The sequence below is a fragment of the Bos taurus genome, chromosome 15 (genome assembly GCF_002263795.3).
Source record: "Bos taurus isolate L1 Dominette 01449 registration number 42190680 breed Hereford chromosome 15, ARS-UCD2.0, whole genome shotgun sequence".
Lineage (NCBI taxonomy): Eukaryota > Metazoa > Chordata > Mammalia > Artiodactyla > Bovidae > Bos > Bos taurus.
The window spans coordinates 14,597,809-14,669,897 of record NC_037342.1 but is presented as its reverse complement, the minus strand read 5'-3'; the positions used below and the strand labels follow the sequence as shown (position 1 = coordinate 14,669,897).

The window sequence follows — 72,089 nt, the reverse complement described above, 5'->3', positions numbered from 1 at the left end:
ACTCTATCTATCAGATCTAGGCCCTTAAATCTATTTCTCACTTCCACTGTATAATCATAAGGGATTTGATTTAGGTCATACCTGAATAGTCTAGTGATTTCCCCTGCTTTCTTCAATTTAAGTCTGAATTTGGCAATAAGTAATTCATGGTCTGAGCCACAGTCAGCTCCTGGTCTTGTTTTTGCTGACTGTATAGAGGTTCTCCATCTTTGGCTGCAAAGAATATAATCAATCTGATTTCAGTGTTGACCATCTGGTGATGTCCATGTGTAGAGTCTTCTATTGTGAAAAGTACAAGAGAAACTGTACTTTTCTTCTCAGGAAAGTACAGTTTAGGTCAATTAATCTGAGGACCATCAAATGTATCGATTCAGTTATCCTGATCTACTTAGCTGTGTTCTTCCTTAACACACCTCTCCAGTTTCCTTTAGGACCCTGATCAAGTCACACTTCTCTTCTGGACATCAGTTCCTCCACCTATGAGGATTTGAACCCACAATTCTCCTGCAATTCTGATTCTTTGTGATTTTTTTTACTACTACTATGTTCCCCTAAATTCATGCTTATGAACTAGAGAAGGTAATACTTTTTGCTATGTCATTTTTTACTAAGTGCTATGCTTAGTCACTCAGTCATGTCTGACTCTTTACAACCCCATGAACTGTAGCCCACCAGGCTCCTCTGTCCATGGGGATTCTCCAGGCAAGAATACTGGAGTGGGTTGCCATGCCCTCCTCCAGGGTACCTTCCCAAGCTAGGGATTGAACACAGGTCTCCCGCATTGCAGGCAGATTCTTTACTGTCTCAGACACCAGGGAAGTCCATTTCTTACTATAGATAGTATCTATAATTTTGCAAAGAAATCTGTATGCAGGTCAAGAAGCAACAGTTATAATGAGACATAGGACAATAGACTGGTTCCAAACTGGGAAAGGAGTATGTCAAGGCTGTATATTGTCACTCTGCTTATTTAACTTCTATGCAGAGTACTTCATGTGAAATGCCGGGCTGGATGAAGCGCAAGCTGGAATCAAGTTTGCCGGAAGAAACATCAATAACCTCAGATATGCAGATGACACCACCCTTATGGCAGAAAGTGAAGAAAACTGAAGAGCCTCTTGATGAAAGTGAAAGAGGACAGTGAAAAAGCTGGCTTAAAACTCAACATTCAAACAAGTAAGATCATGGCATCCGATCCCATCACCTCGTGGCAAAAAGATGGGGAAACAATGGAAACACTGACAGACTTTATTTTCTTGGGCTCCAAAATCACCGTGAACAGTGACTGCAGCCATGAAATTGAGACACTTGCTCCTTGGAAAGACAGCTATGACCAACCTAGACAATATATTAAAAATCAGAAACATTACTTTGCTGACAAAGATCTGTCTAGTCAAAGCTATGGTTTTTCCATTTGCCATGTATGGATATGAGAGTTGGACCATAAGGAAAGCTGAGCGCCAAAGAATTGATGCTTTTGAACTGTGGTGCTGGAGAAGACTCTTGAGAGTCCCTTGGACTGCAAGGAGATCAAACCAGTCCATCCTGAAGGAAATGAGTCCTGAATATTCACTGGAAGGACTGATGCTGAAGCTGAAGCTCCAGTACTTTGGCCACCTAATGTGAAGAACTGACTCATTGGAAAAGACCCTGATGCTGGGAAAGATTGAAGGCAGGAGGAGAAGAGAACGACAGAGGATGAGATGGTTGGATGGCATCACCAACTTGATGGACATGAGTTTGAGTAAACTCTGGGTGTTGGTGATGGAATGGGAAGCCTGGTGTGCTGCAGTCCATGGAGTCGCAAAGAGTCAGACACGACTGAGTGACTAAACTGAACTGAACTGAACCAGACCAGTACCTTTGTTAAATTGATGAATCTGCTGACACATCCTAATCATTCGAAGTTTATACATTATATTTTACTCCTGATGTTTGCATATCCTGTGAGTTTGGAAAAATGTATAATAACATGTACCCAGTATTATAATATCATACAAAGTATTTTCATTGCCTTAAAAATTTTCTGTGCTCCGTCCATTCAACCTTCCCTCCTCAACCCAGATCTTTTTATTGTCTCCTTTCCTGAATGTCATCTGTTTGGAATCCTACAGTGTGCAGTGTTTTCAAATTTGCTTCCTTTATTTAGTAATATGCATATTTATTGCCTCCATGTATTTTCATGGCTTAAAGGCTGTTTTTTAGCACTGAATAATATTCCATTATCTTAATGTACCAGTTTATTTATTCATTCACCCACTAAAGGACATCTTAATTGCTTCCAACTTTTGACAATTATAAATAAAGCTGCAATAAGCCTAAGGCTCGGGTTTTCAGATACTTATTTTCCATCTATTTATCTTCTTTGGTGAGCTGGGTGTTAAAGTCTTTGGCTTATATTTTAATCAGGTTGTTTCTTTTCTAATTGTTGTGTTTTAACAATTATTTGTGTATTTTGGCTAACAGCCCTTTATCAGCTGCATCGTTTGCAAATATTTTCTCCCAGTCTGTGGCTTCTCTTCTTATTCTCTGGACATTGGCTTTCACAAAGCAGTTTTTAATTTTAATGAGGTCCAACTTATCAGTTATTTCGTTCATGGCTTATGCCTTTTTTGTTGTATTTAAAAAGTCATCACCATATCCAAAGTCATCTAGGTTTTCTCCTGTGTTATCTAGATTCACTGTTACGCAGCAGAAATAGTAATTATATGAGTAAAATATAAGATCTTTTTCTTATTATTTCAATCATTTAAAAACATAATTGACTGTTTAGACAAGAACAGTAACAATGTAGTGTAGGTCTTATAACATATGGAATAAGAAAATGCCCAACAGCAGTAAGGTAAAGGCCAAGAGGAAAAAATTAGAAATATACTATTGAAAGGTTCTTGTAAAATATGTGAAATAGATACAATATCACTTGATGGTAGATTGTGACAAATTAAAGATATAAGCCATAAAGCAACCATTAAAAAAACAAAAACAAAAAGCAATCATTAATAAGCCAACAAAAGAGAAAAAATGGAATAACATGAAAAAGATTAAGTCATAAGAAGACAGAAAAATGAGAAAGGGAGAACAAAAAACTAATGGGGTAAATATTAATAGAAAATAAAAAGTAAGATGATAGACTCATATCAGCCGTATCAATAATCAATTAACCATAAATGTTCTAAACACTCCAAATAAATACAGATAAAGCCTGATTAGATTTTTTTTTTTTTAAAGCAAAACACATGTGCATGCTGATCTTCCCAGATGGTGCAGTGGTAAACATTTCACCTGTCAGAGCAGGACATGAAAGAGACTCAGATTCCATTACTGCGTCAGGAAGATCCCCTGGAGGAAGAAATGGCACCTCACTCCAGTATTCTTGCCTAGGAAATCTCATGGACAGAGGAGCCTGGTGTGCTACAGGTCATGGGGTCACAGAAAGTTGGACATGACTGAGCATGCACACATGCAAAACTTGAGAGTAAAGAATATTACTCGTGGTTAGAAAAAATAGGTTATTTTATAATAAGGGTCAATTCATCAAGAGGATATAACAATCCTAAATGAAGAGAATATTAACATTTTTGCTTTACTTGAAAAAACTATTTTTAATCTGAGTGGATTAATTAGTAACCTCATTTAAAATGGGAAATAACTCTATATGGTTAAAATATATTGGTCATTCTTATCTAAGTAAGGACAGCTTTAAAAAGATTACTCTTCCTGATTCTTGGGAAATTTTTAAATGCACAGTAAGGAAAGTACTAATATATATGAGCTCCTATTATTACAATAGCATTATTAATAAATTTATTTATTGGGCATTTAGCAAAAGTCAAACACTGTGCTATGTGGGGGAGTAGAAGGATGTGCACTAATCTCCTGCAAGAACTCCAAAATTACAACTCGCTGCTGAACAACAGTTGACAGGAGAATGTTGGATCCAACAAAAAAAAATATATCCCATGTCCAAGCACAAAGGAGAAGCCCCAGCAAAATGGTAGGAGGGGGGAAATCATGTTTAGAATCAAACCCCATACCCACCAGAGATGCTCTGAGGGCTCAAACAAAACATCATGCACACCAGGAGACTCCACAGAGACTGAGCCAGACCTGCCCCTGAGTGTTTGAGTGTCTCCTGAAGAGGTGTGGGTCAGCAGTGGCCTGCCGCAGGGCCAGGGGTTCTGGGGGCAGCAGACCTGGGTATGGCATAAGCCCTCTTGGAGGAGGTTGCCATTAACCCCAGCATAGAGCCACCAGAACTTACACAGGGCTGGGAAAAAAACTCTTGGAGGGCACAAACAAAACTTTGTATGCACCAAGACCCCGGAGAAAGGAGCAGTGACCCCACAAGAAACTAAACCAGACTTACCCATGAGTGACCAGGAGTCTCCAGCGGAGGCGTGGGTCGGCAGTGGCCTGGTACAGGGTCAGGGCACTGAGTGAGCAGTGCATGCATGGGACATTTGGAAGGAGATCTTCATTATCTTCATTACCTCCACTATAGTTTTGGCCTCAGGTCAAACAACAGGGAGGGAACACAGCCCTGCCCATCAACAGAAAACTGGATTAAAGATTTACTGAGCATGGCCCCGCCCATCAGAACAAGACCCAGTTTCCTTGGTCAGTCAGTCTCCCCCATCAGGAAGCTTCCATGAGCCTCGTATCCTTATCCATCAGAGGGCAGACAGAATGAAAACCACAATCACAGAAAACTAATCAAACTGATCACATGGACCACAGCCTTGTCTAATTCAATGAAACTATGAACCATGCCCTGTGCCACCCAAGACGGATGGATCATGGTGGAGAGTTCTGACAAAACGTGGTCCACTGGAGAAGGGAATGGCAAACCACTTCAGTATTCTTGCCTTGAGAACCCCATGAACAGTATGAAAAGGAGAAAAGACAGGACACTGAATGAGGAACTCCCCAAGTTGATAGGTGCCCAATATGCTACTGGAGATCAGTGGAGAAATAACTCCAGCAAGAATGAAGAGATGGAGCCAAAGCAAAAACAACACCCAGTTGTGGCTGTGACTGGTGATGGAAGTAAAGTCCAGTACTGTAAAGAACAATATTGCACAGGAACCTGGAATATTAGGTCCATGAATCAAGGCAAATTGGAAGTGGCCAACCAGGAGATGGCAACAGTGAACACTGACATTTTAGGAAACAGTGAACTGAAATGGATTGGAATGGGTGAATCAGATGACCATCATATTTACTACTGTGGGCAACAATCCCTTATAAGAAATGGAGTAGCCCTCACAGTCAAAAAAAGAGTCCAAAATGCAGTACTTGGATGCAATCTCAAAAATGACAGAATGATCTCTGTCCATTTCCAGGGAAACCATTCAATATCATAGTAATCAATGTTTATGCCCCAACCAGTAATGCAAAAGAAGCTGAAGTTGAATGGTTCTATGAAGACCTAGAACACCTTCAAGAACTAACACCCAAAAAAGATGTCCTTTTCATTATAGAGAACTGGAATGCAAAAGTAGGAAGTCAAGAGATACCCGGAGTAACAGGCAAATTTGGCCTTGGAGTACAGAATGAAACAGGGCAAAGGCTAAAAGAGTTTTTCCAAGAGAACGCACTGGTCATAGCAAACACCCTCTTCCAACAACAAAAGAGAAGACTACACACGGACATCACCAGATGGTTGATTCTGAAATCAGATTGATTATATTCTTTGCAGCCAAAGATGGAGAAGCTCTATAAAGTCAGCAAAAACAAGACTGGAAGCTGACTGCGGCTCAGATCATGAACTCCTTATTACCAAATTCAGACATAAATTGAAGGAAGTATGGAAAACCACTAAATCGTATGACTTAAATCAAATCTTTTTTGACTATACAGTGGAAGTGACAAATAGATTCAAGGGATTAGATCTGATAGACAGAGTTCCTGAAGAACTATGGACGGAGGTTCCTGACATTGTACAGGAAACAGTGATCAAGACCATTCCCAAGAAGAAGAAATGCAAAAGGCAAAATGGTTGTCTGAGGAGGCCTTACAAATAGCTGAAAAAAGAAGAGATGCTAGAGGCAAGGGGGAAAAGGAAAGATATACCCAGCTGAATGCAGAGTTCCAAAGAATAGCAAGGAGAGATAAGAAAGCCTTCCTCAGTGATCAATGCAGAGAAATAGAGGAAAACAACAGAATGGGAAACACTAGAGATCTCTTCAAGAAAATTAGAGAAACCAAGGGAACATTTCATGCAAAGATGGGCATAATAAAGGATATAAATGGTATGGACCTAACAGAAGCAGAAGATATTAAGAAGAGGTGGCAACAATACACAGAAGAACTATACAAAAAAGATCTTCATGACCCAGATAACCACAATGGTGTGATCATTCACCTAGAGCCAGACATCCTGGACTGTGAAGTCAAGCTGGCCTTAAGTAGCATCACTATGAACAAAGCTAGTGAGGTGATGAAATCCCAGTTGGGCTATTTCAAATCCTAAAAGATGATGTTGTGAAAGTGTTCCACTCAATATGCCAGCAAATTTGGAAAACTCAGGAGTGGCCATAGGACTGGAAAAGGTCAGTTTTCATTCCAATCCCAAAGAAAGACAATTACTTTGCACTTCAACTACTGCACAATTGCACTCATCTCACGTGCTAGCAAAGTAATGCTCAAAATCCTCAAAGCCAGACTTCAACAGTATGTGAACCGTGAACTTCCAGATGTTCAAGCTGGACTTAGAAAAGGCAGAGGAACCAGGGATTAAATTGCCAACATCTGTTGGAACATTGAAAAAGCAGGAGAGTTCCAGAAAAACATCTATGTACGGTGTGAATGACAACAAACTGGAAAATTTTTCAAGAGATGGGAATACCAAACCACCTTATCTGTCTCCTGAGAAAACCTGTATGCAGGTGAAGAAGCAACAGTTAGAACTGGAAGTGGAACAACAGACTGGTTCCAAATCAGGAAAGGAGTATGTCAAGGCTGTATATTGTCACCATGCTTATTTAATTTATATGCAGAGTACATCATGAGAAATGCTGGGCTGGAGGAATCACAAGCTGGAATCAAGATTGCCGGGAGAAATATCAATAACCTCAGATATGCAGATGACACCACCCTCATGGTAGAAAGCGAAGAGGAACTAAAGAACCTCTTGATGAAAGTGAAAGAGGAAAGTGAAATAGTTGGCTTAAAACTCAACATTCAGAAAACTAAGATCATGGCATCCAGTCCCATCACTTCATGGCAAATAGATGGAGAAACAGTGGAAACAGTGAGAGACTTTATTTTTGGGGGCTCCAAAATCACTGCAGATGGTGACTGCATCCATGAAATTTTTTTTTTTTTTTTTAAGGGGGTAAGAGCCCCAGGGTTCCTTTTTCTGTGCTGGAAGGAGCTTTACATACACTATTTCACTTGATTCTCCCATCCATGAAATTAAAAGACGCTTACTCCTTGGAAGAAAAGGTCTGACTAACCTAGACAGCATATTAAAAAGCAGAGACATTACTTGCCAATACAGATCCATCTAGTCAAAGCTATAGTTTTTCCAGTAGTCATGTATAGATGTGAGTTGGAGTATAAAGAAAGCTGAGCACCAAAGAATTGATGCTTTTGCACTTTGGTGCTGAAGAAGACTCTTGAGAGACTCTTGGGCTGCAAGAAGATCCAACCAGTCCATCCTCAAGGAAATCAGTCCTGAATGTTCATTGCAAGGACTGATGCTGAAGCTGAAACTCTAATACTTAGGCCACCTGATACAAAGAACTGACTCATTGGAAAAGACCCTGATGCTGGGAAAGATTGAAGGCAGGAGGGAGAAGGGGACAATAGAGGATGAGATGGTTGGATGGCATCACCAACTCAATGGACGTGAGTTTGAGTAAGCTCTGGGAGTTGGTGATGGACAGGGAGGCCTGGTGTACTGCAGTCCATGAGGTCACAAAGATTCATACATGACTGAGAGACTGAAGTGAACCGAACTAAACTGAAAACTGTGCTAAGCACTTCATATAGAGTATCATATTTTATTCTCACAACCCTCTGAGTTAGGTGAATTATTAATCCCAAGTGAAAAGGAAAGAAAGTAAACCTTAGGAAAAAATGGTAAGAAACATACTTGACTGATAAATAATAGAGCCAGCACTTCAATTCATGTCTTTATTCATTTCTTTCACCACTCTGTCCCAAACCCTGCAATGTAAAAGCCAATTTCACTTGAAGCAAAAGCCAAACAACTTACTGTCATGTCAAGGGCCTGCAAGATATCCTTGTCCACACACTCCCACGCCCCATTACCTTTTAACCATACTCCCTCTAGTTCACTCTTCTCCAACTCACATATCTTCTTGTAATTTTCAGGAATGTCATTCAAATTCCTCAGGGTCCTCATGGCCCTAATTTCTCCAGGGCTCCTCTAAACACTCTGCAGTTAGAGCTCTGTGCAGTGAGAGCTCAGCTGCCCTGATTCCACCCTCCTGCAATGCCATCCTCTCCGATTTGCACATGATTCCCTCTTTAACTTCCTGTATGTCTTAGCTCAAATTTTAAAGTCTCCATGAAGCTCACATTTTCATCTCATGCTCTCTTTTCTTGTTTAATTTTTCCCCATAGCAATTAAAGTCATTCTATATAAAGAAAGATTTAAAATTTATATTATCATTTTTAATATAAATTTATTTATTTTAATTGGAGGCTGATTACTTTACAATGTTGTATTGGTTTTGCCATACATCAACATGAATCCACCACGGGTGTACACGTGTTCCCCATCCTGAACCCCCCTCCCACCTCCCTCCCCATACCATCCCTCTGGGTCATCCCAGTGCACCAGCCCCAAGCATCCTGTATCATATTATCATTATTTATTGCTCTCATACATAGTGCAAAGTTGGTTTTAAGTACAAAAGAAGAGCACTTAACTTGCATGCAAAAATCACCAAAATTAAACAAGTCACAGTTCATAGTTTATACGTATGTATCTCACTCTTATCAGAAGAGTGGGAAAGTTGTACAAAACTAACTCAATTATTTCTATTTCACTTCTTGATACAGAGGCACCTTCTACTAATGCTCTCTACCCTCAGTTTACTGGTAAGTGAGGAGGGATGAAAAACAAAAGGAATTATGAGCTGCCTTATCTTTCTCATTTTTTCAATGTCATCATTTTCAGTGTAAGCGGTTGGCTGATACAGGAAGTAACATGATTAAGAGAGGTTATGATAGGGCTTTTTGGTACTTCATGTTTCTTAGAACACCACTGCCTTCTTTTTGCACTTCAAAGCAAGTTCTGGTTCAAAAGGAAAGTGTTCTTGTCAGTGCCCCTGCTTACTCAGTCTTAGATGTAATATACTTACCTTATAGTTGGTCCAAGTTTTGCTAAACTCTCATGTATTATCTGCCCACTAGAACTTTGTGCTCCTGGGGTGCTGCAAATTCTGTATGCAAATGGGACAGCAAGGAGTGACAGGCACACATACGGCACACTTCTCCTTTGCTCATGTACATGATCCATTATCCCATCAAACTTTCACTTACAAAACTCAAGTTCAAAGATACATTATTCAGAATTTCAAGATGGCAACAGCAGTTTCTACCCTAGTCCAGTTACCGTCATTCTCTTCCATCATTCCTGATTCCACTCTTCCTAACTCCCTGCCTTCATTCTAATCTTCGTGTGGCTACTGAATTGTTTGAAAAAATAATAAATAAGTAGACTGCACCAGTCTGTTACTCAGAATCCTCGGATATCTGCTCTTTAACCAGGCATCACACTGGCCCTCTCCCACAATGAAAAAAACATATTAGAACCTTGGAAACTGCTGTTCTAACTGCCTTTAGTTTGACTCCTGCCTCTGTCTCACCATTTAGGACCATTCATAAATTCAAAACTATACCTTCAGTATGAGTGAAATAAATTATGAAACATCCATAAAAGAAAATACTATACAAAGATTTCAATTGAAAATATAATATAGATATTGTCATGGAAGAATATCTACAACATACTAAGTGTAGGAAGCAGTTTGCAAAACATATAATTGTATCCTTCTTTTGCTTTAAAACAAATATTAATCAAAAAGCACGCACACACAAATTCTAAAGGAAAATACAGGAAAGCATTAATAGTAATTTTTTTAGAGATGATGTTTTGGATGACCTTTTCCTTCCTTTTACTTTTTACATTTTATGATTATTCCACAGTGAATATGTATATTTCATGTAATTTTTGAAAGCATGGATGAAAGTTTAATACAATGAGAAATAACCCCATGAACAGTCCTTCTTGAACCACTCTCAGTTCAGTTCAGTTCAGTCACTCAGTCGTGTCTGACTCTGTGACCCTATGAACTGCAGCACGCCAGGCCTCCCTGTCCATCACCAACTCCCGAAGTCCACCCAAAGCCAGGTCCATTGAGTCAGTGATGCCACTGAACCATTTCATTCTCTGTCTTCCCCTTCTCCTCCTTCCCTCAATCTTTCCCAGCATCAGGGTCTTTTCCAATGAGTTAGCTCTTCACATTAGGTGGCCAAAGTACTGGAGCTTCAGCTTCAGCATCAGTCCTTCCAATGAACACCCAGGACTGATCTCCTTTAAGATGGACTGGTAGGCTCTCCTTGCAGTCCAAGGGACTCTCAAGAGTCTTCTCCAACACCACAGTTCAAAAGCATCAATTCTTCAGCACTCAGCTTTCTTCACAGTCCAACTCTCACATCCATACATGACCACTGGAAAAACCATAGCCTTGACTAGATGGACCTTTGTTGGCAAAGTAATGTCTCTGCTTTTTAATATGCTATCTAGGTTGGACATAACTTTCCTTCCAAGGAGTAAGCGTCTTTTAATTTCATGGCTGCAATCACCATCTGCAGTGATTTTGGAGCCCAAAAACCTGATATTTAATACCTTTCCCACCGTTTTTTCCAAAGGAACTAATCATATATGGATTGCAATAATAACAATAGTTGGTAATATTAATGAGCATTTACTTGGTGTCAGGCATCTATAAGTTAGGTACTAATATCATCATCATCATCATCACCATTTTTATTTACTGTTTTCCTCTTTAAAAGAAACAGAATGAGATACTCAAGGCTTAGGTTATTTAGACAATTGGCCCAAAGTTTTACAAGTTATAAATTGTAGAATTTGACCAAGCCGGTCTGTCTCAAAAATCCATACTATATCGCCTCTATCCACTCCAAAAGAGTGCTCTTCTTTTTAGTTAGCACACAATTTCTCAATAAATTGATATGAAATGGAGCAGTTATGAAATCTAACCATGAAGTTTAGTCCCCAAATTTTGCTGTAGTCAAAAGAATATAGCCAAATAAGAAAATAATTTCAAAATTATTTAAGACCTTTACTAAAATTTCTTGACTATCATAAATAAGATTTATAGTCTTAAGTTATAATTCTTCATTATTTTTTTAGTCATTGCATCCACAATTCTCGTCCTTTCAGGCACACACTCCTCCAAGATCAGGCCCTTATTTCTCCCTCTCTCCTCTCTGCATCTTGATTTTCCACGAAAAGCCCAAAAAACTCATCTGTAAATTTGGAGGGTTGGAGAGAAGTAACCAAACAAAGTCACAATCTGTTGAGTAGGCAGAAGGAGGTAAAAGACTGGGAATACTCATTCTCTGAATTCTTTCCATCACATAAAATTATAATCACTACCATGTGAGAGTTTATGATGTTTTACATTACAGAAAAGCATAATTCAACTCAGAAATGCTGGGCACCATGAAATACCCTCTGGGCACTGTGTTTGGTCTGTAAAAGGGAGGTAAATAAAAGCTAGAAGTACAACTGACTCCATGGAGAGTGGGGTTCTATCTTGGCATTTTGGTGGCATTTAGGATGAGCACAGAGTGAAATGAGGGCTTCTAAGAGAAAAGTAAATGTGCCGACATGGCAATGGGTAGACTTAGGATGGGCATGAGCAGGTGTGAGGTTACCTGCCTCGTAGAATTTCTACAAGAAGAAAAGATGGGATGTGGGGCTCCTTCCTTCTCCAGACACAAAGCTGAGGGGACTCCTGAGTACTATCTTGGAAGAAAAGACAAACATGTCTTTCATATTTAGGTTTCTTTTAAATTTGACTTTGTTTTCGAAAACTAAAACTGGCTCTAAGTCCATTGATTTTCACCTAGAAAAATAAGAATTGGATACTTATACAAACTTCTACTTGTAGCTAAACAGCCAAATGAACAGTGGATAGAGAAAATATTTTTTAAATATCTATCTATTTATTTACTTATTTAGTTGTGCTGTGTCTTAGTTGCAGCATGTAGGATCTAGTTCCCTGACCAGGGATTGAACCCAGGTCCCCTGTGCTGGGATTACAGAGTCCCAGCCACTGGACAACCAGATAACCATTATCATCCCACAAGACGTGGACTTCCTGTCCACCAGATTCACACGCCTGGTTTCAGTGCGAAGTTTCTCATCGGTATTCTCCACCAGGTTGGCAAGGTCATCAATTATCTTGTTTAGCTCATCCAGTTCGTTCCCAATTTCCTGCCCCATTTATTTCTGGCGACTTATGATTGAGGAAAGGGCATCGAGGCCTGCGTCCTGTTCTTGGATAATTTTCTACTGCTGTTGCCGGATTTCATCAAAACCCAAGCCTCTGGTCTCCTCCGGCTCCTCCAAGAGCCAAGGGTTGGGTGCTCCTCGCTTGGCCCCTCCAGTCATCAGGCTGGACCTGAGAAAATATTTTTTTCAAATAGCTGAAAAAGCTACCTTGGGAACTAATGAGATTCCTTAAAAAAAAAAAAAAAAAAAAAAAAACAGTCCAGGTGGCTTTATTTAATAGTAATTTTTGACATGGTTTTCCTTCTTTTTCCCCTTTTTTCACAGTAATTTCCAAATTGACACCAGCACAGTGAATAAACAGCTCTTTGGAATTGTTTGAGAACTATAGAAATCAATAGAAATACTCTGCCTAGCACCTTTTTTGAATGGTCAGTCCCCTTTCCAATATTTTTTAATCTCACCTGATGCTCACAGCATATCTCTGAGTATATAATGTCTTCCTTAGCTGGTATATTTATAATTACTTGCCCAACAAATCCAAAACTATTATCACAAACTATAACCCCATCACTTCTAAGTACAATGGATTCAATGTATAACTTTTTTTCTTCAATTTCCATTTTCCTAGCCATAATTCTCAATTTATACTCGAGGTTTCAGTTTTGGGGGTAATTTTTAGAGTACTTAGGGCTTTCTTGGTGGCTCAGATGGTAAAAAAAAAAAATCTGTCTGCAGTGCGGGACACCCAGGTTCAGTCCCTGGGTCAGGAAGATCTCCTCAAGAAAGGAATAGCTGGAGAATCCCACGGACAGAGGAGCCTGGCAGGCTACAGTCCATGGGGTCACAAACAGGTGGACATGACTGAGTGACTATACCACTACCACTTAGAGTCTGTATCTTTTTATTGGTTAGGATGGACACTATTACCTTTCTTGGTTGACAAATTACTCACTGGTTTTCTCATAATTTTTCTCATTCCTTTATTGACAAAAAGTTACCCCAGACTTTCATTTTTGTCATCAATAGGTGGTTTCTTCTCCTCTCACCTTTCACGAAGGCCTCTTCTTTTAGCTATAGGCTAGAAATTAGATCTTGTAGGAGAAATAGCAAAGAAGGATCACCTTAGAGTGTTGGAGGAAAGGACTATAACAGGCACTTTTAACTACCAATACCTCAAGGGAAAGATTCATGAGTGAAGTCTTTGCAGGATGAGTTGACATCAGCACTGTGAGCAGCACTTACAACCCTTACAAGAGTCCTGACTCAGGATTTCCAGTACTACTTCAGTCCAAGAGAAGACCTTATGAAAGGAGATAGTAGTTGACCCAAGAGGCAACAGAATGGAAATAAGTTACATGTGCGCTCAGTCACGTCTGACCTCATGGACTATAGCCCTCCAGGCTCCTCTGTCCACGGTGTTTTTCAGGTAAGAATACTGCAGTGGGTTGCCATTTCCTACTTCAAGGGATCTTCCCAACCCAGGGATGGAACCCATGTCGCCATGTCTCCTACACTGACAGGAGGATTCTTTATCACTGCAGCACCTGTGATGCCATAAAGTGAAAGTCAAACTGTTAGTCCCTCAGTCCTGTCCTCAGTTCTGTCCAACTCTGTGACCCCATGGACTGCAGGGGGTCTACAGGCTACTACACCAGGCTCCTCTGTCCATGGGATTTTCCAGGCAAGAGTACTGGAGTGGGCTGCCATTTCCTTCTCCAGGGCATCTTCCTGATCCAGTGATTGAAGTCATGTCTCCTGCATTGCAGGAGACACCTGGGATGCCATAGCGTTGAATAAAATCAATGAGCAAAACCCACATACAGTCATTTGTTTAAAAATTTTGCTGGTAATGTTTTTAAAGTTCTGTTATTTGATAAATGTAGATTTTCCTTTTTCTTCCCTCTTACTCTGTTTCTAATACTCAGTTTAACAGGCTATACTTATGAAAACTGAAAGGACACACTCTGAATGCTTTTTATTCCCACTGATGCCTCAGAATTAAGTAAAAATATCCTCTGGGAAATCTTAATATAGATTATAAACTAATGAATCATCAAGGGAATATAAGGATGATGCTGAGTCTGGTTATACTGGAATCCAAAAGGCTGCTTTCACATTTAGCTAAACTTACAAAAGTCACAATTGACCTTTGACAAGAGGAGATAAAACACTACTAAATTCACACTTTACAGTTTTTCATTATAATTCATATTTAAATGAGCAAACTGTACTTAGATGTTAGTTATCTCTAATTAGCAAGATTCTACAGAAAATATGTAAGATATTGTTTGCCTTGTTTACAAAATACTTAGGACAGTGAGCAGATATTGCCACTACCTGAACTGAGACGCTTCACATTTAATGGCATTATAATTATGCATGTGTGGTTTTTAGGAATCAGTATTTAAGCCAGGATATAATTGAACAGATCTATTGTGTAACCAAGGCTATGCTGGCAATGTCATGTTAGAAAATAAATTCCATTTCATTATGTATGAAGGGCCCACCATGAAGGAGCAAATCTCTGTCTGTCTCAAAAAATCTATACTTCTTATGTGGAATCAATATCTACAAAGCCTTCTTGGGAGGTCTATGGCTTACAGCTGGTAGTAAAGATCACTTCCTGTCAGGCCAGGAATCTCACTGAATTGAGAAGCATTGCAGAAGAAGAAATTCATTAGAGATTATGGGTACTACAGTTAAAACCTGATGGAGATTAATTTCTTAGTTTCAGTTTCTTAGCCTTCAGGATAGATAAGCTAAGAGCAGTAAAAAAAAAAAAAAAAAAACTCTCGTTTGATGAAGGCTATTGAAAATACAACCCTAGATTCCTCCATAACCTCCAGACAGAAATTAATTAGGTGAGCTTTTCTCTAGTTTTCCTGACAATACAATAAAAAGGCTTATGAAACAATACTTCTTGCTTCACTTATGTAAATGAATCAGGCCAAATAGAACAAAATGTACACAATAGGAAAACATAGTTTCTGAAATTACATATAATAGCTATCACTGAATTGGTACAGTAATAAAAATTATTGTACCATTAGTGTATGAGTCATGTCTGGTGGTTCAGATGTAAAGAATCTGCCTGCAATGTGAGAGACTCAGGTTCCATCCCTGGGTCGGGAAGATCCCCTCGAGAAGGGCATGGCAACCCACTCCAGGGTTCTTGCCTGGAGAATCCCATGGACAGAGGAGCCTGATGGGCTTCAGTCCATGGGGTCACAGAGTCAAATGCAACTAACACTTTCACTTTCATGGCTCTACATGTTGCGCTTAGTCTCTCGGTCGTGTCCGACTCTTTGTGACCCCAAGGACTGAAGCCCACCAGGCTCCTCTGTCCATGGGGATTCTCCAGGCAAGAATACTAGAGTGGGTTGCCATGCCCTCCTCCAGGGGATCTTCCCAACACAGGGATCAAATCCAGGTCTCCCATATTGCAGGCGGATTCTTTACCATCTGAACCACCAGGGAAGCCCTCATGACTCTGTGTGTATGCTATATATTGTTTACGTCTAGCTTCAACAATCTTTAAAAACTATAGGAGGCAGTTAACTAAGCAACAAGTTCAATTAACAACCTTAGCACAAAAATATATGAGGCCAGCTTTTATGTCAGTGTGAGGACATGCATTACCTAGAATGAGACTCGATTTTCTTGTAATACGCTTAGATGCATCCGACTCTTTTCGACCCCGTGGACTACAGCTCACCAGGCTCCTCTGTCCATGGGATTCTCCAGGCAAGAATACTGGAGTGGAGTGCCATCCCCTCCACCAAAGTTGCATCTCTTACGCCTCCTGCATTGGCAGGCAGATTTTTTACCACTAGCACCACCTGGGAAGCCCTTTGCTTGTGATAGCAGAGGCAATATTCAGGGAAATGTATCCAGAACTTGTAAATAAGGCAAAGAGATGATTCTGTGATCTTTTAGTGTCATACTAGGGCCATCTGAGATTCATCTGAGTCTCTAGAGAAATGTCACTTTGGCTAACAATTCATTAGGGTCCAGATTCATTTTATCTAGTTTAGTAATCTCATTTCACCATTCTTATTTCCACTGAGTATATAAATCCCAGATTCTCACCCTTGTTGAACTAGCTTTGTCATTCTGATGGCCCCTCCATTAATCACTTAAATAAAATTTTGACACATGCCAAATATCTTTCTTTTTTTTTATTGTGTTAAGAGCACTCAACATGAAATCTGTCCTCTTAAGAAAATTTTAAACGTTCAATTGAATACTGTAGACACAATATTTTACAACAGACCTCTAGAATTTATCCATCTTGAATAACTGAAACCTTATACCAATTGAATAACCACTTCACATTTTCCTCTCCCTTCAGCCCCAGGAACCGACCATTCTACTCTTTGTTTCTATGAATTTGACTTTTTTAGATAGCTCATGAAAGTGAAACCATGAAGTACTCATACTTCTGTAATTGACTTATTTCACTTAACTTTCTCTAGGTTCATCCATGTTGTCACACGTGGCACGATTTCCTTCTTTTTCAAGGATAAACAATATTCCACTGTATGTATGCACCACATTATCTATTCATCTATTCATAGAAACTTAGGCTGTTTACACATCTTAGCCATTGTGAGTAACACTGCATTAAACATGGGAGTGCAAATATCTCTTCAAAATCTTGACTTCAGTTCTTTTGGGTAGGTAACAAATAGTGGGATTGCTGGATCATATGGTAATTTCTCGATGAACTTCCATACTTCTTTCCATAATGGGTGTACCGTTTTATATTCCCAACAGAAACACAATTTATCCACATCCTCCCCAACGCCCCCATATTTTTGTCTAGAACTTCTACAGCTTCTGGTCTTCTGTTTAGGCCTATAACTCATATTGAGTTGATGTTTTTGTGTGTCCTAAGAGTCCTATTTTATTCTTTTGCATATAGATATATAGTTTTCTCAACATCACTTGTTGAAGAAATTGTCTCCATTGTCTGTTCTTAGCATCCTTGTTGAAGACCAATAAACCAGATATACATGGGTTTATTTCTTTGCAGTCTATTCTGTTCCAAAAGTCTATATACCTATCTTTATGTCATTTCCATATTATTTGAATTACTGTGGCTATATAATATTTTTTCAATTTATTTTTAATTGGAGGATAATTGCTTTACATTATTGTGTTCACTTCTGCTATACAAAACATGTATCAGCCACAAGTATAGATATGTCCCCTTGCTCTTGAACCTCCTCCCCATTCTCCACCCCATTCCACCCCTCTAGGTCGCCACAGAGTACCACAGTGAGCTCCCTGTGTTTTCAGCAAGTTCCCATTAGCTATCTGTTTTACATATGATAATATATATGTTTCAATGCTACTCTCTCAATTTGTCCCACCCTTTCCTTGCCCTGGTGTGCCCACAAATCTGTTCTCTATGTCTAATCTCTATTCTTGCCTTGCAAATAAGTTCATCAGTACCATTTTTCTCGATTCCAGATATGCATCTATATACACATATGCATTAATATATGATATTTGTTTTTCTGACTTATTTCACTCTGTATAAGCTGCTCTAGGTTCATCCACCTCTCTAGAATTGACTCAAATGTGTTCCTTTTTATGGTTGTGTAAATAATCCATTATATATATATGTACCACAACTTCTTTATCCATTTACCTATCAGTGGTTATCTAGGTTGCTTCCATGTCCTAGCTATTGTAAGGAGTGCTGCAAAGAATGGAGGGGTACTTGTGTCTTTTTCAGTTATGGTTTTCTCAGGGTGTATGCCCAGAAGTGGGATTGCTGGGTCATACGGTAGTCTTATTCCTAGTTTTTAAAGAAATCTCCATATTGTCCTGCATAGTGGCTGTGTCAATTTACATTCCCACCAACAGTGCAAGAGGGTTTCCTTTCCTCCACACCCCCTCCAGCATTTATTGTTTGTAGATTTTTTGATGATGGCCATTCTGACCAGTATGAGGTAGTATCTCATTGTAGTTTTAATGTACACTTCTTTAATAATGAGTCCTATTGAGCATCTTTTCACATGTTTGTTGGCCATCTGTATGTCTTCTTTGGAGAAATGTCTGTGTAGGTCTTCTGCCCAGTTTTGACTGGGTTATTTGTCTTTTTGGTATTAAGCTGCAGAAGTTGCTTATATATTTTAGAGATTAATCCTTTGACAGTTGTTTCATTTGCAATTATTTTCTCCTATTCTGAGAGCTGTCTTTTCATCTAGTGTATAGTTCCTTTTGTTATGCAAAATCTTTTAACTAGATCCCACTTATTTATTTTTGTTTTTATTTCCATTACTCTAGGAGGTGGATCATAGAGGATCTTGCTGTGATTTATATCAAAGTGTTCCACCTATATTTTCCTCTAAGAGTTTTATAGTTTCTGGTCTTACATTTAGGTCTTTAACCCATTTTGAGTTTATCTTTATGTATGGTGTTAGGAAGTGTTCTAAATTCATTCCTTTACACATATCTGTCTAATTTTTTCAGCACCACTTAGTGAAAGGGCTTTTCTTTTCTCCATTGTATATTGTCTTTGGTCAAAGATAAGGTACCCACAGGTGCAAGGGTTTATCTCTGGTCTTCCTATCTTGTTCCATTGATCATGTATGTCTGTTTTTGTGCCAAGACCACACTGTCTTAATTACTGTAGCTTTGTTGCATAGTCTGAAGTCAGGATGGTTGATTCCTCCAGTTCTATTCTTCTTTCTTAAGATTGCTTTGGCTACCTGTGGTTTTTTTGTGTTTCCATACAAATTTTGAAACTTTTTGTCATAGTTCTGTGAAAAATGCCATTGGTATTAATAATTTGATAGGGATCACATTGAATCTATAGATTGCTTTGGGTAGCATAGTTATTTGCACAATATTGATTTTTCCACTCCAAGAACATGATATATCTTTTCATCTATTTCTATTGATTTTGGTTTCTTTCATCTGTGTCTTATAGTTTTCTGCATACAGGTCTTGAAAAAAGATTAACAATATTGACAAAACTTTAGTTTGACTAAGAAAAAATGAGAAGGCTCAAATAAATAAATGACACAGAAATAAAAAGGATCATAAGAAATTACTATGAACTGTTATACAACAAAACATTGGATCATCAGAAGAAATAGGTAAAATCGTAGCAACCTATAATTTACCAAGAGTGAATCATGAAGAAATAGAAAATCTGAGGAGACCTATAACCAGTAAGGAGGTTGAATAGACAAAATGTCTTTTGTCTCCTTAGGTAAATTTATTCTTAGGGATTTTATTCTTTTTGTTGCAATGGTGAGTGGAATTGTTTCCTTAATTTCTCTTTCTGATTGTTAGTATCTAGGAATACAAGTGTTTCTGTGTATTAATTTTGTATCCTGCAACTTTACTAAATTCATTGACTAGCTCTAGTAATTTTCTGGTGGCATCTTTAGGGTTTTCTATGTACCATGTCATGTCATCTGCAAACACTGTGAGTTTCACTTCTTTTCCAATCTGGATTCCTTTTATTTATTTTTCTTCTCTGATTGCTGTGGCTAGGATTTCCAAAAATATATTGAATAATAGTGGCAAGGGTGGGCACTCAAGCCTGATCTCTGGCCTGTGAACCAGGCTCCCACAAGCTGGTTGCCCCTGGGGCTCCTCCCAACAATCTGGCCATTGGAGATCTCCCACCAGTGTTTAGTGAGGGTCTTAGGTGTGGGGAGACAGGGACTCCATGACTTCCCTCATTGCTATCGTGCCTCTCTATAATATATTTTGAAGTCAGGAAGTGTCTGGTGTCTCTAGCTCTATTCTTTCTCATGATTGTTTTTGGGTATTCAGGGTCCTTTGTGATTCCAAGTGAATTGGGGATTTTTTTCCTATTTCTGTAAAACAGGCCATTGGGACTGTGATGGAGATTACATTGAATCTGTAGGTTTCTTTGGGTAATTTTCTCTTTTTAACAATTTTAAATCTTAAAAAGATAAACACAAGATGTCTTTCCTTTTATTTCTGTATTCTTTAATTTCATCCATCAGTGTTTTATAGTTTTCAGTGTACAATATATACTTGGTTAAGTTTTCTCCTAAGTATTTTTATGTTATTGTAAATGAAATTGTTTTATTAATTTTCTTTCAAGTAGTTTGTTTTTAGTGTACAGAAACACAACTGATTTTTTATGTTGACTTTGTATCCTACAATTTTAATGAATTCATTTATTAGTTCTAACAGCATATTGTACAGTCTTTAGGGTTTTCTATATATACGATTCTGTCATCTCCAAACAGAGATAACTTTACTTCTTCCTTTCTGATTTGAATGCCTTTTATTTCTTTTACTTCCCTGATTGGTCTGGCTAGGGCTTCCATATCTTGTTGAATAGAAATGGCAAGAGGTAGGGCATCCTTGCCGTGTTCTAAATATTAGGGGGAAAGCTCTCCATTTTTCACCATTGAATAAGATGTTAGCTGTGGGCTTCTTATACATAGCCTTGATTATGTGGAAGTAAATTCTTCTATTCCTAGTTTGCTGTAAGTTTTTACTATGAAAGAATGTTGAATCTGTCAAATGCCTCCATTGATAGGCACCATGGGAATTTTTTTTAATCTTTTGTTCTGTTAATGTGGTATATATATCACATTAATTAATTTTCATATGTTGAACCATCCTTGAATCTCAAGGATAATTCCCACTTAGTCGTGGCGTGCTAATGTTAAGTCGCTTCAGTCGTGTCCGACTCTATGCGACCCCATAGACGGCAGCCCACCAGGCTCTCCCATGCCTGGGATTCTCCAGGCAAGAATAGTGGAGTGGGTTGCCATTTCCTTCTCCAATGCGTGAAAGTGAAAAGTGAAAGTGAAAGTGAAGTCATGTCCAACTCTTAGCGACCCCATGGACTGCAGCCTACCAGGCTCCTCCATCCATGGGATTTTCCAGGCAAGAGTACTGGAGTGGGGTTCCATTGCCTTCTCCTAGTCATGGTGTATAATTCTTTCAATGTGCTGTTGGATTCAGTTTGGTAGTGTTTTGCTGAGGATTTTTTACATCACTCTTCATCAGGAATATTGACCTGTAGTTTTCTTTTCTTGCAGTGTCTAAGTCAGGTTTTGACATCAGGGTGTTGCTAGCCTTATATATTCAGAGAAGGCAGAGAAAAGCAATTTGTTATGTCAATGGGGAGATAAACTACAGAAGATTTCTCAGCAATAACCTTGTAGGTCAGAAGATACTATATAATATTCTCAAAGTACTGAAAGAAAAAAGCTATCATCAAGACTACTACACTTAGCAAAATTCTCCTTCAAAAATGAAGGAATGATAAAGACTTTCACAGACAAAATCTGAGGGAGTTAGTTAGTAGCCCCTAGAAATGCCTTATAAGAAATGCTAAAGGGAGTTCTTCAAATTGAACCAATAAAGATGGTGAACAGAAATTTGAAGCATTTACTTCAATAAAAGCATTTACTTCACAGCTAATGTGTTTGCAGATTTGAAAAACAGTTTCATTAAAGCACCATTGCTCTCTTTAAAAAAAAAAAAGAAAGAAATTTGAAGCATATGAAAGTAAAAAACTTACTCTTAAAGGAAGTGTGTTTTTTCTGCATCTACTGAGATGATAATTTCTTTCAATTTGTTAATATGGACTATCACTTTGATTGATTTTCATATGTTGAAGAATTCTTGCATCCCTGGAATAAACCTAACTTGATCATGGTGAAAGAGCTTTTTAGTGTGTTGTTGAATTCTGTTTTCTAGAATCCTGTTGAAGATTTTTGCATCTGTGTTCATCAGTGATATTGGTGTGTAATTTTCTTTCTTGTGCTGTCTTTGCCTGGTTTTGGTATCAGGGTAATGGTGGCCTCATAGAATGAGTTTGGAAGTGTTCCTTCCTCTGCAGTTTTTTGGAAGAGTTTCAGAAAAGTAGGCATTAGCTTGTCTCTTAGTGTTTGATAGAATTCCCCTGTGAAGCCATCTGGCCCTAGGCTTTTGTTTTTTTCAATGTTTGTGATTAGCTTGTTCTTAATTTCTATTTCTTCCTGGTTCAGTCTTGGGAGGTTGAACTTTCCTAAGAATCTGTCCATTTCCTCTAGATTGTCCATTTTATTAGCATATAGTTGCTCATAATATTCTCTTAGGATCCTTCTGTGTTGTCTGTTGTAAACACTCCTTTTTCATTTCTAATTTTGTTGATTTGATTTTTCTCTCTTTTTTCTTGATGACTCTGGCCAGTAGTTTGTCAGTTTTGTTTATCATCTCAAAGAACCAGCTTTTAGTTTTATTAATCTTTGCTGTTGTTTCTTTCATTTCTTTTCCATTTATTTCTGCTCTGATTTTTATGATTTCTTTCCTTCTGCTGACTTTGGATATTTTTTAGCTGCTTTCTTTTTCTAGCTGCTTTAGGTATAGAGTTAGGTTGCCTATTCGATGCTTTTCTTGTTTCTTGAGGTAGGGTTGTATTGCTATGAACCTCCCTCTTAGCATTGCTTCTTCTGAATCCCATGGGTTTTTGGGTTTTCATGTTTTCATTCTCATTTGTTTCTAGGAATCTTTGGATTTCCTTTCTTATATTTTCAATAACATATTTGTTATTTAGTAATGTATTGTTTAATCGCCATGAGTTTGTTTTTTGCAGTTTTTTCCTGTAGCTGATATCTAGTCTCATAGCATTGTGGTCAGAGAAGATGCTTGATACAATTTCAATTTTCTTCAATTTACTGAGGTTTGATTTGTGACCCCCAAGATGTGGTCTAGCCTGGAGAATGTTCCATGTGCACTTGAGAAGAAAGTGTATTCTTCTGCATTTGGATGGAAAATTTTGAAGATATGAACTAGGTCCCTTTGATCTAATGCTTCATTTAATGTTTGTATTTCCTTATTGTTTCTCTGTTTTGATGATCTGTCCATTCGTGTAAGTGGGGTGTTAAAGTCGCCTACTATTATTGTGTTACTGTCAATATCCCTTCTTATGCCTGTTAGTGTTTGCCTTATGTATTGAGGTGCTCCTTTGTTGGGTGCATAAATATTTACAATTGCTATGTCTTCTTCTTTGATTTATCCCTTGATCATTATATACTGTCCTTCTTTGTCTCTTATAATATTCTTTATTTTAAAGTCTATTTTGTCTGAAATAGGGATTGTCACTCTGGCTTTCTTTTGGTTTCCATTTGCATGAGATACCTTTTTCCACCCTTTTACTTTCAGTTTGTATGTGTCTCTAGGTCTGAAGTGTGTCTCTTGTAGACAGCATATATATGGGTCTTGCTTTTGTATTCATTTGGTCAGTCTGCATCTTTTGGTTGGTGCATTTAATCCATTTACATTTAAGGTAATTATTGATATGTATGTTCCTATTGGCATTTTCTTGATTGTTTTGAATTCACTTTTGTAGGTCTTTCCTTTCTCTTGTGTTTACTGGCTATGTAATTCCCTTTAGTATTTGTTGTAAGGCTGGTTTGGTGGTGCTAAATTCTCTTAACATTTGTTTGTCTGTACAGCTTTTGATTTCTCCATAAATTTTGAATGAGATCTTTGCTGGGTATAGTATGATCATCTCAATAGATGAAGAAAAAGCCTTTGACAAAATTCAGCACCCATTTATGATTTTAGAAAAACACTTCAAAAAATGGGCATAGAAGGAACCTACCTCAACATAGAAAAGGCCATATAAGATAAGCCCATGTGAAACATTATTCTCAGTGGTGAAAAACTAAATGCATTCCCTCTAAGATTAGGAACACGACAAGGGTGTCCACTCCCACCACTATTATTCAATGTAGTTTTGGAAATCCTAGCTATTGCAATTAGAGAAGAAAAAGAAATAAAAGGAATCCATATTGGAAAAGAAGAAGTAAAACTCTCACTGTTGGCAGATGACATGATACTATACATAGAAAACCCAAAGGAAACTATCAGAAAATTATTAGAACTAATCAATGAATTCAGCAAATTCATGGGATACAAGGTCAATACACAGAAAGCACTTGCATGAAAAATCAGAAAGAGAAATTAAGTAACCAATCCCATTCACCATTGCAACAAAAAGAATAAAATATCTAGGAATAAACCTACCTAAATAAACAAAAGAATTGTGTACATAAAATTATGACACTGATGAAAGAAATCAAAGATGACATAAACAGATGGAGAGATATTCCACACTCCTAGATAGGAAGAATCAATATTGTGAAAATGACTATACTACCAAATGCAATCTACAGATTCAATGCCATCCCTATCAAATCACCAATGGCATTTTTCACAGAACTAGAACAAAAAATTTCACAATTCATATGGAAACACAAAAGACCCCAAATAGCCAAAGCAGTCTTAAGAAAGAAGAATGAAGCTGGAGTCAACCTTCTTGACTTCAGACTATACTACAAAGCTACAGTCATCAAGACAGTATGGTACTTGCACAAAATCAAAAATATAGATCAATGGAACAAGAGAGAAAGCCCAGAGAAAAACTCACGCACCTATGGGTACCTTATTTCTGACAAAGGAGGCAAGAATATACAATGGGGCAAATATAACCTCTTCAATAAATGGTACTGGAAAACTGGACAACTATGTGCAAAAGAATGAAATTAGAATACTTCCTAATGCCATATAAAGATAAACTCAAAATGGATTAAAGACTTAAGTGTAAGACCAGAAACTATAAAACTCTTAGAGGAAATATTGGCAGAACACTTGATGACATAAATCAAAGCAAGATCTTCTATGATCCACCTTCTAAAGCAATGGAAATAAAAACAAAAATAAACAAGTGGGACCTGATTAAACTTAAAAGAGTTTGCACAAAAAACGAAACTACAGACAAGTTGAAAAGACAACCCTCAGAATGGGAGAAAATAATAGCAAAGGAAACAGCTGACAAAGAATTAATTTCCAAAATATACAAGCATCTCATACAACTCAATACCAGAAAAATGAACAACCCAATCAAAAAGTGGGGGAAAGACCTAAGCAGATATTTCTCCAAAGAAGACATACAGATGGCTAGCAAACACATGAAAAGATGCTCAACATTGCTCATTATTAGAGAAATGCAAGTCAAAACTAAAACGAGGTATCACCTCACACCAGTCAGAATGCCATCATCAAAGAGTCTACAAATAATAAACATTGGAGAGGTTGTGGAGAAAAGGGAACCCTCTTGCATTGCTGGTGGAAATGTAAATTGATACAGCCACTGTGGAAGATGATATGGAGATTCCTTAAAACACTAGGAATAAAATGACCATATGACCCAGCAATCCCACTACTAAGGAATAAACCCTGAGGAATCCAAAACTGAAAAAGACACATGTATCCCATTGTTCACTGCAGTACTATTTACAGTGACTAGAACATGGGAGAAACCTAGATGTCCATTAACAGATGAATGGATAAAGAAGTTGTGGTACATATATACAATGGAATACTACTCAGACATAAAAAAGAACACATTTAAGTCAATTCTAATGAGGTGGACAAACCTAGAGCCTATTATACAAAGTGAAGTAAGTCAGAAATATAAACATCATATACTGATGCATATATACGGAATCTAGAAAGAATTGTCTGATGAATTTAATTTCAGGGCAGCAATGGAGAAACAGACATAGAAAACAGACCTAAGGACATGGTGGGAGGGGAGGACGGAGAGGCTGAGATGTATGGAGAGAGTGATATGGAAAATTGTAATATTGTATGTAAAATAGATAGCCAACAGGAATTTACTGTATGACTCTGGGAACTCAACAGGATCTCTGTGACAATGTAGAAGTATGGGATGGGGAGGGAGATGGGAGGGAGGGAGGGAACATGGGTATACCTATGACTGATTCTTGTTGATGTAATGACAGAAAACCACAAAATTCTGTAAAGTAAATATCCTTCAATTAAAAAAATAAAGTGGAAAAGAAAATGGAAGTGTGTTAGTCACTCAGTCACATCTGACTCTTTGTGACCCCATGGAATGTAGCCCTCCGGGCTCCTCTGTCCATGGGATTTCCCAGGCAAGAATACTGGAGTGGGTTGCCATTCCCTTCTCCAGGGGATCTTCCTGACCCAGGGATGGAACCCAGGTCTCCTTCATTGCAGGTAGATTCTTAACCATCTGAGCCACTAGGGAAGGCTTTTGTTGTTGATCAGTGGCTCAGTTGTGTCCAACTCTTTGCAACCCCATGGACTGCAGCACGCCAGGCTTCCCTGTCCTTCACCATCTCCTGGAGTTTGCTCAAACTCATTGTGTCAGTAACGCCATCCAACCATCTCATTCTCTGCTGTCTCCTTCTTCTCCTGCCTTCTCCTACCTTTAAGGGAGGTAAGTATATTTGTATATTTATATACAAACAGAATACTATAATACTGTAATGGCACTATGTGAAACACTTTTGATTCTAATGTAAAAGTTAAAAGACAAATTTATTTAAAATAATTATAAGTATAAAAATATATGAATGGATACACAATATGAAAAATATCAATCATGATGTTAATAACACAAAGGAAGTGAGGGAAGTAAAGGTATAAAATTTTCTATGCAATTGAAGTTGTTATCAGCTTAAAACAGACTGCTATACCTATAAGATGTTTTATGTAAAACCCCATAAACACAAAGAAAATATCTGTAAACACAAAGAAAATATCTCTTTTTAAGAGAAGCTTATATTTAAAATTTAAAATTATGGCTTGTCATCTTTGAATTCATATACCATTTACTGTCCTATATGTACTTAAGTATTTATAACTTGGAATTTAGAACATACTATAGTTTATTAGTTCTCATATTTATTTCTTATTGATAGTCCATCTGCTCATATACACCATAAACTTAAGAGCAGGACAATGTCATACGTCTCTATACCTTGGCTTCACATGAACTATCTTAAGTCTTGTAGCCATTTGCTTTAGTTAGACCCTGCAGGTTAACAGGAGCAAAGTTTGGCTCAAAGCAAAGCTTAGAAGAATGAAACTAATTATAGAAATGTATGTGTCTTGGTGCTGGAAAACTGCTGATGTCTCATTACCAAGCCTTTTCATATATTTTTTTCAATAGTTTAAAATATCTTTTACTATCACATTCACCAGAATTACTTTTACTTGTCCAATAGGCCAGACCTGATAAAATTTTAAATGGACAATTTCTTTGGCAAGTCTTAAACTGCCCACAGTATCTAATATATTCTCTATCATGGTACTTAGAATATATTATTCAATATAGTAACCTGTTCATTTGTTGGCACCATGAAATCAGAACTGTCTTACTGTTGAATCCCCAATGCTCTGCCTTCTACAATAGGCACCAAACTAATGTTTGTTTAATAAGTGGTATCTCTTAACTTCCTTCTGCAAACATAAACTATTTTTCTCTTGCCACCACAACTGACTTAACCTTTTCATTTTTTCTCTGTACTTTTTACTGAGCTCATATTAATAGTATCTGGTGTTTTATAATATCTACTTTGCCTGTATTCTTTTTCTCATAAATGTCACTGTCTCCATTGGCCTGGTTCTTCCCTGTGACTGTTCTCTACCTATATCTCTCAGTTTTGGATACTGATTCTTATCATTTTCCAGTGTAAATTTCAGAGAGAATCTCATTTATTCACCTGCTCTTTTATACCAGGCTGGATTATGGATTTTTTACATACCAACTTCTAGGCTGTGGTGAGGTGGAGTTACATAGCACTAACTATGGTTATCTAAACCTCTTATTAATCAAGAGATATGTTTTCTTAGAAAGAATTATAGCTGTGTCAGCTATTATAGTTGAAATATGTTATATAAATGATTATTTAAAAACTATATTTTTTGCTACATGGTTTCCAAAAATGCATAACCTGAGATATACAAAAATCAAATATTTTATCCTTACAATGTACCCTCTAGGGGTGGCAAAATGAGTACTGCCTTCTGTTTAGCAACTGAGTAAACTTCTAGAGAAGTTGATTGACTAGATGAAGATCACACAGTCATAAAACTGTTTACCATGACAGGGGGCTCTTAAACCTGGGACTTGTCAACAGGCCCTCTTCCATATTCTCAGTCAAGTCTTCTTTCACTTAATACCCAGAATACCTATTTAAATAAGCCTCATAACAGTTACATTACCATACCTTTTATGGAGAGCATGAAGAAGAAATTGGAAAGATGGAGATTCCTGATTGAGAGGCTTAAGAGTGTGACTTGAAATTTCTGTGGTTAACCTCAAGTAATACAATTCAATCCTTCTTATTCCCTCTCCTCTCAACAATAAATGACCAAGTCTATTAAGATTGAAGAGAAATTTCTTTGCATCTATTTTTTCTCCTTTTTTGACCATGAAGAATTTCATTCAGGAGTTGCCATGGAGACCGTGATGTCAGGAGCAACACAATGTACTGCACAGAAACCCCAGAGAATCAAATATAAGGTTTGATAGAAGTATTTTCTGGGCAAGTTTATTGCACTTTACAAGAAAATGCAAACTTGAGAGAAAAACATGTCTCAACACTGCACGCTGCTGGGAGACAGTTGATGTGGTCACTGAAAACGTCACAAAGGAAAGTGCCTTTACAGTTTAAACACACCAAGAGGTCAGTTTGAGGGGATGAACAAAGACTGACCAAGCAGGCTGCACTTTGGACTTACTGTTCCCAAGCTGAGAGTGGCTCAATTTTTGGTAGGATAGCAAGGTTGGATTTTTTCATCATGTTGTAAATTCACTGTAGCATGAAATGGAAATAAACTCTTAGACTAAATAAATTAGAATGGGTTTTGCTTAGCAGAGCTTTTTACACACTCAGGATCACATGAGCAATGGTCTTCTTCGATGTCAAGTGTTGGACACTGTTCCATGGGCTTTCCAACTTCAATTCCTTTGCAGAAACTATTTTCTGGCTCATCATCAGAGGGTTTTTTGTTGTTATTGGGGGTTTTCTTTGTTTTGTTTGGTTTTGCTTCAGTCTGACAAACCACAACTTTCCATAGGAGGAAAAAAACAACCCTAAAGGAAAAATAATAATGCAGAAACAAGAAGGAACTTAGATCAGACCAGTCGGGGTGATAGAATTGAAAAGCCACAGGTTTGATTGTTGAAATAGGTGTTCAATGATAGATGAATATGATGAGCAGGTATGTATGTATCAAAGAATCCGCATGTTCTTGGTAAATTCTGAGATTCTCTCAGCTATATGGAGTGGTGGCAAACTTCACTTTAAGAGTTTCAACTTTTGAGTTCCTGAAATTCTACAAGTCAGGGATTTTAAACCACATGGGATTATAACAAAGCAGATTTGCTCTAATAAAGAACTACCTTGGTGAAAACATGTTCATTTCTTACCAGTCTCCTTCAGGTGAAAGTCACATAATATAAAATGTATCATTTTTAAGAGAACAATTAGAGGCATTTCAGATCAGATCAGATCAGTCGCTCAGTCGTGTCTGACTCTCTAGGACCCCATGAATCGCAGCATGCCAGGCCTCCCTGTCCATCACCAACTCCCGGAGTTCACCGAGACTCACGTCCATCGAGTCAGTGATGCCATCCAGCCAACTCATCCTCTGTCGTCCCCTTCTCCTCCTGCCCCCAATCCCTCCCAGCATCAGAGTCTTTTCCAATGAGTCAACTCTTCGCATGAGGTGGCCAAAGTCCAAATGCTGTGAAAACACCACCTCTGCTTCTTTCCAAAATAAAGCCTTGTACCCATATTAAATGGTTACTCCTCAATCTCCTCTCCCCACAGCCTTTGGTAATCATCAATCTGCTGTTTCCAGTAAAGAATCTGCCTGCAGTGCAGGAGACCTCGGTTCTATCTCTGGGGAGGGAGAATCCCCTGGAGAAGGGAATGGCTCCTCCAATATTCTAGCCTGGAGAATCCCATGGACAGAGGAGCCTGGCGGGTCACAGACAGTTGGACATGACTAAGTGATTAACACTTTCGTTTTTCCTTTTCACCCATTAAGTTGTTACTCCCCGATTTTCTCTCCCTCCTACTCCTGACAACCGTCAATCTGCTGTTTCTTTATATTTACCTATTCTGAATATTCCACATAAGTGAAAACATACAGTAGGTGACCTTTTTTAGTCTAGATTCTTTTATTTAACATAATGTTTTCCAGATTCATCTTCACTGTAGCAGGTATCAGTACTTCATTCCTTTTGTGGCCAAATAATATCCAATGTATATATAAGCCACAATTCGCTTATATCCATTCATCCATTGATGAACATCTGGGTCATTTCCATATTTTGGCTATTGTGAATAATGCTGCTATGAACATTCATGTACAGGTATTTGAGTAGGTGGTTTCATTTGGTTTATATTGGTTATATACCTAGGAGTGGAATTGCTGGGTCTTATGACAGATAGGATGAGATAGTTGGATAGCATCACCGATTCAGTGGACATGAATTTGGGCAAATTCTGGGAGATAGTGAGGGACAGGGAGGCCTGGCGTGCTGCAGTCCATGGGTCGCAAAGAGACACAACTGAGCGACTGAACAACAATGATAGTTCTATGAATCACTTTTCGAGAAATTGCCAAACTGTTTTTCACAGTGATTGAATCATTTTACATTCTTATCAGCCATGTATGAGGTTTCCACATCCTCACCAACATTTGTTATTTTCCATTTTTCAAATAGCCATCTAAATGGGTGTGGCGTGGTGAGATATTTTGTTTTGATTTGCATATCCCTAATGAATAATGATGCTGAGCATATTTTCATGTATTTGCTAGTCATTTGTATATCTTCCTTGGAGAAATATTTATTCATATATTTTGCTCATATTTGAATTAGGTTTTTTTTCTTTTTGTCATTGAGTTGTATGAGTTCTTTATATATCCTGCATCCTAGGTCATTATCAGATATGTGATTTGAAAATATTTTTGCCCATTTTGTAGGTTGCTGTTTCATTTTCTTGATAATGCCCTTTAATGTGCAAATATTTTATTTTGATAATGCCAAATTTATCTTTTTGTGTGTGGATCCTTTTAGTGTCATATCTAAGTCCATTGTCAAATCCAAGGTCATGAAGACTTGCTCATAAATTTTCACTTATAATTTTTATAATCTTTTGTTTCTTTATTATCTTCTGTCCAGATGTTTTACCCATTGTCAAAAATGACATATTGAAGTTTCCAACTATTTTAGAACTCTCCATTTCCCTCTTCAATTCTGTTGATGTGGCTCCACATTTGGGGGGCTCTGTCGTTCAGTGCAGGTATGTGTATAATTATACCATCCTGATCAACTAATCCTTTTATCAGTATATAATGACTTTTTTCATCTCTTATAACAATTTTTGGAGTGTGTTTTGTCTAATTAGTATAGCTACCCAAGCTCTCTTTTGGTTGCTATTTGCATGGGGTGACTTTTTTCATCCTTTCACTTTCAATCTATTTTTATTTTTGGATCTAAAATAAATCTCTTGGAGACAGCATATAGTTGAATCATTTTAAAAATCCATTCACCAATCTGCCTTTCAATTGGTGAGCTAACATTTTATAATTGAATGCAAAATCTTATTCCAAACATCCTATACTTTTGTCCATTCATCCTTTCAATTTATCATCAACGATTACTTACTAAGGTCTTATTAAGTTCCGGGCAGGGCTTCCCAGGCAGCCCTAGTGGTAAAGAACCCACCTGCCAATGCAGGAGTCAAGAGATGCAGGTTAGATCCCTGGGTCAGGAAGATCCCCTGGAGGAGGAAATGGCAACCCACTCCAGTATTCTTGCCTGGAGAATCCCATGGACAAAGGAGTCTGATGGACTACCGTACATATGGTTGCAGAGTCAGATAGGACAAAAGTGACTTAGCATGCAAGTTCTAGGCATCATTTTAGATGCTGTGGATAATATAGGTAAACAAAACTTAGACCTTAATCTGGAAGAGTTCACAATCTGAAAAGTGAGAGATATAAGTATATAATCATACGCAATGAAATATGTGTTATAATGGAGACGTTCATAAAACATTCTAGAGGAAACAACCAAGTGGGAGGGGATCTAAGAAAATCCTGGGGTGATGGATCACATAGGAAGATACGAAACTCAACTTTAGCTGAAATTCCAATAGAACAGGAAAATTTCCATGCAATATCTACTTGTCCTGTTGATGGGCATAGGACCCAGATCAAACCAATCAGAACACTTTGCCAGTATTTTTTTAAATTATTGTTGGGAGAGAGAAGTCCCTTTTCCTTCCAGGGAGAAGTTTTGGGGATCATATCTCTGCTTAAAAGAGTCAATGAATGTGAGCCTGAAGTTAAGCAATTAAGCACCCAAAAGAATACAGCCAAGAAGCAGAAATGAAGACAAGAAAGAAAAAGCAAGAAAATTCTGAAAGCATTTTAATTCTAGTTCAAGTCATCTCAAAGTAAGCTTGGCATGTCCCTCACACAATTCGGTTACATGCACTGTTATATTTCCATTTTCTGCTGGAGACCATTCAAGTTGGGTTACTGTCACTTGCAAATAAAACTATTTATTAACCCAGATATTCTTGAATTATAAATGTGAAAAGAAAGAGGAGAAAGGACTGGCAAACTCTTACAGTAACAAATAACCAGATCAGATTCTGAAGTTAACATTTTCATATCTGTAACAAACACAAACCCAAAAAAGGCAGCTCTTCTGTGGCTAAAACTATGTGGACCAAAGATGGGATGGATTTCTTTAATTCAGTGCTAATGTTTGCAATTCTTTTCCATTTCTCTAATCGTCATGATCAAGAAGGAGTTTTTCCAAAGCAATGTTACAATGACAAGTTTGCATCTTACTGATGTTCAATTCCTACTTTATCTGTATTTTTTAAATCTCTATTAAACATCAAGAGTAAAATATTTCCTTGTCATCTCCAAAAAAGGATGCTCTCCTCTTCCCAAATCCCTTTAGCTTTATTCTCTAATAATTAGATCACTGGTCCTCTCACTGGAGTATTGTCATAGTCCATTGTCTCCAGTAAGGTAATGGCAGCAAAGAATCCAAAGTTACTTGCCCTAAATTATATAACTATTATCAGCAAACTAGGATTAGAGTCCAGGCCTCCTAATTCCTCTACCTGTGTTTTATTCCACTGCACATCTCTGCCCCTATCCTGTGTCTGAAAGAAGTAGAAGGGCAGGAAAACTCTTCACTGGGGGTGGGGTGGGGGTGGGGGAGGTTGGTAAAAATTGAAAAGAACTCTAAACTGGGAATATCTTTCATGTCATTATTCTTCAAGAGTTACTGACAAGGGGCAAGAGGTGACAGTGAGGATTAAACAGAATTTTTATAGTTTCATGAGTTTTCCACTGGAATGTCTTGATGAACACCAGCTGTTTCATCATCTGGGCATGTTAAAAATTTTTTTCTGCTCAATGTTTACCGCATGCATACAGGATACAAGGGGATGTTGCATTCTGCTGCCTCACTGCCTTCCCTAGAGTTAAATTCATATTTTCTAATTATAAACAGGGTTTCCCAAGTGGCAAAGAATCTGCCTGCAATGCAGGAGACACAATGGGTCTGATCCTTGGGTCAGAAAGATCCCCTGGAGTAGGAAATGGCAACCCACTCCAGTATTCTTGCCTGAGAAATCCCATGGACAGAGGAGCCTGGCAGACTACAGTTCATGGGGTCAAAAAGAGTTGGACATGACTTAGCAACTAAACAACAACAATTATAGATATGGTGCATGTGGGTGGTAATCTCTGTTGGCAGAAACCTATAGCTAAAACTACAGTCCAGGCCACAGGGAAGCATTCAGAAACATGATTTCCCTCTTTCTCTCTTCTACACTGCTGAAGGCAAGACCACTACCTTGCTAAGGGGTTGAGGCCTGTGTGGTTGCTGCCAGAGAGATGCATGTCTTCTCAGCATCCCCTATGACTAAGATGTAGGAAGAGCACAGGCTTAGGAGTCTGATAAGTGTTGAAATTCCAGCTGTACCAGTGACTAGGCATTTGATCTGAGACAAACCATCAAATTCCCTGAGGTTCACTTTTCCCACTTGTACAAGGGGAATAACAACACATACTATATCAAACTTTTTGAAAATAAGATAAGATATTGGAAGCAAAATATTTACCATGTACTATGCCTAGATTGGAGAAGGGCATGGCATCCCACTTCAGTATTCTTGCCTGGAGAATCCTATGGACAGAGGAGCCTGGCAGGTTACAGTGCATAAGGCCGCAAAGAGTCAGACACGACTGAAGCGACTTAGCATGCATGTAAGGAGAATGCCTAGAACGCAGGCTGTGCTCAACAAATGGGACTTTCGCTCAAACTTCCTTATGTTTCAGCCCCTGCCTGGATTCCTGTCCAGGAATCCTGCTTGCCTCCTGAGAGGCGAGCACACCTGAGCTCTGAGAACGGGATGTGAAGGACTCACAAAACGCGACCTGAAAAGGGCACCCTCCCTCTCTAGGCATCTGCACTGTTTGGACCACAGGAGAGCAGCCAACCCCCAGCATGGCCTAAGTCCTGAAAAAGCTACTTCTTGTTCCTCAGCTGCCATCACTCACCACTTAAAATGGCTAAGCCCACCTTTCCCTGCCTCAGCTCACTCAGTTCTGAGTCACTTTTCCATGACTTTCATTCCATTGGTGCTAGAAAAAATTTGCTTTACCAGGTGAATGAAAACCTTCCAACAACAAGATTGTAGAGTTTCCTTAATGGCACTGCACAGTTTTAATATTTAACTCTAGGTTTTATATAATATTATTCTGTATCTTAACTTCAGGATTTTCATCACTTTGCCTTAAATCAGACTGCAAACTACTCAGAAGGAAGAGAGGCCTTATATGTTTGTATTCTCACGTTGTACCTAGTACAGTATATTCAATAGTTCACTTTTTTTTTACTTTACTGAGAGCCAATTTGGGTAGAGATTAAGTTTAACCCAAACTAAAAGAATTCATCATATAGTGGTAAAGATAAGAAGATGAATTTATAAAAATAGCCTTGGCCCAAATGCTTAGGATTGGATGGACTTTTAACTTGTCTTGGTGATAACAGGAAGGAATTCAATGAGGAGAACTAGGAGCCTATCTTTGCTGAAATCTTGGCAACCCACATCTTTCCTCCACAGAACTCTTTAGCACTTCCTGTCTACAGCCCTGATTTAGCACAAGCTGTCTCATTGGACAAGTTATCATTTTATACATCAGCCATAAGCTGTTAGAGATCAAGAACCATATCCTTTTGATCTTCATACCCTGCATGTCTAACACGGTGCTGGCTACATTGTAAGTGCTCAGTAAATGCGGTAGGTGTTGGTAACTGGCATATTGTGTCCTTGAAGTTGAGGTAACATTGAGGTGCCCACCAGAGCTTGGAAATAAAACTTCTCTCTGAAGGTTAAGCTAGTAAATCAGTTCTTAATGGATATGATTCTCTTATCTCCAGAAAGCGCTTTATAAAGTGTATTCTGCAAGCAAAAGATCGTGGACAGAAAAGAAAATGCCTACATTCATGGGAAAAAAATAAAAGGAAAAACCTGATGCCTAATCAACACTGCTGTTTTAATTGGTTTCCAGAGGGGAAAATGTAGATGTGAATAAGATGGAGCCGACAGAGGGCCAGAGAGCAAGAATTGGTTGTTGGCCCAGCATTGCTCTGAGTGGAGGAAATGAACAAGCCACTAGAATGTTCTTTGAAGTGGTCGTGTCACTGTTCATTGAGCTTCCCCAGCGCTGGACTACACTGTCTCAGTTGTCATCACTGTCTCAGTTGTCATGGAGCTGTCGGCTCCATGCGGGAGGACACTGTCTAGCTGGTCACGGTGTTCGCAGCATCTATCATGGTGCCTGGCCTGTGACAGGTACTCAGATATTTACTGAATGAATGAATGTTTCTTGTTTAAATATTAAAACTTCACTCTCCTTTAGGGTAATTAAAACTTAATTATGTGACTAAAGGCAAATCCAAATAAGTAGAAATCGACTATGTTTGTTCAATATTCCACATCCTACCTTTTTCATCTGTAAAGTTTTACTAGCTCTCCAAGGAAGGCAGGCCTCTCACTTCCTTTTCCAAATGCCACTCCAGGTCTTTTGGTTTGGAGCCAAAGCAAAGATCCAATGGTCTACCTGTTCTCCTTTGAAACTCTGCTCATCCCAAAACCTAAAGATCATTTTAGTATTTTGTCACTTCTAGGAGAAGGCAATGGCACCCCACTCCAGTACTCTTGCCTGGAAAATCCCATGGACGGAGGAGCCTGGTAGGCTGCAGTCCATGGGGTCACGAAGAGTCGGACACAACTGAGCGACTTCACTTTCACTTTTCACTTTCATTCATTGGAGAAGGAAATGGCAACCCACTCCAGTGTTCTTGCCTGGAGAATCCCCGGATGGGGGAGCCTGGTAGGCTGCTGTCTATGGGGTCGCACAGAGTCGGACACGACTGAAGCGACTTAGCAGCAGCAGCAGCAAGAGATGATGTATGTATTTCCACATTTTTATGTTTATAACATTTGGAAGCAATGTCAAATGAGCACAGTTAATGTGGTATTGGTCTTGTTTCAAAAAAATATGATAATTAACCCATGGTATAATCTAGTTATCAGTAATGTTTTATTTTTTAGGTTTTTTGCTGATATATATTCAAAAGCAGAGACATTGCTTTGCCAACAAAGGTCCATCTAGTCAAGGCTATGGTTTTTCCTGTGGTCATGTATGGATGTGAGAGTTGGACTGTGAAGAAAGCTGAGCGCCAAAGAATTGATGCTTTTGAACTGTGGTGTTGGAGAAGACTCTTGAGAGTCCCTTGGACTGCAAGGAGATCCAACCAGTCCATTCTGAAGGAGATCAGCCCTGGGATTTCTTCGGAAGGAATGATGATAAAGCTGAAACTGCAGTACTTTGGCCACCTCATGTGAAGAGTTGACTCATTGGAAAAGACTCTGATGCTGGGAGGGATTGGGGGCAGAAGGAGAAGGGGACAACAGAGGATGAGATGGCTGGATGGCATCACTGACTCGATGTCCATGAATCTCAGTGAACTCCGGGAGTTTGTGATGGACAGGGAAGCCTGGCATGTTGCGATTCATGGGGTTGCAAAGAGTCAGACACAACTGAGCAACTGAACTGAACTGAATTGATTTATAATGTTGTATTAGTTTTAGGTGTACAGCAAAGTGATTCAGATATGTGTGTGTATATATATATATATATATATATATATATATATATATATATATGAAAAGTGTTAGTTGCTCAGTTGTATCTGACTCTTTAAGACCCCATGGACTGTAGCATGGCAGGCTCCTCTGTCCATGGAATTCTCCAGTTAACAATACTGGAGCTGGTTGCCATTCCCTTTTCCAGGGGATCTTCCTGACCCAGATTTCGAAGCTAGGTCTCCTGCACTGCAGGCAGATTCTTTACCATCTGAGCCACCAGAGAAACCCATATATACATACATATATATTCTTTTTCAGGTTTTTTTCCATTATATGCTATTATAAAATAAGGAATATAGTCCCTGTGCTATGGAGTGGGACCTTGTTTTTTTAACTGTTTTATATACAGTAGTGTGTATATGTTAATCCCAAGCTCCTAATTTATCCCTCCAGGTACTTTCCCCTTTGGTAACCATAAGCTTGTTTTCTATGTCTGTGAGTCTTGTTACTGCTTTATAAATGAGTTTGTTTGTATTATTATATATATATATATATATATATATTTTGTTTTTCCACATATAAATGTGGAACTGTGGTGTTGGAGAAGACTCTTGAGACTCCCTTGGACTGCAAAGATATCAAACCAGTCAATCCTAAAGGAAATCAGTGCTGAATATTCATTGGAAGGACTGATGCTGAAGCTGAAGCTCCAATACTTTGGCCACTTGATGTGAAGAACTGACTCAGTGGAAAAGACGCTGATGCTGGGAGATTGAAGGTAGGAAGGGAAGGGGAAGACAGAGAACGAGATGGTTGGATGGCATCACCGACTTGATGGACATGAGTTTGAGTAAGCTCCGGGAGTTGATGATGGACAGGGAAGCCTGTCATGCTGCAGTCCATGGGGTCAAAAAGAGTCAGACATGACAGAGTGACTGAACTGAACTGAACATATAAATGATATCATATGATATTTGCCTTTTTCTGTCTGACTTATTTCACTTAGTATGATTCAGTTCAGTTCAGTTGCTCAGTCATGTCCAACTCTTTCCAACCCCATGAACCGCAGCACGCCAGGCCTCCCTGTCCATCACCAACTCCCAGAGTTCACCCAAACTCATCTCCATTGAGTTGGTGATGCCATCCAACCATCTCATCCTCTGTCATCCCATTCTCCTCCTGTCTTTAATCTTTCCCAACATCAGGGTCTTTTCCAATGAGTCAGCTCTTCATATCAGGTGGCCAAAGTATAGGAGTTTAAGCTTTGACATCAGTCCTTCCAATGAACACCCAGGACTGATCTCCTTTAGGATGGGCTGGTTGTATCTCCTTGCCATCCAAGGGACTCTCAAGAGTCTTCTCCAACACCATAGTTCAAAAGCATCAATTCTTCAGCACTCAGCTTTCTTTATAGTCTAACTCTCACATCCATACATGACTACTGGAAAAACCGCAGCCTTGACTAGACAGACCTTTGTTGACAAAATAATGTCTCTGCTTTTTAATATGCTGCCTAGGTTGGTCATAACTTTCCTTCCAAGGGGTAAGCATCTTTTAATTTCATGGCTGCAATCACCATCTGCAGTGACTTTGGAGCCCCCCAAAATAGTATGATTACTTATCAGTAATATGTTAAATGCAAAGATAGGCACATATCAGTAATATTTGCATGCAAAGATGGGCACAATAAAGGACAGAAGCAGAAGACACTAAGATATCTTAGTATCTAAGAAGATACTAAGATACTAAGCAGAAGACACCTAATAGAAGCAGAAGATACTAAGAAAAGGTGGCAAGACTACACAGAGATCTTCATGACCCAGATAACCATGATGGTGTGATCACTCACCTAGAGCCAGACATCCTGGAATGTGAAGTCAAGTGGGCTTTAGGAGGCATCACTATGAAAGAAGCTAGAGGAGGTGATGGAATTCCAGTTGAGCTATTTCAAATCCTAAAAGATGATGTTGTGAGAGTGCTGCACGCAATATGACAGCAAATTTGGAAAACTCAGCAGTGGCCACAGGGATGGAAAAGGTCAGTTTTTATTCCAATCCCAAAGAAAGGCAATGCCAAAGAATGTTAAAACTACCACACAATTGCACTCATCTCATGTACTAGCAAAGTGATGCTCAAAATCCTCTGAGACAGGCTTCAACAGTACGTTAACCAGGAACTTCCAGATGTTCAAGCTGGATTTAGAAAAGGCAGAGGAACCAGAGGTCAAATTGCCAACATCTGTTGGATCATTGAATAGGCAAGAGAGTTCCAGAAAAATATCTACTTCTACTTTATTGAGTATGCCAAAGCCTTTGACTGTGTGGAGGACAACAAACTGTAGAAAATTCTGAAAGAAATGGGAATACTGGGCCACTTTATCTGCCTCCTGAGAAATCTGTATGCAGGTCAAGAAGCAACAGTTAGAAGTGGACATGGAACAACAGACTGGTTCCAAATCAGGAAAGGAGAATGTCAAGGCCATCGCCCTGCTCATTTAACTTAAATGCAGAGTACATCATGCAAAATGCTGGGCTGGATGAAGCACAAGCTGGAATCAAGATTGCTGGGAGAAATATCAACAACCTCAGATACGCAGATGACACCACCTTCATGGCAGAGAGTGAAGAGGAACTAAATAGCCTCTTAATGAAAGTGAAAGAGGTGAGTGAAAAAGCTGTCTTAATTGACTCAACATTCAAAAAACAAAGATCATGTCATCTGGTCCCATCACTTCATGGCAAATAGATGGGGAAACAATGGGAACAGTGACAGACTTTACTTTTTTGGGCTCCAAAATCACTGCAGATGGTGACTGCAGCCATGAAATTAAAAGAAAAACTATGACCAACCTAGACAGCATATTCAAAAGCAGAGACATTACTTTGCCAACAAAGGTCCGTCTCATCAAAACTATGGTTTTTCCAGTAGTCATGTATGGATCTGAGCACCAACGAATTGATGCTTTTGAACTGTGGTGTTGGAAAAGACTCTTGAGAGTCCCTTGGACTGCAAGGAGATAAAATCAGTCAATCCTAAAGGAAATCAGTCCTGAATATTTGTTGGAAGGACTGATGCTGAAGAGGAAACTCCAATACTTTGGCCACCTGATGTGAAGAACTGACTCATTGGCAAAGACCCTGATGCTGGGAAAGATTGAAGGCGGGAAGAGAAGGGGATGACAGAGGATGAGATGTTTGGATGGCATCACCGTGGACATGAGTTTGAGCAAACTCTGGGAATTGGCGATGGACAGGGAAGCCTGGCATGCTGCAGTCAATGGGTTCAAAACAGTTAGACATGATAGCGACTGAATTGAACTGAACTGAATGTTTTAAATGCAATAGTAACTCACTTCTTACATATGCTAACACTAGAAGCAGAGGGCATAGATGTTAGTTCTATAAAATTCAGACACTGCAAAGAAAAGCTACTTTATAAATGAATACTTCAAATTCTAATTTACATACCCAGATCCTATGAGTTCTATTATCTTGATTAAGCCCCCAAGAGCTGGTCAATTCTGAGGCACTGAGAACATTGAGTTCCTAGTAACATATACTCTGCTTTCCCCACCTAGCAGTAAGTCCTCTCTGGGCATCCAAGCTTCCTTCTTTCTCCCTGCATGTCACCCTTCTCTAACCAAATCATGATCATTTCAATTTTAACTTCAAACTCTACTATCATAAGTAGCAAAATAATAATTATTTCCCAGGGCTACCTCTCTGGGGCACAGAGGGGTCAGAAAATCAATAGTATAGTGATTATAGTCATTTTTAAATTCAAAACTGCTCATTGAACATTCAAACAGAGCTTCCTACTCAAAATAAACCACCTCCAATATCCCACCATGCTACCTTTTTCTATATCCCAACCCCCAACCCAGCTCCTGATGCCAGGTCACCAAGGTGATATCCCAGACTGCTCTGATGATGTTTAGATTTTGCATGGAAGATCCACATGCCACCTTCACTATGAAACGCTTCCTCCCTGTATATTTGAGACCACAGAGCAAGAGTTATTGCATTCTTTTCACTTCATATTAAAGCTCCCAGTGACACAGTTATTACGTCATTCACTCTTTATTTTGAGTCCTTCCTCCAAAGACTGTCAGACTCATCCAAAAAAATACACCTCTAGGAGCCTATCTCCTCATCCTCTGGAAATCTCTCTGCTTCAGTTAGGATGAAGTTGAGCTGCTGTTTCAAAGAGACAAACAATGGCTAGAGAAGTCAAAAGTTGATTTCTGTCATGAAATAGTCCAGAGAAAGCAGAATTGCCAACATGAACACTTGGGTTCATATCTGGGACAGGAGATTGCTTCAGTTCTCACCATCTCCTCACCACTGGGAAGGAGGAAATGGGTTGGGAGGTGTGAGTGGAGTGCTGGCTGCTGTTTCCTTACCTCCTTCCACACAACGCTTGTGCCTCCTGACTCTGTATCCAGTCTGGCAGATTCCTTCCCTAGCTAATGTAACACCATAAGAGTTCAAAGCCAGCTATTGTTCTCTGAAGGGGAAGATGCTACTTTACCCTTGCCCCCTGATGTACTGGGCTTCCCTGGGGGCTTAGACGGTAAAGAATCTGCTTGCAATGCAGGAGACCCAGATTTGAACTCTGGGTCAGAAAGTTCAGCTGGAAGAGGACATGTCTACTGATTTCAGCATTTTTGCATGGAGAATTCCACAGACAGAAGAGCCAGGCGGGCTCCAGTCCATGGAGTTGCAAAGAGTTGGGCTTGACTGGGCACACACACACACACACACACACACATCTGATATATTGTCACTTCCCTCTGCCTCATCAAATTCTCATTCCTCAAGGGATGACTGGAACTCTCACCTACTTAAAGGTGCTCGTACTCATCTGAATTAGGCAGATCTCCATATCATCCATTTAAAAAGAAAGAGAGTTAGAGGAGAGTGGAATAAAAAGATGCTTAGTAACAAATTCACTTTGTTTATTATTCATGGGCTCTGTTCTGGGTGCTGGGGATTGAGACAAATTAGGCAGACCTGGCTCCTGGACTGGATATCTTCCACATCTAATCTGATCTCCATCTTTCTCCATGTTCTTCTCTGCCAAATGACATCAGTGAACATCCCTGACCCTGGCTTCTCAGCAGATTTGGAGGGGAAAGGAGAGTGAAGCAGGGAGTATCTATGACCCTGGCTCCCTTTCTGTGGTGTCAGCTTGGGTTGGCTGTCTCCCTCAATTAAAAGACATCACTCCACTCCAGGTGTTTGCAGCTTTCTCTTCCCCCAGCTCCAGTGGCTGCTCCCTTCTCTCTTACCCCTTCAGGCTGAGGATGTCCATGACCCTGCCCTTAGCTCTGGGGTACTGAACTATCCCCTGTGGTTTTTCTACATCCTCTCCTGACCAACGCAACTAGCCTCAATTGCAAGCCCTGCTCAAAGTGTCCTTTGACAGCTTGCCATCTTTCCCCCTTGGGACTCTGACTGATGGAGTACCTCTTCTTGGGGCTTAGTGATTAGCAGGAGGGGACAGACAACAAACATATAATTACAAGTTGTGATGAGATCACATCAGTGGATGGCATCAAGGAGAATAACAGGTTGGAATCTATTAATAAGTTAGAGAGGATGGAGGTGATATTTTAGCCAAGTTCTGGAGAATGAAAAGAAGTCAGAAGTGGGTTCTAGGCAAAGGAGAAAGTGTGTACAGAGAATCTAAAGTGGGAGCAGGTTAGGTGTGTTCAAAAAATTTTAAAAAGGAAAGAAGGGAGGCAGGAAGGAAAGAAAACCAATATTGCTAAGTGATACAAGATAGAGTTAAAGAAGTCAAAGATATTTGTTTGTGGTAAGTTTTTTAAAGTATTTTTTCACTCCAGATATCACTAAAAATCATATCTGGACTTATAATCACTCCTTCCTTAACTCCTCAACTATAAACATTTCAGTTTAGCTACTATTTAGTGACATTTTAAATTGCCACATGAAATATGATTCTGGTAAAATAATTAGACATTTAAAGGAAAATCTCATTTTAGCCTGAATCCAAAATACGGTTCACCCAAACACTTCCCTAAACCCCCTGCCTCTCACTGCTCTTCTAACTGAAGACATTGTTGTTCATTCAAATACTAATTAACTAAAGACCTCTAATGGCTCACCTTCCACTGATGTCTGCCTGACTGGGCTGAATGGCAGGTAAGTCCCCAGCCTGAGAATGTCATTTAAGAGCCCAAGGAATTCAGCCTTTTATAAAGGCATTTTAAAATTTGCTGCCTTGAATAATGACTTAGAAGACCTAATTCCTTCTCTCAGAACTTTCTACAGACAGGCCCTTGGCTTAGGGCCCAGTCCCCTCACCCTCTGTCTTTCTGCTGAAGGAGCAAAACTAGAGAACAGTAGGGTCTAATCCGGCTCTGACGGTCTTTAAGACTGGGTTGTAATCAGTCTTCCTGGGAAAGACTTGGCCTCTTTGAAATAAAAGATCTGGTAGACTACTCTGAACCAAGCTTTCATAATGAGAAGCCTCTCTCTGCTCAATTCACTGTTCTCCTATGTCTTCCCCTCTTCTAGTTCTATACTTGGAAAGAGCACAACTCCAGCCATTAGGAGATACACCAGTTGGTCTAGTTTGAAAGAGTTGTATCATGTATGCATGTGTGTATCATCATGGTGTACATCACATCCCTGGTACATACTTATCTTATAACTGGAAGTTTGTACCTTTTGACTGTCTTCCTCCCGTTCCCTCTCCCCACAACCCCTCACCTCTAGTAAGTACAAATCTGATTTCTTTTTCCATGAGTTGGTTGTTTTTGAAGTATAAGTAACCTACAACCCTATGTTAGCTCCTCTCACACAACCTCATAACTTGATACACGTTTCAAAATGATCACTACAATAAGTCTAGTTATGAAATGTCACCATACAAAGATATTACACAATTATTGACTATATTTCCCAACACATACAGTTCATACCAGTGATTCATTGATTTTGAAACTAGAATTTTGTCCTTCTCAATCTTCTTTATCTATTTCTTACCTACTCTCACCCCTCTCCCCTCTGGCAACCACCTGTTTGTTCTCTGTATTTACACCCCTGATTTCTATTTTGATATACTAGTCTATTTGCTTTGTTCTTTAGATTCCACATTTAATTGCAGTCATACAGCATTTGTTTTCCTCTGACACTTCACTTAGCATAATACCATATAGGTCCATCCATGTGCACACATATACATACACATATATGCAATGGGATCTTGTATTATATTATACATACTGTATACTATGCTGTTGTTCTTTAGTTGCTAACTTGTGTATGACTCTTGGTGACCCCATGGACTGCAGTAACCCCAGGCCCCTCTGTCCTCCACTACTTCCGGAGTTTTCTCATAGTCATGTCCATTGAATCAGTGATGCTATCTAATCATCTCATCTTCTGTCACCCGCTTCTTTTCCTACCCTCAAAAGATTGAGGAATCAGAGCTTTTTCTAATGAGCTGGCCCTTCACATCAGGTAGCCAGAGTCTTAGAGTTCCAGCTTCAGCAACAGTCCTTCCAATGAATATTAAGGCTGATTTCCTTTAGGACTGACTGGTTTGATCTCCTTGCAGTCCAAGGGACTCTCAGGAGCCTTCTCCAGCACAATTTGAAAGCACTGGATCTTCAGCATTTAGCCTTCTTTGGTGGTCCTACTCTCACATCTGTACGTGAAAGTGTTAGTCACTCAGTTGTGTCTGATTGTTTGCGACCCCATGGACTGTAGCCTGGAAGGCTACTCTGTCCATGGATTTCTCCAGGTAAGCATAGTGGAGTGGGTTGCCATTTCCTTCTCCAGGGGATCTTCCTGAACCAGTAATCAAGCATGGGTCTCCTGCACTGCAGGCAGATTCTTTGCCATCTGAGCCACCAGGCAAGCACACCCATACATGACTACTGGAAAAACCATAGCTTTGACTATGAAGACCTTTGTGGGAAAAGTGATGTCTCTGCTTTTTAATATGCTGTCTAGGTTTGTCATAGCTTTTCTTCTGAGGAGCAAGCATATTTTAACTTCATGGCTGAAGTCTATGTCCACAGCGATTTGGGAGCTCAAGAAAATATAGTCTGTCAATGCTTCCATTTTTTTCCCTTCTCTTTGCCATGGAGTGAAGGGACTGGATGCCACGATCTTAGTTTTTTAACGTTGATTTTCAAGTCAGCTTATTCATGTTCCTCTTTCACCTAATCAAGAGGCTCTTTAGTTCCTCTTTGCTTTCTGCCATTAGAATGGCATCATCTGCATGTCTGAGGTTGTTGATATTTCTCCCAGCAATCTTAATTACAGCTTGTGATTCACCCATCCTGGCATTTTGCATGATGTACTCTGCAAAGAAGTTAAACAAACAGATGACAGTATACAGCCTTGATGTACTCTTTTCCCAATTTGGAACCAGTCCATTTTTCCATCTCCAGTTCTAATTGTTGCCTCTTGACCCAAATACAGGTTTCTCAGGAGACAGGTAAAGTGAATTTCTTTAAGAATTTTCAACAGTTTGCTATAATCCACACAGTCAAAGGTTTTAGCGTAGTCAAGGAAGCAGAAGTAGATGTTTTTCTGAAACTCCTTTGCTTTCTCCATGATGCAAGGAATGTTGGCAATTTGATCTCTGGTTCCTCTACCTCTTATAAGCCCAGCTTGTACATCTAGAAGTTCTTGATTCACTCCTGAAGCCTAACTTGAAGGATTTTGATCATAACCTTGCAAGGATGTGAAATGAGCAAAATCGTATGGCAAATATATATCTTTTATACTATACCATATTATATTATATTATATTTATGACATCTTCTTTATCCATGCATTTATTGCTAGGCACTTGTGTTGTTTCCATTAGTTATTGCAAAAAATGCTGCAATGAACACAAGTATGCATGTTCAGTTCAAATCAGTTCAGGATGGGGAACACACGTACACCTGTGGCGGATTCATTTTGATATTTGGCAAAACAAATACAATTCTGTAAAGTTTAAAAATAAAATAAAATAAAATAAAATGAAAAAACAAATCAGTTCAGTAGCTCAGCTGTACCCGACTCTTTGTGAACCCATGAATGGCAGCACACTAGGCTTCACTGTCCACCACCAACTCCCAGAGTCCACTCAAACTCATGTCCATCAAGTTGATGATGCCATCTAACCACCTCATCCTCTGTCAGCCCCTTCTCCTCCTGCCTTCAATCCTTCCCAGCAACAGGGTCTTTTCCAGTGAGTCAGATCTTCACATCAGGTGGCCAAAGTATTGGAGCTTCAGCATTAGTCCTTGCAATGAATATTCAGGACTGATTTCCTTTAGGATTGACTGGTTTGATCTCCTTGCAGTCCAAGGGACTCTCAAGAGTCTTCTCCAACACCACAGTTCAAAAGAAACAGTTCTCCAGTGCTCAGCTTTCTTTATGGTTCAACTCTCACATCCCTACATGACTACTGGAAAAACCATAGCTTTGACTAGACAGACCTTTTTCAGCCAAGTAATGCCTCAGCTTTTTAATATGCTGTCTAGGTTGGTCATAGCTTTTCTTTCAAGGAGCAAGGGTCATTTAATTTCATGGCAGCAGTCACCATCTACAGTCATTTTGGAGGCCCCCCCCCCAAAAAAAAGTCTCTCACTGTTTCCATGGTTTCCCCATCTATTTGCCATGAAGTGATGGGACAGGATGCCATGATCTTTGTTTTTTGAATGTTGAGTTTTAAGCCAGTTTTTTCACTGTCCTCTTTCATCTTCATCAAGAGGCTCTTTAGTTCCTCTTCACTTTCTGCCATAAGGGTGGTGTTACCTGCATATCTGAGGTTATTGATATTTCTCCCGGCAATCTTGATTCTAGTTTGTGCTTCATCCAGCCCAGCATTTTGCATGATGTACTCTGCATTTAAGTTAAATAAGCAGGGTGACAATATACAGCCTTGATGTACTCCTTTCCCAATTTGGAACCAGTCTGTTGTTCCATGTCCAGTTATAACTGTTGCTTCTTGACCTGCATACAGATTTCTCAGGAGGCAGGTAAGGTAGTCTGGTATTTCTATCTCTTTAAGAATTTTCCACAGTTTGTTGTGATCCACACAGTCAAAGATTTTAGCATGCATCTTTTGTAATTAGTGTTCTTATTTTCTTCCAATAAATACCCAGGAGTAGAGTTGCTGTATCCTATGGTAGTTCTATTTTTAGCTTTTTGTGGAAGCTCCAAACTCTTTTCCAAAATGCTGCACTAGTTTACATTCCTACCAGCAGTGCCAGAGGGTTTCTTTTTTCTCCACATCCTTGCTAGTACTTATTTGTTGTCTTTTTGGTAATAGACATTCTGACAGGCACAAGGTGATATCTCATTACGGTTTTGAGTTGCATTTCCTTGATTGAACATGTTTTCATGTGCTTGATGGCCATCTCCATGTCTTTTTTAGAAAAATATCTATTCAGGTCCTCTGCCCATTTTTCAGTTAGGTTGTTTGGTTTTTGATGTTGAGTTGTATGAGTTCTTTATATATTTTTTATTTTAACCCTTTATCACATACATTGTTTTCAAATATTTTGTCCCGTTCAGAAGATGACTTTTCCATTTTGTAGACAATTTACTATGCCATGGTAAAACTTTTTAGTTTGATGTAGTCCTTCCTATTTGTTTATTTTTGCTTTTGTTTCCTTTGCCTGAGGAAACCTGTTCAAGACAGATGTCAAATACTGCCTGTGGTTTCTTCTAGCAGTTTTATGATTCCAGGTCTTACAGTTAAGTCTTTAATCCATTTTTAATTTATTTCTGTGTATTACTTGAAAAAGTTGTCCAATTTGATTCTTAAGAGTATCAGTTTCTGACTGGTGTTTTTCCAGTTAATTGATCAATGGAGAAAATTCTGCACTGTGCCTGAAGAGAGAAAAGTGAGAATAATCAACACTGATTTTTTTTTTAAATAAACTAGAGCTAAAGATCACATTAGTAAAATGAGATTAATAAACATTATAAGTAGACGCGTATCTTCCTCACTTAGGTTCTTTGAAGAACAAATTACAGAATCATAATTCTCATTGGGAATTATGTGGATAAACAATTATAAAGAATGAAAGAGAAAAAAGAGAGAAGATTAAGAAATCATGGAGGAAGGGAAGAAGGGATTACCCAAAGAGTGAGGAAGGGAAGAAGGGATTACCCAAAGAGTAACACTAGAACCTACCAATAGATCTTATATGGAAATGAAGAGGGGGTTTCCGATGGTCAAATAAATCTGAGAAATAGTAAGTTAACAAAGGTCAACAAATTTCTCTACTCCAGGATTTCCTAGGAACTTTAAGATGCCAAAGCACACAAAAAGTAAAATACAACATTTTTCATTTTCTCAATTTTTTTCATTTTCTTTCCTTATGTTCCCCAAATCTTTGATGATGGAATCTCCCTCCACTCCATCATTATCTCTTGCTGAACGACAGGGAAGCCTGGCATGCTGCAGTCCATGGAGGGGTCACAAAAAGTCAAACGTGACTGAGTGAGTGAACAACAAAAATCTTATGAGCTAAATTGCTTCCATCATGTCCAACTGTTTCCAACTCCTTGGACTGTAGCCCACCAGGCTCTTCTGTCCATGGGATTTTCCTAGCAATAATACTGGAATGAGTTGCCATGCCCTCCTCTAGGTGATCTTTCCAACTCAGTGATCGAACCCACATCTCACATCTAGCATGTATTGGCAGGCGGGTTCTTTACCACCTGAGCAAAACAGCCTGAGAGGCCCCGGCATACTGAGAAAAGTCCAAGGGATACCTACATCTATTTCTTACCCAAAACTTCCAATGGCCCCTGTTGCTTACAAAATAAAGCCCAAGTACCTTATCATGGCCTGGAAAACCTTACTACCACCCACTCAGCCTCTTACCCACTGCTTCTCCCCCATAAAGAGTGTTTTAGCAACCCCAGCCCATTTGTGATTCTCCCTAAATACATCATGAAGTACAAGAAGAAAAAGGAGAGAGGGGGCTAACAGAAGGAAACAGAAAAAAAGAGTATGTCAAATTGAGGAAGTGCTCAGTAGAGCCAAGAAATACCTTTTTTTTTTTTCTTTTTAATGCTTTGATAGCTGGGGCACACCAGTGACCTCAAAGAGAACAGTTCAAAGAATTATGGGGGCAGAAGCTCAAAGAATTCTGATAGCATAGACGAATGAAGCAGAAATGGAGAGCAGAAACAGCTCAGCAGACAACTGTCGAGTAACTTAATCATTAGATGAAAAGAAGCAATACTTTGACTTTCAAGAGAAAGCCAAAATAAACAATGAAAGTTTTTAGGAAGTTAAATATTTAGGATAGTGTTTGATAGGAAAAAAAAAAAAAAATTGAGACACTGACACTATAGGCAAGGGATATGCCATCTTTAAGACCAAGCTCATCTACATGAGAAATCCCTCTTTGAGCAACCCTCCAAACATGCTCAAACTAGGTGAGAGGGCATTGCGTGTCACACAGGACACTGTGCACACCCCTATCACAGCAACAATCTTTCTAGATTGAAAGTCTTTGTTTATGGATCTTCTCATCACATACACTGTAAGGCTCTTGCTGCTATTATAAGTGATCACAAAATTAGTGGCTTAAAACAAAACTTTATTATCTTACAGTTCTGGGCATCAGAAGCCCAAATAGGTCTTAAGGGCTAAAATCAAGTTGTTGGCAAAACGGTTCTTCTGGAGGATCTAGGGGAGAATCCATATCATTGCTTTTCAGCTTCTAGAGGCTGTCCGCACTCCTTGACTTCGACTTTGACACTTGGTCTTCACATCACCTGGATCTCTGCTTCCATTATCACATCTCCTCTCCTCAGATTCTGATTTTACTGCTGCATCTTTCCATTATTAAAAAAAAATTGAAAGTGTTAGTCACTCAGTGGTGTCCAACTCTTTGCAGCCCCATGGACTTCCCATGGAATTCTCTAGGCAAGAATACTGAAGTGGGTAGCCATTCCTTCTCCAGGGGATCTTCCCAACCCAGGGATCGAACTCAAGGGTCTCCTGCATTGCAGGCAGATCATTTACCATCTAAGCCACCATTATAAGGGAAGACCCATTATAAAGACCCTTGCAATTACACTAGACCTGCCAGATAATTTGGGTAACCTTTCTAAGATCTTTAACTTAACCACATCTGCAAAATCTCTTTTCCCAAGGAAGGTAGCATATTCACAGACTGGGAAGATCAGGATGTGGAATTTGGGGTCGGCTTTTATTCTCTCTACCTCACCCTTCAAGGGCAAGTCTATGCCTCAGTCATCTGTGTATCCCAAATTCCCAGATCATAGTCTGTGCTCAATCAACATTCATCATCCTCTCTGTCTGCACTTTGTACAGTGCTTTTATGTATTCTCTTTTCATTCCGTTTGCACAACTACACGCTTTGAGAGGGAAAATGTTGATTTTTAGGGGAAAGTGCTGTACTAAATTAGAAATAAAAGGTCAAGGTTCTTAGTTCCAGATTCCCCATTTCCAAGTGGGCAAATCAAAACTCAGACAGTTGAGTGACTGTCATACCCAAGTGGTAAAGCTAGGGATCGAAACCTACTCTTCTCCTGGTAGTACACCAAATCATCAACCTAGACACAGGGTGTTTTACTATACGAAGTTTCTGATCAGCATCATACAGCTGATAAAAGGATTGGAAGAACTAGGTATTTGTAACAGTGTTTCTCCTGAGATTACGTGTGTGGATTTACTTAATCAGGAACCCTAAGGAGGTGACGCTTTGCTCTTACCGAGTAATTTTCCTTTTACCTCATTTGATTTCCAACTGTTTATTTCCTAAGGAAAGAATAATTCATGAACTCGTGGACCTTACAGGGCCAAACACAGGCCACACTTCCCAGTATTGTACTGTTTCTGTCCCTCCTGACATTGGCACAAGCCTCCATCCAGATGAAACTGTTTCGTGTTCTCACTGGAAATTTCCTCTGGTGCTCAGGCTGCCTGTGCTTGGCCGTGTTGGTTCACAGATGGGAATTCTGGCTAAGGTCACTATTACACTTTCCTGCTCTTTCAAGCTTTGAAACACACTCACCTCTCACTCCAGAGAAATTTCCCCCCTCTGTTCCTTCTTTCTTCCTCACTACAAATCCACTTTGAAGTCCAAGTCTTCCAGGGAATTCACCCAGTGCCTTTCTAAACCAACAAGTATATGAAACGTAAGCCAAGTAACTGAGTCCACTGATCTTTCTATCAATAGACATTATTCTAGTCCTCAAATCATTTCCAAACTTTAGTTTATCTTACTTTTAATCATACATCCTTGCATGACATGTTCCCTTGGTATCTCTAATTTTCTTGAAGAGATCTCTAGTTTTTCCCATTCCATGTTTTCCTCTATTTCTTTGCATTGTTCTCTTAGGAAGGCTTTCTTATCTCTCCTTGCTATTCTCTGGAACTCTGCATTCAGATGGGTATGTCTTTCCTTTTCTCCTTTGCCTTTGTGTCTCTTCTTTTCTCAGCTATTTGTAAGGCTTCCTCAGACAATCTTTTTGTATTTCTTTTTTGTTGGGGGTGATTTTGATCACCACCTCCTGTACAGTGTTACAAACCTCCATCCATAGTTCTTCATGCACTCTATCAGATCTAATCCCATGAATCTATTTGTCACATCCACTGTATAATCATAAGGGATTTGATTTAGGTCATACCTGAATGGCTTAGTGGTTTTTCCCACATTCTTTAACTTGAGTCTGAATTTTGCAATAAAGATGTGAGAGCTGGACAATAAAAAAGGCTGAGAGCCAAAGAATTGATGCCTTTGAACTGTGGTACTGGAGAAGACTCTTGAGAGTCCCTTGGACAGCAAGATCCAACCAGTCAATCCTATAGGAAATCAGCCCTGAATATTCATTGGAAGGACTGATGCTGAAGCTGAAGCTCCAATACTTTGGCCACCTGCTGGAAGAGCTGACTCACTGGGAAAGACCCTGATGCTGGGAAGGCAGGAGGAGAAGGGGAAGACAGAGATGAGATGGTTGGATGGCATTACTGACTCCATGGACATGAGTTTGAGCAAGCTCCAGGAGATGGTGAAGGACAAGGAAGCCTGGTGTGCTGCAGTCCATGGGGTCACAAAGAGTCAACACAACTGAGCAACTGCACAGCAAAACCATACATCCTACTGTTAACTATCCTACAATGCCTAAAAACTTCAAATATTTACTGTCAAATATTTTATCATTGTCATAATAGTTTTTATTTCATATTCTCTCTACAAATTTGTCCTTTTTCCTCCATGTTTTTTCTATTAGTATTCTACTTTCTGTTTACTTTCTCTCCAAAGTTGGAAAATCTTAATTACTTTCTTCATCCCTGTAGTAAATGTCAATTGTTTTGTCTGATAGTTATTCCTTTTTCAGGTAACTGCTTCTTTGGGAGTAACTGTTGCTACTGCCCTCAAAAATTAACATGATACTGGGAGGGGGTTGCCAATTACAGCCCCCACCACCCTGATGCACCACACACACACACACACACACCATTTGTCGCAGGCCTGGGCAAGGAACTAGGAACAGGGCAGGTAGAGCCAGTTACAGCAATGTGGCAGGCCCAAGACTGTGACTGAGCTGCAGAAAATCTTTCCCTGTGGTTTATATGCACTGAAGCAGGGGGAGAAAGGTCCACCTGATCCTCTACGGTCACTGAGCTAGGAAGAATTTCTTCAAGCCAAGAACCTGGAGTGATGAATAAATCAAGTGTGCCCCCTTAGCCATGTTGTATGGGGAAAAAATCTCTCTGAAACAGAAGAGAAGAGCATCACCAGGCAAAAGGGAGCACAGATGCAGAGAAGTAGAGAGAGCCCTGATACCAGCTGCCCTGAAGGCCAATTCCACCCCATTCTTTCTAATCACATAGACCAATGAATTCCCTGTTTCTTTAAGTTAATTTTAGTAGGGTTTTTGTTACTTACAATCAAAAAGTGCCCAACTAATAGAATCCTATTCTCCCCCCCTTTTTGTTTTCTCATATATCCATATTGTGTGTGTGCCCAGTTGCTCAGTCATGTCCAACTCTTTTCGATCCCAGGGACTATAGCCCTCAAGGCTCCTCTGTCCACAGGATTTCCTAGGCAAGAATACTGGAGTGGATTGCCATTTCCTTCTCCAGGGTATCTTCCTGACCCAGGGATCAACCCATGTCTCCTGCATCTCCTGCATTGGTAGGCAGATTCTTTACCACAGAGCCACCTGGGGAGCCCCATATCCATATTATATCATCCTGGAGCAATTTCTCCTTTACAGCTAATTTTGAAACCCAAATCATCTTTTAAGCAACTCACAATCCCTTCAAACCTATAATGGGTAGAATAGAACTGTATCTTTCTAGAGCATCAAGAACCGGAAAACATACCAAGGCTGAAATGGGCCTTCCTGGAAAATACAGCCTCTGTTTTAGGTCTGTACATTCTAGTATGCAGTGCATGGGGAATTCTGAGGAGCATTTCAATAATCCATGAACAGGACACGCTGGCTGTCATACCTGAAGTCCTTGGGAGCCATTAGACTTGTGGAACAGGTGCAAAAATGCCTGAGAAACTTGAACAAAAGGTGAACAGCTCTCAGCAATAGAGAAGCAGTTTCTGAGAACACCCAGCACCCAATGAGGGAGACACAGGATGCTGACTTTCTGTGCTATGCATGTGTGCTAAGTTGCTCAGTCATGTCCCACTCTTTGTGACCCCATCGACTGTAAGCCTTCCAGATTCCCCTGTCTCTGAAATTTTCCAGGCAAGAATCCTCCAGGGGTTGCCATTTCTTCCTCCAGGGGATCTTCCCAACCTAGGGATGGAACCTGAGTTTCTTGTGTCTCCTGCATTGGCAAGCGGGTTCTTTACCACTAGCGCCACCTGGCTGTGAGATGGAAGGAAAAATTCTCATTAGATGGCAAAATGTAAGATACATGAGTAAAAGGATAGGAAATATAAGAGGCTGGAAAGATGGAAAGTGGGAACAAAGGAAGAGAATGACAAATGTAAGTCAACATGAAGGTGGCGGAGTTGCGTTTCAGGGGTTGGACCAGCAGTGGTGAGCAGCAGCTGCCCTGGCACCGTGGGAGAGGACACAGCAGAGCCTTATCCACAGGGAGTGGGCAGAGAGGAGACACCAACAGCCACCAGCTCTGTGCCCCATCCTGCACTGTGCCCCGTTCTCACTGAAACACCCAGGGGCTCCATCTAAGCCATGACACCTGGCATATAGTTTAGCAGGAAGTGGAGGTGTTCTCTGTTCACTGTATCGAGACAAAACCAGCCTTAACACTCACTTTGCTGGCACTGGATTGTAAACAGAAGTGTGGCATCTCAGTGAAGCCATTCCTTGATTTAAATTTCCTTATTTTTAAATGAAAGGCAAAAGTCTACAAATGTAAAATGTAGTTGATAATCTTACAAAAAGAGAAAATAAATAGACTCCATGTTCTCAGTTGCCTTAACCAGCGCTGGACCTCATGGTTTGCTATGGGAGGAGGGAGACGGGGAGGAACGTGGGCAAAGGCACTGTTGTGGGAAAGAAAGAACTCCTGAAGTTCTGTTGAGAAAGTGACTCAAGACGGGATTTCCCCTCTGGATTGGCAATGAGCAGGAGGCTCCAGGAGTTATCAGCAGCTGGTGAAAAAGCTTAAGCTCACCCTTTTTGCCTTTCCTTTGCTATCCCAAGCCAAGAGTCACTTTTGTTAACCATTACAGCTCAGCCCCACCAGTGCTTTTGGGAATTAAGGAATGGGCTTGTGTGCTAAGTCACTCAGTTGTGTCCAACTCTTGGGACCCCAGGGACTGTAGCCTGCCAGGTTCCTCTGTCCATGGGATTCTCCAGGCAAGAATGCTGGACTGGGTAGTCATTTCCTTCTCCAATCAGTGCAACGAAAGCAGTAGCTGCTTTGAAAGGTTGGTTATGAGCTAGCAAGGGATGCCCAGAGCACAGAGGAGTCATCTGGAACAGAATGAGCAGCTAAGGGGACAAGTCACAAACAGGATAGATTTGTGGGGCATGTGAGCATTCCTTGGGGATTCTCAGTAACACATGGAGAGGGGTTACAACAAAATACTGCATTTTCAATGGGTAACTGACAAAGACCTATTGTATAGCACATGCAACCCTGTTCAATGTTATGTGCCAGCCTGGATGGGAGTGGGGTTTGGGGGAGAATTAATATATGCATATGTATGGCTGAGTCCCTTCACTGTTCACCTGAAACTCCCACAATATTGCTAATTGGCTATACCCCAATACAAAATAAAAAGTTTAAAGTTACAAAAATTTAAAATAAAATACTGCATTTTCTGTGCACATGGAAAGAACTCTTACATTATTCATCCCCCTCTTTCTGCCCCTTCCCCTCCCTCTCTGCCTCTTCTTCCTCTCTACTTATTATTATTATTTAGAGTAAGGGGCTCCTAAAGGCTGTAGAACATGAGGACCCAAAGTTTACATTGAAAAGCAAAGGAACTAAAAAAGAATGGGTACGTGTACATGTATAACTGAATCACTTTGCCATACGCTCGAAATGAACATAATGTTTTAAATCATCCATATGCCAATATAAAATTAAAAATTAAATTGAAAAATCTAAACATAGATTGTCACAGAGCCCCTGTTTGAGTTCCCTGAGTCATACAGCAAATTCCCACTGGCTGTCTATTTTACATATAATATTGTAAGTTTCCATGTTACTCTCCCTGTTCATCTCACCCAGCTGATTCTTGTTGGTGTTGAAAAGAAAACAACAAAATTCAGTAATAAAAGATAAATAAAGTGGTTAAAAAAAAAAAAAGTAAGGAAAAAAACAAGCTCAGAAATAGTACCTCTGATATTTTTCTGCTCAACATGAGGTGCATCAGTGCCCCTGACACCCACCTGTGAGTTTAGAAACGCAGGATCCCAGGTCCCACACCAAACCTAAAAAAAAAAGAAAGAAAAGCAAGGGGAAGCATACCAGTTAATCTGGACAAAATTATTTATCTACTCTCTGTGATACAGATGAACAGGTTTCATATAAGCCTACAGAGATAGAATAAGATGTCCCTTCCATAAACTGAAGAATTTACACTACTTTCTCTAGTTCTCAACCGTGCAACATCATAATTATCATTTTTCTGGCTCAATGACAAATCATAATGTCATACAAATAATTGAAGCTGACTGCATCATGTGCATTTCTATAAGGGATAATTTTGATATTTCAGACCAAACTGGTATCAGAAAGCTAAATATAGTTGGAAAAAGAGAATCATTAAATTACACCTCATAACAAAAATGGAAGAAAAGTATTTTGAAGGTGTTTTAGCTACCAGTGATGCAGAAATCAGAGAAGAAAATTAATTGTACACACCTGAGAAAACATTTCCTCATAGAAAACATTTCCCTGCTAATGCATGTGAAAATTTTCTATCATATGAATATCATTGTTGTATTAAAATAAGAGATGCATGACTGTGAGATCTGTAAAAGTAGCTGGTCACACTCAAAGTGTATGATATCATTCCTAAGGTCACACCCAACGTGTATGATGTCATTAATAACTAATGAAGAATCCACTGATTTTAGCTAGGCAGGGGTTTCCTAATGAAGATTCTATTTCCTAGTCACTTTTGCAGCAATATGCAACCATATGACCAAGTTCCTGCCAATGGGATGGAAATGGAAATGGCGTGCACAACTCTAGAAAATATCCTAACAGGGATAAAATGTGATTCTTCTTTCTTTTCTCCTTTCTGATGGCTGATGTGGGCAAATAACTGGGACTTTGGTAGCCATCATAGATAACACTCAGTGCTCCTAAGAGACAGCAGAGAAGAAAGCTGGAGGATGCCACATTCCTGACAAATTCATGTCAACCCTGGATGCTGACATCTAGAGTAAAAAACATCTAGTGTGGTTACATGAGGTAATGAAACATTCTGGGTTAACACAAGTTTGGTTTTTCTGCCACAAGACACTGAACAGGGTTCCAACAAATTCAAGAGGAAAACTAAATTACTTTCTTTTGTAACCTGGGCTTTGTAGCATGTAGATTCCTAAGAAAGTGTTTATTGAGTCACAAGTTTAATAACTGCTAGTAAACTCGTGGAGCTGAGAGAGTTCAGTCACTCAATTTTGTCCGACTCTTTGCAACCCCACTGACTGCAGCACGCCAGGCTTCCCTGTCCATCACCAACTCCCAGAGCTTACTCAAACTCATGTCCATTGAGCCGGTGATGCCATCCAACCATCTCGTTCTCGGTCGTCCCCTTCTCCTCCCACCTGCAATCTTTCCCAGCACCAGGGTCTTTTCAAATGAGTCAGTTCTTCGCATCAGGTGGCCAAAGTATTGGAGTTTCAGCTTCAGCATCAGTCCTTCCAATGAATATTCAGGACTTATTTCCTTTGGGATGGACTGGTTGGATCTCCTTGCAGTTCAAGGGACCCTCAAGAGTCTTTTCCAACACCACAGTTCAAAAGCACCAGTTCTTTGGAGGTCAGCTTTCTTTATAGTCCAACTCTCACATCCATACATGACTACTGGAAAAACCATAGCTTTGACTAGATGGACCTTTGTCAGCAAACTAATGTCTCTGCTTTTTAATATGCTGTCTAGGTTGGTCATAAATTTTATTCCAAGGAGCAAGAGTCTTTTAATTTCATGGCTGCAGTCACCATATGCAGCCATTTTGGAGCCCAAGAAAATTAAGTCTGTCACTGTTTCCATTGTTTTCCCACCTATTTGCCATGAAGTGATGGGACCGGATGCCATGATCTTATTTTTTTTAATGTTGAGTTTTATTTATTTATTTTTTTTTTAAATAGGCCCTCGGGAGCCGGGCCCCGAGCCTGCCAGGCCCCGCAGAGCCATCCGCCGCCCCCTGGCCGTTCGCGCCGCCTCCACGGAGGACCGCGCCGCAGAGGGCGCTGAATGTTGAGTTTTAATCCAGCTTTTTCACTCTCCTCTTTCACCTTCATCAAGAGACTCTTTAGTTTGTCTTCACTTTCTGCCATAATGGTGGTGTCATCTGAGTATCTGAGGTTGTGGATATTTCTCCCAGAAATATTGATTCCAGCTTATGCTTCATTCAGCCCAGCATTTCACATGAAGTATTCTGCATAGAAGTTAAATGAGCAGGGTGACAATATACAGCCTTGACATTCTCCTTTCCCGATTTTGAACCAGTCTGTTTTCCCATGTCCAGTTCTAACTGTTGCTTCTTGACCTGCATACAGATTTCTCAGAAGGCAGACAATGTGGTCTGGTATTCCCATATCTTGAAGAATTCTCCACAGTTTGTTGTGTTCCACAGTCAAAGGCTTTGGCATAGTCAATAAAGCAGAAGGAGATGTTTTTTCTGGAACTCTCTTGCTTTTTTGATGATCCAACAGATGTTGGCAATTATCTCTGGTTCCTCTGTCTTTTCTAAATCCAGCTTGAATATCTGGAAGTTCCTGGTTCATGTACTGTTGAAGCCTGGCTTGGAGAATTTTGAGCATTACTTTGCTAGCATGTGAGATGAGTGCAATTGTGTGGTAGTTTGAGCATTCTTTGGCATTGACTTTCTTTGGGATTGGAATGAAAACTGACCTTTTCCAGTCCTGTGGCCACTGCTAAGTTTTCCAAATTTGCTGGCATATTGAGTGCAACACTTTCACAGGTTCATCTTCCAGGATTTGAAATAGCTCAACTGGAATTTCATCACCTCCACCAGCTTTGCTCGTAGTGATGCTTCCTAAGGTCTACTTGACTTCACCTTCCAGAATGTCTGGCTCTAGGTGAGTGATCACGCCATTGTGGTTATATGGGTCATGAAGATCTTTTTTGTACAGTTCTTCTGTGTATTCTTGACACCTTTTCTTAATATTTTCTGCTTCTGTCAGGTCCATACCATTTATGTCCTTTATTGTGCCCATCCTTGCATGAAATGGTCCCTTGGTATCTCTAATTTTCTTGACGAGATCTCTCCCATTCTATTATTTTCCTCTATTTCTTTGCATTGATCACTGAGGAAGGCTTTCTTATCTCTCCTTGCTATTCTTTGGAACTCTGCATTCAGATTCTTATATCTTTCCTTTTCTCCTTTGCCTTTAACTCCCCTTTTTTTCAGCTGTTTGTAAGGCCTCCTCAGACAACCGTTTTGCCTTTTTGCATTTCTTTTTCTTGGGAATGGTCTTGATCACTGTCTCCTGTACAATGTCCATAGTTCGTCAGGCACTCTATCTATCAGATCTAATCCCTTGAGTCTATTTCTCACTTCCACTGTATAATCATAAGGAATTTGATTTAGGTTTTATCTGAATGATCTAGTGGTTTTCCCTACTTTTTTCAATTTAAGTCTGAATTTGCCAATAAGGAGTTCATGATCTGAGCCATAGTCAGCTCCCAGTCTTATTTTTGCTGATTTTATAGAGCTTCTCCATCTTTGGCTGCAAAGAATATAATCAATCTGATTTCAATATTGACTATCTGGTGATGTCCACATATAGAGTCTTCTCTTGTGTTGTTGGAAGAGGGTGTTTGCTATGACCAGTGCATTCTCATTGCAAAACTCTGTTAGCCTTTGCCCTGATTCATTTTGTACTCTAAGGCCAAATTTGCCTGTTACTCCAGGTATCTCTTGACTTCCTACTTTTGCATTCCAGTCACCTATGATGAAAAGGACATCTTTTGGGAATGTTAGTTCTGGAAGGTCTTGGAGTTCTTCATAGAACCATTCAACTTCAGCTTCTTCAGCATTACTGGTTGGGGTATAGACTTGGATTACTGTGATACTGAATGGTTTCTCTGGAAATGGACAGAGATCATTCTGTCGTTTTTGAGATTGCACACAAGTGCTGCATTTCAGATGCTTTTGTTAACTATGAGTCAACTCCATTTCTTCCAAGGGATTCTTGCCCACAGTAGTAGATATAATGGTCATCTGAATTAAATGTGCCCATTCCAATCCCTTTTAGTTCACTGATTCCTAAAATGTCGATGCTCACTCTTGCCATCTCCTGTGTGACCACTTCTAACTTACCTTGATTCATGGATCTAACATTCCAGGTTCCTATGCAATATTGTTCTTTATAGCATTGGACTTTACTTCCATCACCAATCATATCCACAATTGGGCATTGTTTTCGCTTGGGCTCCGTCTCTTCATTCTTTCCAAAGTTATCTCTCCAGTCTTCTCCAGTAGCATATTGGACACCTACCGACTTGGGGAGTTCATCTTTCAGTGCCTATCTTTTTGCCTTTTCATACTGTTCATGGGGTTCTCAAGGCAAGAATACCATTTGCCATTCCCTTCTCCAGTGGACCACATTTTGTTAGAATTCTCCACCATGACCTGTCCATCATGGAGCTGAAGTGCTAAAAAGATAAAGACTCAGGTCAGTCATTTCTTTATCCCTAGCCCACCAAAGGGTTGGGACAGAGTCTGCAAGACCCTGCACAGTTATATCTTATAAGCCAGATTGTGTAGATTTCTCCTACTTTGGATCCTCCCAACTTTCCTTGCTTATTTCCCTGCTATCAGAGTTTTGCTTTGTTTTGTTCCTTTTCATTTGAGACTTTTCAGGCTCAGAGGGAATGGAGGCAAGTATCTTTATCCATGCTTGGGACAAAACTGAGGAAAGGACGTTCTGACACTTCTACACCTAAATGGAGATGACAATCAAAATTAGTGAGAAATCCTCAGTGAATGTTTCCCATAGCTATCAAACCAGTGACATCTTTCTAGAACAAATTTTTGTAGTCCTCTCTTTGCTACCCTAAAATACAATTCAGAGATAATATAACTGATCTGCATATATAAATTTATAATCCTCAAACTATAATATAAAAGAAAAATAAAGTAAGGATAATGTTTTTCCCAGGTAAGTGCTCAAGTATGATCACATTGGAAGACAAAAGTGCCCCCACATTTTCAAAATGTTCCCCAGGCAACTGTTACCATGAAAAGTGGTAAAACTTCGGGGTGGGAATGATGTCTCTTCTTTCCCTACAGGGACAATCATGACGGTCTTGGCAGTTTTATTTTATTAATAAACATAGCCCTTTCCTAAAGCAGTATTACTACCAATGTATTCTATAGCAAGCAAACTTCCTGTTAATTAGTGTTATGTTATTAAAAAAAAAAAAAAAGTATAGTCCAATAGTTTAACAAACAATAGTTTAAATAGATTTGAATGCTTTTTACTTCCCCTAGGACACTTTCTTCCTCTACAGTCTTGGAGATAATCACTGTGTATTTCACCGCAGAACCTTTTTCAGAGGGACATCTCTTGGGTTCAGAGTCTTATGGAAGGAACTTAGAAAACACTGCCTTACAGCCCAAATGTATTTCACCGCAGAACCTTTTTCAGAGGGACATCTCCTGGGTTCAGAGTCTTATGGAAGAAACTTAGAAAACACTGCCTTAAAGCCCAAGAAGGGAGGGCTTCTAGAAGATCTGAGGTCCACCTGTGGAAGAGTAGCCTTTACTGATCTAATTCATTTTGCAGGAAAGTGGCCATCTTAGTCTTCCCTGGAACTTACAAATTTGCCCTATTTCATTTGTTTCATGAGATGGGGTCAAACAAGTCAAAGTAATCTGAAATCAGGAACATCTTCAGAAAAGGAGAATTTTAATGCTGCAGGAGGTATTGACATATATTTGTGTTCATATTTCACACCACATACATTTCTAGTTATGTTAACATCACAAATATTCTGCTCATAGTATTAACAAAGGCATTAGAAAAGAATACAGGTTGTTGGATATCTTTAAAGAATATGTTTTACTAATAGTCTTCAAACTATTTATCATTTCTGAAGTTCCTATCTTGAATAAGGACATATTTATAACCATTGCTTCATTTCATCCACATAACATATCCATGAGAGATTGTTAGTTTCATCTTCCAGATAAAGAATCTGCAGCTCAGGGTTAAGTGCCAACGTCACAGAATTTTTTAGTTGCAGAACTTGGACAGAGACCAAGTCTATCCTGCTTTTCTAAAGCCCATGTTTTTTTCCATTGCCTCCCTTAATTAGGGGAAAATTTTAGAATGTTTCCCTTTTTTTTAAAGATCAGTTACAGCAATTACAAGTTAACCATCAACTATCAGGAAAACAGCCACCCATGAGGACCCAGGATCACTCATTGCTTGAGGGTGCCAAAGCCCATGCTTTAGTGCACATATTTTAACAGATGAACCTATACTGAACTGCTGAAAAGTTACAAAGTCTAAATGATTGTCATGTTTTTCTTCCTCCCTCTGTGTCACCTGGTTTAAACTTCAAGGTGTGTTCTTTGAAAACCGCTGTTTCCAGTGACTCATTTTGAAATCACTGATTTCATCTTCCTGGTTCTCTGCAAAGCCAGGAAAGGAGATCAACACCACATTGTTTTCACCTTCAAACACATTTACCCTGTAACCGGAAGAATCCAGAACTGTTATTGTTAATTCGTTGAATAATATGTTCTTGTTTCATCTTTCACAAGAACAGAAATCCATTGTGAAAACAAGGTGCCCTGCTTGCCATCTGTTTAATCCACCAGCATTTTCAAAGAATTTTTGTAAAGGATTGCAAAGGATTCACCTATTCAATCAATGCACATTTATTGAACACCTACCTTGTACCAGAAATTGTTCTACATTCTGGGAAGGCGGTGGTTAGACAGACTAGATCTTTTCTCCTTGGTGGTTGTACGCTCATGATAAGCATATAGATAAAAATGATCTTTCCAGACACAGAAAATATCTATGAAGAGGGTGGTGTGCCACAGAGTGACTGAGTGAAAGGTTTCTGTAGATTTAGATAGACTTACTAAGGAGGCAACATTTGACCTGAGAGCAGAATACCCATAAGGAGACAGTGATGACATGATTTGGAGGAAGAGTGTTTCCAGGTGGAAAGAAGAGCCTTCAGAGGAGAACAAAACTTGAGAGTTTGAGGAATAGAAAGGAGGCAGAAGCAGCTGCAGAGTGGTTAGAAAAGAGAAAATAGTAGATGAGATCAGCATGTTAACAGGCTCCAGGGCCCATGATAGAAAACTTAAGATCTCACTCCAAGTGCAGTGAAAAGACATCTAGAGATTTTGAGGTTGCTGTTTGGAGAATTGATTTAAGGCTGGCAGAAATGGGGCAGAAAGACCTGTTAGGTCAACTGCAATAGACCTAACAGGTCTTTCAGTATAGATGAGAAGTACTGATGCTTGAACTGGATGATTCAAGGAAGATGGGAAGAAGTAAAAGTTTCTTGGAATAGAACTGCCAGAATTTGCTGATAGATTGCATGAAGGAAATGTGAAAACCTCCAGAATTTTGCCTAAACAAATGGATTGATACTGAAGACATTTTCTGAACTGGGGGAAAATAGGAGAGGCACAGAATTGGGAGAGAAGTAGGAAACCCAGGGTACAGTGCTGGACATGTTAACTTTGAGATTCCTTAGTCATCTAAGGTCTTCCCTGGTGGTGCTAGTGGTAAAGTATCTTCCTGCCAATGCAGGACACACGAGAGATGCAGGTTCAATCCCTGGGCTATGAAGATCCCCTGTAGTAGAAAATGGCAAACTGTTCCAGTATTCTTGCATGGAAAATTCCATTGACAGAGGAATCTGGCAGGCTCCAGTCCATTTGTCAAGTAGTAGCTGAGTATACAAGAGGTCAGAGGAGGGGGCCATAGCTGGAGATATAAAGTGTCTCATAAGGCCCCTGAGAGCTGAACCCTTTGCAATATAGTCATTTCCAAGGCTCCAGGTACAATTGATTTGCTCTGAAAAAGTGATTCTCTATGGAAATTCTAGTTTCAGTCTGATTTCCCACTCACTGAGGTCTTTCTGGTCTCTGTTCCTTTGTCAACAATCTCTTCTTGTTCAAAAACAGAATAATACCCACCTAAACCAAACTAAATGAAATTGCAAATCTTCTTTGGTAAAGCCATAATTTCCATTCCAAGACAATCTACAAGACTTTTGTAGGATTCTTAGGAAGGATGACTTTTGACCACCAGTCTGATCCTTGGACACTGTCTTCTCATTTCTTGTAGTGTCTAGATTTCAACCAATTGCCAACTGATCAATTATCGGCTATTTAATGGCTTACTCATCTCCAGATATATTTGCTTTTTACCTGGGAGATTGAAAGAATGAAAGATCTTGAAGAACAAGCAATAACTCTCAAGTGGTAGGAATTCAAGCAGGATTTCTCCAGTCTTAATACATGGGTTGTTTCCTTTCCTAAGGCCTGTTCCATCCATTTATTGTCTCATATTTTCCATCTTAAAATTTTCTTTCTCCATGAAATTCTGACACATGTTATGACATGGATGAACTTTGAAACTGGTGCACTGGGATGGCCCAGAGGGAGGGTATGGGGAGGGAGGAGGGAGGAGGGTTCAGGATGGGGAGCACGGGTATACCTGTGGCGGATTCATTTCGATGTTGGGCAAAACTAATACAATATTGTAAAGTTTAAAAATAAAATAAAATTTAAAAAAGAAAAAAAAAAAAACAAAACAAAAAAAAAAGAAAAGAAACTATCATGCTAAGCAAAGTAAGCCAGTCACAAAAAGACAAATATTGTATAGTTCTACTTACATGAAATATCTAGAATGCCAAATTCATAGAAACAGAAAGTAGAATGGTGGTTTCCAGGGGCTGAGAGAGGGGGAAATGAGTTTCTGTTTAATTGGTACAGTTTCAGTTTTGCAAGATGAAAAAGTTCTGGAGATTCGTTGCACCCTGTGAATATACTCAACATTACTGAATTGTACACTTAAAAATGTTTACAATGGTAAATTTTATACTGTATGTATTTTACAATTAAGAATTTTAAGAAATTTAAGCTAGTGGTAAGAAAATAAAAAAATATATAAAGCATGAAAATGATTCAATTTGTTGTCACTTTGAAGCTGGAGAAGACCACCTAATGAGGAATTCAGGTAGCCTCTACTGGAAGGACTCAGCCAGAAAATAGAAACCTAAGTCCTATAACCATAAGGAACTGAATTCTGCCAACAGCTTGAAAGAACTTGAAATTGGATTCTTCCCCAAATCCTCTTTATAAGAGCCAGCCTTGTTGACACTTTGTTGTTTTTTGTTTTTTTTTTTTTTGAGACCCCCAAACAGAGGATCCATTGAGTCACGCCAGACTTCTCAAATACAAATCTGGGAGAAAGTGAATGACTGGTTTAAATGCCCCCCAAAATTACTTTTTTAACCTCAAGCTCCCACTTCCATAAGATCCCACTCTGTCTCCTTTCCTTTACAGCCATACAATTAGACATTCAATGTCTACTTGACTTTTCCACTGACTCTACTTTCCTGCAAAATGCCAGTGACTTCCCTTGGTTCCAAGTTTCAGTGGACATTCCAAAGTTTTCTCTCTTGACTTTTGTGGGTTTTGATGCACTTACTTTCTCTTTAATGAAACCATTTCCTCCTATGGATTCTATAACCCTGTCCTTGCCTGGTTTCCCTGTTTTTGCTTCTTTCCAATCTCCTGTGTAGAATTTACTGTCTCTAATTAAATCTTACATTTATTGCCTCCTGGGGTTCTATTTTTACCCTAGCTTTTCTACTCTGTGTACTCTCCTTGAGAATATCACCTCTTTCTTATGCATGTATCATTGACTCCAAACATATTTCTCTGGCCTGTGCATGTATGCTAGGTGTTTTGAGTTGTGTCTGACTTTTTGAGACCCTATGGACTGTAGCCCACCAGGCTCCTCCATTCATGGGATTCTCCAGGCAAGAATACTGAAGTGGGTTTCCAGGCCCTCCTCCAGAAAATCTTCCCAACCTGGGGATCAAACCCACATCTCATTATCTCCTGCATTGCAGGCAGGTTCTTTTCTGATAGTGCCACCTGGGAAGCCCATTTCTCCAGCTTGTACCTCTTGGTTAAACTTGAGATCCCTAATCCAACTGCTTATGGAACAGCTAGTCTTTAAAACCCAAAAAGTCTTCACATTCATTACGTCCACTCATTCTTTCATTACCAAATCAGTGCCTTTTTCTTACAGTTGCCATCTAGATAAATATCACCCAAAGTAGAATAGGATAGACGTTGTCTATACTTTCTTTCCTCCCTTGCCAACAGGGCCCCAGTCCAAACACTCACCCGGTCCTAGTAGATTCTACCTCCTAAATATCTCTTGAATCTGCCCCACCACACAACTTTCTCTATACCTACTCTCAGTCCTTAGTTCTTTCTTTGACCTCCTCATATTTAATTATAGCAATAGCTTCCTAATTGCTTTCCTATCCTAACTGATCATCCTTTTATCAGTTCATCCCCATACAAGTCATTCTCCACCCCAGAATGACTTCTTAAAAGGCAAAGCTGATATTGTTTCCCTTGATTACACTCCTTTAACAACTCTTCATTTTTCTTGATAAAGTCCAAATTCTTTTTCTTAGTGTGCAACACCCTACAAGATCTTGCAATTGCTTAACTCAACTCCCCAACTCATCCTCTCTTCTATGTACCTTCCATTTGGATCATACTAAATTATTACAAGTTGAGTAATATGTCAAGATGTTTCTCATCTCTAGTCCTTTTGGACATGTTGTTCCTTGTGTCCACAATTTTGCAACTCATTCTTCAAATATTGGCTCACTTCCAACCTTCTTGAAAACCTGTTTTAATGACACACTTGCATTGAGGTGTCTTCCTTTTATCCATCTATATCACACCCTGTGTAAATCAGTAGAACTATGTTTTCCACAGGTCTACTGAGAGTGGTCATTGGCCTTCTCTGGATCCACCATGAGAAGGCACACTCCTTGAGGATGGAGGATGAGTCTTACTAGCCTTGTACTCCTAGTGTCTACCACAGCTTCTAGCGCCAACCAGTACAAGTATATCTTAATATACAGATGTATACAGGAATGAATTGTCCTTTGCTCATTACTCATTAAGAGCTGACCATATTCAAAAAATGATACCAACACGAAAATATTATTTTTGCCAGCCTGGTAATAGTAATAATAGCCAACATTTACTACATGCAGGGTACTATGCCACTTTACCTTTGTGATTTTATTTGCACTGAGAACATCTTTAAGAGTTGTACATAGTACAGTTATCCCATATTTAGGTGAGGGAATGGAGGCATAGGGAAGTCAAGAGATGTGCTCAAAATATATGAAATCAGGATTCAAAACCAGGCCTTTCTGACCTGACTACACTAAACTGCCACCGTATAATGAACTATATAGATAACCTAGATTTTGAAAGACTCATTCCCATTGTCAGACAATGTTCAGTTCAGTCACTCAGTCATGTCCAACTCTTTGCAACCCCATGAACCACAGTACGCCAGGCCTCCCTGTCCATCACCAACTCCCAGAGTCCACCCAAACCCATGCCCATTGAGTTGGTGATGCCATCCAACCATCTCATCCTCTGTCATCCCCTTCGCCTCTTGCCCTCAATCTTTCCCAGCATCAGGATCTTTTCAAACAAGGCAGCTCTTCGCATCAGGTGGCCAAAATATAGGAGTTTCAGCTTTAACATCATTCCTACTAATGAACACACAGGACTGATTTCCTTTAAGATGCACTGGTTGGATCTCCTTGTAGTCCAAGGGACTCTCAAGAGTCTTCTCCAACACCAGTGTTCGAAAGCATCAATTCTTTGGTGCTCAGCTTGCTTTATAGTTCAACTCTCACATCTGTAAATGACCACTGGAAAAACCATAGCCTTGACTAGATAGACCTTTGTTGGCAAAGTAATGTCTCTGCTTTTGAATATGCTGTCTAGGTTGGTCATAACTTTCCTTCCAAGGAGTAAGCATCTTTTAATTTCATGGCGCAATCACCATCTGCAGTGATTTTGGAGCCCAGAAAAATAAAGTCAGCCACTGTTTCCACTGTTTCCCCATCTATTTGCCATGAAGTGATGGGACCAGATGCCATGATCTTCATTTTCTGAATGTTGAGCTTTAAGCCAACTTTTTCACTCTCCTCTTTCACTGTCATCAGGAGGCTCTTTAGTCCTTCTTCCCTTTCTGCCATAAGGGTGGTGTCATCTGTATATCTGAGGTTATTGATATTTCTCCCAGCAATCTTGATTTCAGCTTGTCCTTCCTCCAGCCCAGCATTTCTCATGATGTACTCTGCATAGAAGTTAAGTAAGCAGGGTGACAATATACAGCCTTGACGTACTCCTTTTCCTATTTGGAACCAGTCTGTTGTTCCATGTCCAGTTCTAACTGTTGCTTCCTGACCTGCATACAGGTTTCTCAAGAGGCAGGTCAGGTGGTCTGGTATTCCCATCTCTTGAAGAATTTTCCACAGTTTATGGTGATCCACACAGTCAAAGGCTTTGGCATAGTCAATAAAGCAGAAATAGATACCAAATCCAAATTCTAGTTCAGAAAATTCAGTCATGCTATCTGTATACAGTGAATATATGAAAACAAAGCCATAATAAAAAATGAAGTCAATATTTTTTTTCTTTTTTTCCCCAACCAAATTTGATGCGCATACCTGGTCATGTAAGCAAATAGCTAACCTCACAGCTCTTCTAACACATGTGTGTTTTCAAATAGCTCATCAGAAAGCAAGTTGCAGATTGACTAGATGTATTGTGAAAAGTAGTTCTTTCTTTTAACCACATTTGGGTTTATAAAAGCTTGCAGCAGAAGGTAACAAAGCTCCTGCTACATGGAAGGGGTATGGTGAATTTGTCAGATCCTCTACCAAGCTCCATCTGTCCTCAGCATAGTGTGCAGGTGAAAGAAGAGCCGTGGGAGAGATGCTGAAGACCGATGAGGATTTAAGTCTCTGAGATAATGCAAACTTTGTTACTTCACTTTGATTTATCTTACTTATTAGACTTGTAGACTTTATTTGGAAAACAAACGTTTTACATTAAATAAAGTTTGAAAAACATTTAGATTATGAAAGTAAATTTTCTTCGACTCTGTGTTAGTGGATTTCCCCAGGAAATTTTCCTTTGGGAGAATTTCCTTTTGGATGATGTTTGCACATCTTCTACTTGAAACAAATCTTCCTCCTTCTGGTCAACAGATTCTCCTCTACCTTTGTTGAAGAGTGTAAGCCTAAAATATAAAATATTCTCAGTTTCTCTGTCATGTCCAACCCTTTGTGACCTCGTGAACTGTAACCCACGAGGCTCCTCTTCCATGGGATTCTCCAGGCAAGAATACTGGAGTGGGTTGCCACACTCTTCTCCAAGGGATCTTCCCAACCCAGAGATCGAGCCCAGGTATCCCACATTGCAGGCAGATTCTTTACTGTCTGAGCCACCTATGGTATTCTCTTAAAAAAAGCCTAAAACAACACAGCATATATCTATGGTTTTTTCCCCTATGAAGACCCATTGACAAGATTTCAAAATTCTCATGTGACCAACCAATCAATGTAGGATATAGTTGGTTAAGAGCCCAAAAACTTCCAGAATGATGCTTATTCATCTTCTCCACCATACATGTGCTACTCCATGCTTGAGAGTTGAAATTATAATCATTTATTTTCCTTTGAGATTCTCCCCTGTAATTCCCAGTGGACCAGGGATGGCTAGGAGGTAGTCTTAAACCTTGCTTTTGTTTTATTTATAGTAGGATGCAAAATTGAATAGGACACATTCCATGGTAGATTTTTAGTACTGAAGGGAAGACAGACCAGGGAAACTGTGATTACAGTATAGGTGTTTGTACAGCAGTAGATAACATTTCTGCAATATACTAATTTCCTTTTTCATTCTTCCTTGTGTGAAACTCTTCTCTACAAAACCAGATGCATTGTTACTTCTGGGACAATCTTTTTTGTTGTTGTTATAGCTGAATACAAAGAAAGAGTTACTGTTCAGCTTTTGATTTGTAAGAGAGGATCTTGAAGCCCATGGCAGGATTGTAGTGACATAAGCCAGAGCTTGCTAAAAAATAAAGGTATCTCTAAAGTTCAGTAACTTGACCTTTCCATACCAGGAGCAAAAAAAAAAAAAAAAAGGAAAGTGTTAAACATATAACTTTATTATAAGCTCTAAATAGAGATAAATTTAAGCTTATAACTAGAGGGAAATTACCATCCACCTAAGGAGTAGGAAGGGGAAAGAAAGAACTCCTGACTTGAGAAACAGAGGTCAGATAAGGAGATTTGAAGGAGGTCAGAGCCCACAGAAAATACTCCTTATTGTCATATATGGGAGTTTTCAAAGAAGACTTTCTGTGTATCAGAGATGCTGGTGTTTTTCACACTTAGTTTCTCTTTTTTAGTTAGAGATTGTGCTATGAGGACACATGTTTTGAGAGAAAGTATTTCTTGAGAGGTCTTAATGAGAAAGTAAATTTTACCAACCTGTGGTTCAGCTAAAAGTGCTTGATTAACATTTTTCTCAACTAAAAAAGAAATTAAGGAGGTCAGGGCACAGAGAGCATGGTCGTGGGTCCCTGAGTCTATCCCCAGAACAGGGAAATGGGAGGGGTTTTTGGTAAGAGAGTTTGCCACAAAAACCCCAGACAGATTGAGGGAGAAATTTAGAGCATCCCTGCTAGTGCTGTGTTCTCCCAGGCTGTCCAAACTGACCTTGAAGCAGCAAAGACTGGAGGAGGTGTCTGCAGAGAAGGGACTGGTGTGGTGCACTCGACTCTGCCTTGGTACTTACCAGATGTGGAAGGAACCCCGAAGCTCCTGGATGCCTCCTGGGATGTGAACCATGCATGCTGGCTGTGAACTGACTAGAGGCAAAGGCAGGCCAAACAGGATACGAGATGGAGTCCCTGGGAATCTGAAGCACCACATGGTCACCGATTGGCAGGAGGTAACAGCTGAGCTCTTCAGGAGGGATCACCGTGCATCACTCACCTTGGGATAACAGACTCTGAGTTCCAACAGTCAGATGCTCAGTAGCAGCTTTAATGTACACAGAGGCTGCCTCCCAAATACTAGGTGAGATGAGCTTAACAGAGAATCAGAAGGAAGCAGAAAGGACAACACAGAAACCATTCACCTCTTCCTGGATAGACTGGTCCATGCAAACATTCTCCCACTCACACACCAACTCCCTTGAGACGGGGGTTAGAACATTTGCATTGTCTGATTACGCAAAAGGAACAGAATTACTTCAGGAGCAAGTTTAAAGATTTCCAACATTCCAGAAATGAGAAGTCCAGGGCAAGATAAAGTCAGTTATCATAGAATTGAAAAGTGTTTGCTTTGGCCCACAATCTGAGTTGTGGGTCATCACTCTTGACCTCTCTGCACTATGATTGATTATGCATCATGGCCTGGGAATCTAGGAGGTCAGAGTTTTTTTCAGACTGTGGAATTAGAAAACGCTTCCCAGAAGAATAACATCTAAAGGAGAATTTTGAAGGGCAATCAAGAATGACCCAGCTATGAGGAAGCAGAAGTGTATTTCAGGAAATGCAAAAAACACGAGTCAGGGTACTTTGGTCAAACTAAGTACAGCTTGCTCAAGGAAATCAAAGTTGTGTGAACTCAGGAGCAAAGGAAGTCAGCTGGAACAAGTGGACTGCAAGGCTGCTCTGCCAATGTTGTGGAGATTGTACCTGCAAGGGACTTGGAGAGGTTGAGGGTTGAAACACTGCATGTCCTTTACT

General features: G+C 39.6%; 1 long non-coding RNA gene across 2 annotated transcripts; it reads right to left on the bottom strand.

Moving 5' to 3' along the window:
* Positions 1–49,970: 49,970 nt before the first annotated feature.
* LOC101905912 (uncharacterized) lies at positions 49,971–71,679 on the bottom strand. 2 transcript variants are annotated; one of them, XR_009490619.1, is made up of 4 exons: positions 71,332–71,679; positions 71,132–71,254; positions 51,599–56,459; positions 49,971–50,393 (listed from the first exon to the last, which is right to left on the bottom strand). It is a non-coding gene; the product is annotated as an uncharacterized lncRNA (long non-coding RNA). The 2 variants fall into 2 exon arrangements; XR_003029424.2 differs by having other exon boundaries at positions 49,971–56,459; positions 71,332–71,664.
* Positions 71,680–72,089: the final 410 nt, after the last annotated feature.